Source organism: Ostrinia furnacalis, unplaced genomic scaffold (assembly GCF_004193835.3).
Source record: "Ostrinia furnacalis isolate ACB-3 unplaced genomic scaffold, ASM419383v2 OfSCF1166, whole genome shotgun sequence".
In the NCBI taxonomy this organism is placed as follows: domain Eukaryota; kingdom Metazoa; phylum Arthropoda; class Insecta; order Lepidoptera; family Crambidae; genus Ostrinia; species Ostrinia furnacalis.
Genome location: NW_021131405.1, coordinates 1115501 through 1187589, shown reverse-complemented (window position 1 = coordinate 1187589; position 72089 = coordinate 1115501). Strand labels below are relative to the sequence as shown.

Here is a 72089-nt window from a genome sequence, read left to right as displayed (position 1 = left end):
CTGAAAAGCGATTTCATAATTTCAACTGTGTTCATTTGAACGCGTTTTTAAGACCGTTTTAATTAGTCATTGATATAAATTACTTTGGGCTCTACCCTGTGACGGTTTCACATTTTCGAAAAACGTTTTTGTTTTAGAAATAGCTAGGACATTTTAAATAGTATTAATGTCAATACAAATTACTAGCCGTTAACTCCTCCAGCCAAGCTAAAATATGCTTGTGTTATGCTTAGGTTCACACATAATACTCCAGAGGACGATGGGGATCGACAATAGTCGCCATAGCCATTTCAAAATACTGACCAGTGTGCTTACCATGAGTTTACGTTACGTGTGCTCGCTAACGACTGCGTAAAAAAATGACATTAATTGTATGACATATTGTGCAGCGCCCCTAGCGGCTACTTTCAAGAAACAAAATCTCCATAGAGATTTTTGACGTTTTCGCTAGCGAGCACACCTAACGTAAACTCATGGTAGGTACACACGTACTGAACAGAATCTATACGCACAGAGTAAAGTTAATACTTGGATAAGTAGTGACTACCGGTTTCGCTCATTTTGGCTATAAAAAAGACTTGTGAGAGTAACGCTAATAAGTTTACAGAGTAGGACCCCACAATTTATGCCTAACCAGCGTAGCGTTCGAAATTTCGAATTCCTTTTCTCTTTATGATTATTATAATTAGAAATACGGGTGAGTATTCAGATGCTCATTGTTATGTTATAGGCTGTATGGGACAGGTCTACAAACATTTTAACGATGTTATAAATCTTTAAGTTTGTTTAAATATTAACTAGGCAATGTAAAGTACTCTACAATGGCTTGGAGTGTAATAGGTGTTAATCATCATTTCAGCCACAGTACGTTGTCAATGATTCCGATAGCTAGCGCCCAGCGACTTGCATCCAGCACCACAACCAGTGGCATAGTTCACGTGTTTTCACAGTCAAGATCTCTCTGACTATCAGAAGTCGTCCCATTGAAAAACAGTTCTAAATCCGTATTCACAAGAGTCATTTTGATAGAACGATTACTCGATAGGATCGCAACTCAGTGTTTTGTTGTCGTTGAAGTTTTGTTACTGTAAGCCTATGATACGCGTCACGATAAACTTTTATCGGGACATTTTAATCGATTTTACGTGATAAGTCCACATATTTGCCACTACGCGTATCCTAATGTGCGCCATTTTAAACGACTGGGCTAGGGCCCGGTCATCGACAAGCCTTTATTTATTTAATTTTAAAATATTATTAGTACTGTTTTTACTTATATCAAACTCATTCGATTCTCTACTTATTTGCACGACATCCAAGTTACGATAAGTTTATATGAATGTTCAAAAACTGTGCTGAAAAACAAAGCATCATTAACTTCACACGCTACAAACTGCATTCCTCTACTAATTGTTACATGTGAGACTGTACACAGCAGGGATGTTATGGATATCCGTAACCGTAACCGAAACTTTCGGATATCCGAAATAAAAAAATATCCGAAACCGTAACCGATTCAAAAGTTTCGGATAGTTTCGGAGGCAGTTTAAATTGTTTTTTGTATAGCATTATTATGTAAAGGCATAACAGCTTGATTTACCTTTTAATGTCATCTAGTATCAATTTTGATTTTTTTATTACTTTTTATTCGATGCAAAGTGTGCGCCCATGAATGAACCGTGTTTGACAACTATTACAAATTGCATTCTAAAGCACAGATATCCGTAACCGTAACCGAAACCGGTATAATATTATTCCTAATCCATAACCGAAACTACATATCCATAACATCCCTAATACACAGTGTAATTGTAAGTAGAAGTGAACAAAATTTAAGGGATCATTAAGCGAGCAACTTTAAACGAGGGTGTGAGCGCGTGCGAGTAATTACTCGACGCCGTCTGGATCCTAGACTTTAAAGGATAAAATAATAAAATCACAGACTGAAAATTTGAAGGATAGGTTGTTACAATATTCGTTATTCAAATTGAAGTGTAAGAGCCTTTAAAACGTAGGAAAATCTAATTGAAAGCTTTTTGTGACCAAAAACTAATCATTTGATTACTTTGCAAAATACTGCTTTAATTATTCCACTGTACAAAAATCTATGCGGTATCATTTTAAGTAATAATAAAAATGCAGCGATTAAGCTTAGTTTTTGAAATAACAAAAGAATTACTATGAACCCGAGGCAAATAAATTTGAATACTTATTTTATTATTATCACGACTCTGAGATTTTATAGATTCTAATGTAATTTAAGCAAAGTTTAAATTTGAAAATATCGCAATGGCATACATTTTATTTATAATCAAAACAAATAAGTACCTACCTCACAAACTCATTACATAATTAACAACCCCTAAATAATAATCATCATAATCTCATACAACAACCTCCATTTCAGAAAGTGTTGCGGCGAGCTTTGCGTTGCGGTTTTGACACAGAACTCGTGGAGACCCGAACTATTTATATTGTAGTTATCTTAGCACGTAGATTACACTGCACAACAGCATTTCTGATGATTGGGTTATGTTACATGAAATTAGTCCAATTTTTAATGACGATTTCAAATCTGTGATTGAAATGTCTGTATCAGCTCTGGTTAAAAAAATATGCCACTTGGGTCTTTTTGTAAAAAAACACTCCTTTTTTAGAGATGATCCTATTTTATGAAGTTGTTAAGTTGAAAAAACTTTCTTTTATTTGACTTCCTTGCTGATGCTGAAGGCAGACAGCTCTTCTGAATGATTCAACAGCAGTCAGCCATCATGTGTGCATTCCAGTGGCCCTGATAGCGTCCCTCTATCGTACGAAGGCCCTGGTGGATTTGCTCGCCATGTTCTTCACTTAAATCATTAAGAGTTGTGATAAAATTGTTCAGGTGATTGCTTAGAGAGTGTAATTCGATGTTTATATTACATCCAACCAAAAAACATATTTGTTAGTGACTCATACGTTGTTCGATGTGTAAGAATAGTAAGATTTTTTCGGATTTTCCAAAAAAAAAATTTAGAAAGCCAAAATAACTCATTCTATGTCTTTTCGGAAGCCTTGAAGATCCTAAATCTCTAAAACGATCATTTAAACCATCTTGGCTACATGGTTTTGAAAATTTCGGGTCACATTCAAAGTCTCTACCACACTGACAGTTTTCGCCTCAAAATCCTCATGTGAAGTATCAACATGGGGTTCAGGTGATTTCTTAGGGTTGAAAAGACGTCTACATGCCAAACGTATGCAAGGAATTACCATTTAGTTCAATATTTTTTGGTTAATACCATTTCTGTTCAAAAAAAAAAATAACAGTCGTCGCGATGGTTCAAGGGTTCCTTTCAGATCATAGCAGTTTCGTACCTAAATCTACACATATTCTTATTTGTTTATAAACATAAAAACTCAACGCATCTTTTCCACGTCTTTTGCGGAATTCAAGGCTTATCTTTCATTTCCACTGGGTCCCCAAACTAATTTTTGTAAGCCAATTTTACGAACTTTGTCACATTTAAACGGATTATTTAAACATATCCTCTCCGGAAATGAAACAACATTGATTTAGATCATTCACACAAACACATCTTAATGCTACCACATTAAATTATACAAAGAAAACATAGTATTTTTTGAACTGTCGGCGAATTAAGACTGAAATTTAGCAATTTTTGAGTGAAAGCTATAACACGTAAACAAGAGCTGCTAGGAAAAAATGGACGGCAGATTCAGAATCAGCGACGTCAAATTAGTAAACATCATGTAATGAAAGTCAATCATCAGCCAAAAGTTGCAATTTTGTTGTGCAGTGTTATTAAATTGGACGTACTGTTAATGTTTCAGTGTGCTTACCATGAGTTTACGTAAGGTGTGCTCGCTAGCAACTGCGTAAAAAAATGACATTAAATGTATGACATATTGAGCAGCGCCCCTAGCGGCTACTTTCAAGAAATAAAATCTTCATAGATTTTTTTGACGTACTCGCTAGCGAGCATACCTAACGTAAAATCATGGTAGGCACAAAGCACAATAAATTGTTGTATAGAGTTAAAATATTTAAAAATACATCTAAAAAATTGTCAACGGCATATGAAACGAAACGCTGTGACATATTATTGTAATAAGTGGTACTTTACAACAAAAATGTGTTGCCCGATGTGGTGTCGACTGTACCTACTATAAAATAAACTCATTAACGTATTCAACTCCACCGCCAAACTCGATTCCTGAAAATAATTACGTTGTTTTCGCTGAATTGTTGAAAACGAAAATAATTTCGTTAAACAATGAGTTTGTTAAACAAAACAAAATGGTGTCGATCTGAAATAACAAATGGTGTGATCATTTGTGTGTTAATAAGGATTTCTATTGTATTCTATTTGAAACCATTCTATTTTGTATTTAGTTGTCCATTAGAGGTGAATAGGACTTCTATTGAAATAAAATAATAATACTAAATGTAAATACTTTTCCGTACCTACTTGAATACTTCCATGAAGTTTATCTGTCTGTGCTAAATAAACCTCTAGGAGCATAATTTGACATATTACTTTTCTTTGATTTTCTGGAATTTTTCATACAATATAGGTAGGCAAAAGTATTTAGTACCTAGGTATTCATTTTTTATTTCAATAGAAGTCCTATTCAGCTCCAATGGACAATTTTTGACTGAAGATTAAATTTGGCGCCAGGTGTTGGCACATTGACTTATTCTTCAGTTAAAAGTTATCCGACGACTGAAAAATCAGCCCTTAGTCTCATAAAAATATTGGAATAATACAAAAAACCTTTAACGACCAATACATATCTTTAGCGTTTGAACGAGAAAAACGCCTTACTAATAAATAGTAAGGCGTTTTTCTCGTTCAAACGCCGATGTTATATGTCAGTGAGGACATTTTCTTTATCTCCCAAGCAAACAGCGAAAATATTTTTATTCCTTTCAGTCGCAGCTTTTCGCTGGATGACGTCCCATTACCTGGAAGGTGTTTTGGCAGAGAATTCTTTGATATTTTTCCTTTTTGCAGACTATTCTTTTCTCTTTCACAAAAAGATACTGTGCAAGTCGCGGATAAATGAAAAATGTGAAATGGATAGTGTTTTCTTAAAATAAGGTCAAAAACCAAAATAAGTAAATGTGTAAACTTTAAAATGATTTCCTAAAAACATGTCTACATTCATAAACTTTAACGTAAAATATTTTATTCTACTGATATTTGGTAACACATTTCAAATAAATTTTGGAATGTACAATTCCAGTTATGCCAATTAGGATCCTCTCGTTCATATTTTGCACGGCCACCTGCACTAAATAATTCTGTATAATTTGGCGCTCTGATAGAGTCGTGTTAAAAAAAGACATAATTTTCATTAAAACATGAAACGTTAATTTAAATAAAAATAAATAAACAGTGTAAGTAAAAACATTATAAAAACTCAACCTACATCACGAATCCTCTCCAAGATGAAAAATACAGAATACATCAACGAAAACTTACCTAAAATCTTTTGTATTCTTTCAACCCAATGTAAAACCAATTTATTCCAGCGCACTTCTGCAAACATCCATCGTAAGATACTTTCAGTAATAAAAACTTCCATTCCTTACCAATTTCGTCAGAATGGGCTGATTTCCCTATTGTAAGATATAATAAATAAAGCTGAAACGTGTCAATGGCCAGGTGACGTAAAGCTAATTTTGCCGTAGAAAGAATTTTGGGGTTCTTTAACATAATATTTTCAAAGCGTCTAATCAATCTCAGAAAGCCCTTTTTGTTATTATATCGGTATCTTATATTCAATAGGGTTCGTTCAGGACTTTTATGCCTTCAAATCATATTGGTTGAGATGGTTTTAAGCTTCCTGAACAAACCCTGAATTTGAACATCAGCAATGGATTTTTGTACCTTCTGAAGGACGCAATCATATTTCCTTTTCAGACAGTCAGATCATATTTAAACTGTAATAAATACAGAAAGTGCGTACCTATATGATAGCCGTAATTATGTAGAGGAGCAATATCTTTAATTACCTGAAAATAATTTAACAATAATTGAAACTATTCTTTGTATGAAATTCTACTTCGAAAACTAAAGCCTTAATCCTAGTAGGTAATTACCTAGTTATTTGCAAATAAGGAACCTCATTTTCACTTTTATACCTATGTTTCTTCAGCTTGAAAATCCCAACTTTTTTACCCGACTCACACTTGCCGACTTTTTATCGCCCGCCGCCGTCACCGCGAAATCAAATTAAGTTTAAGCTGACGGATAAATAAATAAAACACAATAATTGGATCTCTGGACTTGGACAGTTGGGGCAGGAAAGTTCTCGAGTGGCGACCACGGGCTGGAAAACGTAGCGTGGGCAGGCCTCCTACTAGGTGGACCGACGATCTGGTAAAGGTCGCGGGAAGAGCCTGGATGCGGGCAGCGCAGGACCGTTCATTGTGGAAAACCTTGGGGGAGGCCTTTGTCCAGCAGTGGACGTCATTTGGCTGAAACGAACGAACGAACGAATTGGATCTCAATTCTTAAACCTGTTTAAGTTAAGGGAATCGGATGGATTTATTGTTTGGATAAAATTGAATGCTGTTGGTTCCTTTTTAACCGACTTCAACAAAAGGAGGAGGCTCTCAATTCGGTTAGCTTTTTTGGTGTTGGATAGTTGTTTGCTGTCTCGAAGAATGGCTTTTTTGTAGTTTAATAAAGTTAAAAGCTGTCTACGTACATTTTGATGAACAGAATGACACAGCCATACAAAATTGATAAGTCAATCAAATGAAATACAATAAAATAAGAGTGACATTTTCACGGGTGAAAGGGGATGATAATGACTATAAAATTAGTAAACTATGTAGAGGTGTAGAGTATGTAAAATTTTATTTTTGGTTAAGTTTAGTTTGTAATAGCTACTTTTTGGAATAAAACTAATGTATTTTACTAAACCCAGTATCATCATTTTGTCAAAAGCCCTTTTAATAAAGAGAAAAATATTTATATGCTTACATCAAAAATTCATATGACTTGCAAAGTGCTGAGTGAATTCGCAGAATGTAGTTTATTGCCCAAACACCTTCGCTTCGAAGAAACTCCCCGAAGTGAAATAAATCTAACTCAGAAACAATTCTCTAGGTTTTGGTTATGAGATTCGTGAATAGGTAATACTGACGCGTATTTTTATAGAATACGATATAATAAGACATTAACGTCATAGAGAGTATCATTACAATAATGATCGTACCTACTAAGATTTAATAAATGGCTTGTCAGGATGGATGTATATTTTTTTATCCACAACGAGGAAGCTCTTGGCCTGTATCTCACCTGATGGTAAGTGATGATCAGGCCGAAGGTGGAAGCGAGATTCTCCCGGAATCCTCAACCACGGAGGAACTGGCTATCTTACCTCTAACTGCCGGAACATTTTATTAGTCTTCCAAGCTTAAATTGAACCGGTTTAATGCTTTAACCGAATGTATTTAGATGAAATGCGGTATAGATAGTTTGAGACCCAGGGAAAAAAAGGATAATTTTTATCCCGGTTTTTTGAAAGGGCACAAATACTTTCTACGATAGACCGAACGGGCGTGTGCAAAACTGCAAAAACTATAAAAGCTATGGCAAAAATTTACAAATCAATCTTGCACTGTTCCATCTCATAAAGGTGTCATTTCGCAAAAAATAATTGTAGTCTGCAGGCTTTCTTGCATCTGCATTGCTTGTACTGTTAAATTGTGTGTTAAATTACTTAAATATTAATTAAATAGCCCAATTCTTTTCACGATCCAGTTCGGTTAAATTACTATTACCTAGGTATTACCTTTTTTAGCCTCAACCATTTTTGCCACAATAAAATCGAACACTAACCCATAAATTAGATACAGGAGGCGTAAATATAGCAGAAACCATTCCGGGGAGGATCCTCGGGAGAAATTCCTGGAGAATGGGAAAATGCCTAGTTTATGAGTGTTATATCCTTGGCCCTCCCACGCTATAAGTCATTGCGCCACAGCCTGTGATGAATCAGCCATATCCTTTATCCATTCTTCTTTTTCATTTACCTATGTCCTTTCAAGTCAGCAAGGACACGGAAAAGGTAAAAGTTGTCTAGTACTCATAGTACAAGATTTGGTACTCGAGGCGCAGTGTAAAAATAATGATATTAAAAAGAAAGATTTAATTCTTGCCAAAAAATGCAGTTTAAGTTTAGCTATCGAGTGAGTCAAGGATGTCATCCAAGTGCCTAAGTTGTCTGCTGAAAATCAGTATTCAGCCACGCTCTTAGCTGGTGGGATATACTGACCGGGTATCCTTTTTGGCACTTTTATTATTACTATGTTTCTGTCTTTATAAATATTCATTCTATTTTATTTCATCTATTTAAACGTCAATAAAGTGATTATTTGAATGTTATTTACTTACTTGACTCTAGCTATATGCGCAAGAAAAGCACACAGCCATAATCGAAAAAAGTATAAGAATTATTCCTTCACAGTACGCACAATCCTATAGAATTAGCAATCGCTTTCGACGAAATGAAACGGACCACCAAACATCGCGCTACAAATTACGCAAATGGCACGTTGGGAAAACGGTAAGGCTGTTTAAAATGTACTCGCTTTTTGCCGTTTGGGGCCAAAAAATTAGGCCAAATGTGCGAATATCAAAAGCTACTCCGTTCCCGAGTGAAATCTATACTTTTCTGTAATAGTCATCGAAATGTACTTTATTTATTTATTTATTTACTTTAATGGCTTATACGTAATAAATTTACGTACATAGAAACGAATGAATAGAATTCGTGATGATTAGGCCGGTTCTGGTAGGTTCTAGTGGCTACTACGGGCTGGGAGACGTAGCGTGGGCAGGCCTCCTACTAGGTGGGCCGACGATCTGGTGAAGGTCGCGCGGAAGAGCCTGGATGCGGGCAGGACGGTTCATTGTGGAAAACCTTGGAGGAGGCCTTTGTCTAGTAGTGGACGTCATTCGGCTGAAACGAACGAACGAGGCCGCTTCTAAATGTGTCCCAATATCACTGTTTCTTAGAATAACATCATAACGGAACAAAGTGGAAAAAACTTTAGCGCCAGAGGGCCTAGTGTGAGTTTTTATTGAGCGCGTTTAAAAAATATATGAAAATTTTAGTTCTTGAAAGTTTCCGCCAGGGGCGCTGCACAATCCGTGTCATTTTTTTACGCGTTCACGTAATGACGTTTGACGTAAACTCACACTTAGCCCTGTAATAAAATAACCCATATCATACTAACTGCAGCTAATAGTGTTGTGAATACGGAATGTTATTTACATGGTACTATGAAATAACAAGTTTTGTGTCTCCCCCGAGCGCCGTTATCGACTTGTTACTATTCTAAAAAGGCAGTCAAAATACAAATAACGTTTTCGTTTATACCAACGGTTCCAAGGCACTCCCCGTGGGCAGGTGTCGAATTTCCCATGCAACCCTCAACCTCTATTTTGCCTCTTGGATCGTAAATTAAAACGTTAAGTGGTAGATGACTTTATTTTATGAAGACTTCCTGACTTGTTAAGTTTGGCGGCTTCATTTTTTTATCCAAAATGACATCAGCCTTTGTGGATTTTAATCTGCCACAGTAATTCTTTACTTCATCAACCTTTAGTCCTTTAGTTCTTTAGTATCTATTGCAGAAGTACAACCCTTTCTAATTTACTCGTACAAAGGCAAATGAAGAATTTGGTCTACACTGCCCCCAACAACGCTGGCCAGTAAATTAGGCAATTGACATATATCTTTCCAACCAAATCAATGACCATCATTTCATCCATAGGACGTCCACAGCTTAACATAGTAGGCCTCCCCCAATGCTTTCCATGTTGATCGATTGGTAGCGGCCTGCGTCCATCCCTGCTACCTTTACGATGTCGTCGGTTCACCTTGTGGATGGACGTCTCACGCGGCGTTTTCCGGTACGCGGCCTCCACTCCAGAACCTTGCTGCTTTATCGGCCGTCAGTTCTGCGTACTATGTGCCCTGCCCATTGCCACTTCAGCTTGCTAATCCAAACCAAATCAATAAGCAGTTTTTCATATCCTTAATTTACGAATTTATAAGTTCCTGATACAAAATAAATGTTCATCATCTATTTCGGCAAAATGTAGCATAACCTTCTCCCAAGTCCCACTTATCTGCCACAATTAAACGGAATTCGTTAACGAGACCAAATTGCTTTCGTATAGATAGGTATAATTATAATATAATATTTGAATATGCTTGGAAAATGTAACCCATTAAATTCAGATAGTCCAATAACGGCACGTTGTACAAAATAACGACTGCTAATAACGCCGTTCAACTCATTAGGGCCCTCACAATTAATGACGGCTTCTAATTTAGAGTCCGGCCCTGGCGCTCTGTAATTAGCTAAATGTTACCACCTAGCTGTTGAGCCGACTTGTGTTTAAGCAGCCTAAAATTTGATTTTTATTTATTTATACCGAGATGAGTATAATATTACAGAACGAAAACCAATACTTAAGAGACTGGCTGAATTTCAAAAGCAAGCAAGAAATGTTTGTCTACAATAATGTTTCTTCGTTCATTCGTTTCAGCCAAATGACGCTTCCACTGCTGGACAAATGCCTCGCCCAAGGATTTCTACACTGACCAGTCCTGCGCTGCCCGCATCTAGGCACTTCACTTCACTAGATCGTCGGTCCACCTAGTGGGGGATCTTTAGACACAGAGACAGAAGACGTAGTGTCATCTTGTCTTATGTAGGTTATTTTGTAAAGAAGTAAAGATAAATAAAAATATATATTAAGTTGAAAAGTTTGTCAACATTAGTTGTTTTTTTTTCGAAGGTTTTTAACTTAAAATTTTCTTAGAAATGACCCAAAGACAGTAACATCAAGATTACAGCAGAGTTGTATTTCAAGTTCGCGTTTATGGGCAAAGTTACGAGTTTCTGTTCCTTCCGAAGATTCTGTTTTTATTTATATCTTGTTTAACTTTCCAGATCTTTCGATGAAATTAGGCCAAATGTAAGGTACAGATTGCTTTTATGCGAAATTGTTAAACTTTCCGATCCGATTCTGTTTATAGCTGCGTCGAAATAAAGTATTCTTTAGTGCTAAACATTTTCCATTTAGGGAAAACTGGTGAGTTAGTAAGTTGAGTTAGACTTGCTAAATGAATTTAGACTAAAATAGTCAAACTCAAGACATGCCTTTGAAGATTTATATTAGTTAAATATGGTCTTATGTAGATAGTTATTTAATGTAAACCTTTGAGGTATACGAAGTTAGGCACGTATTACAAAATTAAGGTTCAAACGTACCATGTGTAAGACACACTTAGAGATTAAATGAATATACCGATCAAAATCCCTGGTCTATGCTTCATATTATATCGAGTCTTGATCTTCATTTATATCGCAGTCAAAATCTTTTGCTTTTCGTCGTTGCAACTTATTCTTTCAATGCTCTTTACGTTGGTTTTCAATTATCGACTATTCGCCAGTTTCACAATTCATAAAATTAATTTAAAAAAGCATTTGAACAAATAAGTTAACCTTATATCCCAACTAATATTATAAATGCGAAAGTAACTCTGTCTGTCTGTCTGTCTGTCTGTCTGTCTGTCTGTCTGTCTGTCTGTCTGTCTGTTACGCTTTCCCGCTTAAACCTCGCAACCGATTTTGATGAAATTTGGCATAGAGATAGTTTGAGTCCCGGGAAAGAACAGGATAGTTTTTATCCCGGTTTTTGAAACAGGGACGCGCGCGATAAAGTTTTTCTGTGACAGACAATATTCCACGCGGGCGAAGCCGCGGGCGGAAAGCTAGTTTGACAATAAACTAAAAAAAAGAAGAAAAACATCACAATTAAAAGAAAAAAATATTCGAATCTGTAACATTCGAACTCGGATTTCGAACCCTTCAAAAACAGGCCTTCTTTTGTTTTGTACCAGCTTTAGCAAGAACTGTTGTTTTAATCCATCCTCAAAGTACAGAAGTTTTATAGCAGGATCAAAGTTACTAAGTCCTTCGTAGTGGAAAATTGGGCTAAATCTGAAGGCCAATTTTCCACTACGAAGGCTCGTACTTTGTTTTTAGTTTAGTTGGCCTTGAGTGATATACCTACTAGTGAGTAGACAGATAAAACCCAAAACATAAATGGTGAGACTGAATGTGAATCGCTTAAAATTTATATCAATAAAATTGCTTCGATATTTTAATTTTTAAGTTAAAATGCTTACCAAGTTACTCTGAATAGTTATAACAAAGACTGCTAGAATTAATTCCATTTTTGTAAACAAAATATGCATATAACTTGTCTTCAAGAAAACCTTCAAATTTCGTATTCAATATTAATAAATCTTAAGAACAGTCACGTAGTAGCAAACAAAGTTTATTATAACGAGTTCTTTGTCTCCAGGCGATAAAAGGTTCACTCGCACCAGCTGTCTATGCGATGAAAAACATAAAAAGCAAATAAAATGATGCCTTCTTCGAAATTAAAGGGATATAGTCCGCGCCGATAGAAACTGGCAATTTTTGTAACCAAACTAAACATAATAATATTCGAATAAAAAATTCGAACGGTTTTGTTTTTTGCAAGACACTGCAAACGGATTCTTCTTCTTTTTGTGTCGACAACAAACCTACACAGTGTCAGCCCAAAACTCCGCCACAAGAGTGGCGTTGTCAGCAGCACTCATCCAATCCTCCTGAGTGCAGTGCAAACGGATTAACGGGCGTATTCACAAACGATGCTTGCTTAAGTGAAGCAGCAAATCGAACGCACAGCATTGAACCAATCACAGAGCTCTTGTGATTGGTTCGTGTGTCACCCTATGCCTCCACGCGCACTGTGAGACCTTATAGTAATGTTTGTGAATACGGGCGTAAAACACGTAAACTACTATGCGGGATCCTGGGAAAAACAATTCCTGCTAAAACGGAATGAAAGATGAAGTAATACTTGTATGAAGGATGCAGATATTAATCTCTTTTTGACTGGATTTCTATTTACTATTAGAAGATCGGTAATATCTTTTTTCGTAAATAAAATACTGGATAATTAACTTTCACGTTATACGTCACGTCACTATTAGGTACCTCATTTTAGATACAATTTATTACTTAACACAAGAGTGCGCGGAGTCGTCCGAGCTCTATTCTGACGTTTCTAGTGTGACATTGACTCGTCAATATCACTATGACAACAGCATATTGGCTACAACGATACAGTTTTTTAACGTTTTAAACATTTACAAAATTGAAGGTTTCTATTGGCGATGACTAGACTATCAGAAGAAACAAGATTTTTTTAAGACGTTATGTTAAGTAGGTAAAAATATGTCAGCCATATGTATAAAAAGTCTGTTTGTTTACCTCTTTTCAGACACACCTTAAAACTAGTAACTGATGTATAAATTAGTTACAGTAGTGTAATACTACCTTAATTAAATATTGTCCCTCTCAATCAAAATTACGAAGTTTGTACCTACTAAAGGCACCTCCATTTCGGCAGAATTCAATGAATATGCAACAGTTTGAAATAATATTCATATATTCAGAATAATAAAAGCCCAGAAAATTATTTCGCACTGATTTGTAGTACTCCTGAGGACGTTATTGTAAGCAATTTATAACTACTGAAAGTCTGAAATCGGAGCCATATTAAAATCCTGAAATTCAGTTTTTAAACATATAAAATTTTACATGCATACGCATTGGTTTTAGTAATTTATTAGAACATAATGCCCACTTTCTGTTGTGATCAGGTGCTGAATTTATCTTTATCAAAGTTTCAAAAGGAGGCCTGACATGCTTCACACATTTTTGGACCAAAATCCAAAGAAATAAAGGTGTCTAGTTCGAACCCTGAGTCGCTAGACTATTATCACAGTTATGGTGAACCCACTCGAAACACAAGCACAATTTAGCTTAGCACGAGGGGTTAAAAAATCTACTTAAACCTGCTACATTCAAACAAACCATTATCACCTCTTCCCTACATTCGGATAATGGCACACGGAAAACATACCCAATAATCCGGCTTCGCAAACGTTACTTCGTATAATGAACAAAGCACGCCAATGAATTGTTAAAAACTTTCGTGTCGTACGAATAATCCAGAATGATCTGAAATAAACCAGAATAATCTGGAACAAACTGGAGGAATATGCCTCTAACGGGCTCGGGCATTGCTGAACCGTATAAAAAATTTAGCCGATTCAGTACTGCGGTGCCAAGATAAGCTTCTCTACTATTTTGTAGGATACAATTCAGGGGATTTTATGGTTGGGAATAAAGCTGACAGTGAAACACATACTGGGGCAAAGGAATTTTGGCCGCTTTGTACTGTTGCGACATGGTTTCGGGAATTGTTTTAATGGAAACCTGCCTCGGCTTTATTTGTACCTATACTTTGATAGTTAATTTCATCGCAATATGACAAACCATAGCATAAAAAGTAACGTATACACATGGTATACTTATTTAAAAATAAAAGTAAAAAAATATTGTTTCGTCATAGTGTCGTTAACGTGTTCGCTCAGTCACGGACTCACGGACCGGCAATCACGGACGTATCACTGAAGATCCGTGAACTGAGTACTGACATGTAAATTTAATCATTGACACAACACTGAAGCTCTGATACTGAACTGAGCGAACACGTTGACAGAACTGTGGCTTCATTGATGTTTATGAATAGACCTTTACAGTTATGTTTATGTAAACATTTTTAGATCTTTCCCTCACCGGCAGATCAATAGAACTAACATGTTTAAAACTAGTACTCGTACTAAGATGCAACAACTGCAATAACTTCAGTAAGCAGAAATGCTCGATTCAAATGAAGTCTTCTGAATATTCAGAAATGATCAAAGCTGAATTATTAATTCACTTCAATTCCGTGAATAAACGAACAGGTTAGTTCGCTTAATATTTCGTATTGACATCGCAAATTTGCGAGTCTTGAGATGGAATTGTGTAAAGCAATCGTTATCATTTGACAGTTCATAACGTACGATAATTCTGTCAAACGCTTTGTTTAACTGACATTATCGTACGTTATGAACTGTCAAATGATAACGATTGCTTTACACAATTCCACCTCTGATCTACTAAACTGAATGAAGATTTTTCATTTTCAACTTATTATGCAGTGTATTTTGTGTCATTATGGAAAACATTGGGGGAGGCCTGTGTTTAGCAGTGGACGTCCTACGGCTGAAATGATGACGATGATACACACAACGTACACCACGTACTATACCTAGAAATCATGTTTCTAGAATATCCTAAAAGCTCACGTGCTTATTCAATATTTAAAAAATGTTTGATAGTTAATTAAAAGAAAAAATAGTATTTATAATCCACATCAATAAATAATCAAAGTCAGATTGAAACAGCGTGTAACTTTTTCACAGCATTACCTGTAGCCTTATTCACGTAACAAAACTTCAACGACAACAAATCGCTGAGTTGCCATCCTATCGAGTAATCGTTCTATCGAAATGACCCTTGTGAATTTGGATTTAGAACTGTTTTTCAATGGGACGACTTCTGAACGTCAGCGAGATTTTGACTGTGTCGTTCGTTCGTTCGTTCGTTTCAGCCAAATGACGTCCACTGCTGGACAAAGGCCTCCTCCAAGGTTTTCCACAATGCACGATCCTGCGCTGCCCGCATCCAAGCAAAGACTGTGTCAAAATACGTGAATTAGGCCACTGGCTGTTCACATTTAGCTACGTCGTGGGTTCGATGCGTGCTTATAGCTAGGTCTATCTGGAATTTAATCTAGGTCAAACCGATTATTTGGGAATCCACGGACTGTTAGCTATTCGGTGCGGGACGGGAAATGGTGCTGGATTTTTATTGCACTCCCATATTTCCTGATTTTAGGTGCCGATAGTAAAACGTAAGTAAACTGTTGAGGGTGTGAAAGGCTTTTAAGACTGTGGTCCCCATCAAATTGGGTTATATCGATATGCATCAAGTCATAGTACAGTCAACAGCATATTATAAGATTACATATTTTGTTCCAAAATAGCACCTATTCCACTATTATCACTACATAAACACCACGCCATTGCTTGATGTTACTATGGTCGTCTGTGATTAAAGAGCACCACATCACATACCTACGACGGTGTAGAGAGAAATCCGTGGAACACAATTTCTGACCTCGGGACTTTATTTAGCCTAGTTAGGTGGTGAACATAGCAAAAGTCCCCGCCCTTAGCTCTTGAGACGGCGGGGAGGGGGGGGTTTAAAGGTACCACTTTTCGGTTTTTCGCTTAATCCTCGGAAACTATGCGTCCTAGTGACATGACTACTATGAACCAAAAAATGCTTATTCAATTTGCTACAGGTGAGACCGTCAAGTTTTTCTATATCTTGTATAGTTTTTGCGCCATCTGCTCTAGAAGGTCTGTAAAATTGGAAATTTTATTGTTGTCTTACATATTCATTTCAGGAGAAAATCGACTAAATCAACATTGAGCAAACACTATAGACATGCGGGAGCATGTTAAGCCTAGTTCCATGGAGGGGACTGCACCGTGCGTATATTTAGACGAACCAATTAGAGCCACTTTTGACTCCTCATCATTCAAAAACTACTGTGCATTAACACTTCAAATTTGGCTCATGTATTGAGACTTGCAAGATATACATCAGCTTCAAATTTCATAAATATACCTCAAACGGTTATTTAGGTATTGACGTTCAAAAATCGATATTTAGAGCACTACTATCTATCTATCACATGTGAAATGTTAAAATTTACTGGTTTTTTATTTGTTCCTTTGTATTTACATAACTACCTTTCTGGATGCCAAATTTGAACCTTCGAGGTCATCTGGAAGTGGTTAGAATTTGGTCTATAGGTCAGACATGTAGATTTTTGGACGTCAATATCTAAAGAACCGTTTGAGGCATATTTATGAAATTTGAAACTGATGTATATCTTGCAAGTCTCAACACATGAGCCAAATTTGAAGTGTTAATGCACAGTAGTTTTTGAGTGATGAGGATTCAAAAGTGGCTCAAAGTGATTCGTCTAAATATACGCACGGTGTAGTCCCCTCGCTGGAACTAGGCTTAGCATGCTCCCGCATGTCTAGAATGATTGCTCAATGTTGATTTAGCCGATTTTCTCCTGATGGGAACATGTAAGACAAAAATAAAATTTCCAATATTACAGACCTTCTAGAGCAGATGCCGCAAAAGCTATACAATTTATAGAAAAACTTGTCTATCTCATCTGTAGCAAATTGAATATGCTTTTTTTGGTTCAAAGTAGTCATGTCACTAGGACGCATAGTTTCCGAGGATTAAGCGAAAAACCGAAAAGTGGCACCTTTAAACCCCCCTCTCCCCGCCGGCTCAAGGGCTAAGGGCGGGGACTTTTGCTATGTTCACCTCCTAACTAGTCTAAATAAAGTCCTGAAATCAGAAATTGTGTTCTACAGTTTTCCATCTATAATGCTTTATTGACTGGACTACTACTACAGTTGAAAATCATTGTTCATATAGACATTTAACTTTAAAGTTTTCTTCCAATCAACAAACTAACTACTTCTTAAAAGTAACTAGGACTTTATTAAATGTGTTAACTGCAACATGCCTTCCTGATTTTGGATATTTTAAGGTTATTCCAACAGAAACAATTTCGCAATCGCCCCTGATGTTGTCTAGGATGGTACATATCTGCCCTGTAAGTGCCTATTCACTCTCGCCTTGAAAATGCGATAGTATAATAACGACCATAATAATTTGAAAACTAATTCGAATTATACTCTCTGCATCGCGTTAAAATTTCACGCAAATACGCTTTCATACATATTATACGACTCGCAATTAGAGCGCATTGAAATAGATAATAGCGTAATCTGACGTGTTACCGCATCGGCGTCATGATGTCACGGGGATTAGTGTTAATCTATTGCTATGTGTTAGGCTAAAGTTTCTGAGCAAATAAACGATTTATTATTATTATTATTATTATTAAAATTCAGCCCCTATTTCCATACTGGCGGCCGCCCGCGACTTCGTACGCGTGGATCCCGTTTTACCCCCTTAGGGTGGAGTTTCGTAAAATCTACCTACGTCATAACATCTACCTGCATGCCTTTTTTCAGGCCGATTCGTCCAGTGGTTTGGGCTGTGCGTTGATAGATCACTATGTCAGTCACCTTTGAGTTACATATATTTAGATACATACGAGTAGTAGGGTAGTGTGACGTGTTATCGAATACACGAACGCCCGTATTCACAAACATTACTATGAGGTGTCACTATGCGCGCGGACGCACAGGGTGACACACGAACCAATCACAGAGCTCTGTTCAACGCTGTGCGTTGATTTGATTCACTTAAGCAAGCATCGTTTGTGAATACGGGCGTAAATCTCTACTAATAAATCCGCATCCCCAAAGGGTCAATCTGGTAATTCTAGTGCAGCGTAGAACTCAAAAAATTCATCAAAATTTTAGAGCACTTTTTACACGTCCCAATATTATTTTTACATTTAAGCCTACCACTGCTAGCTTACAAAATAGTTAGATATTTTTGATGCCCTTGTATATTTTCGTATTTATTTTCACACTAGCTGACCTGGCCAACCTTGTACCTCCAATAAAAATATATTTTTGAATATTATATATTCTACATATAGCTTATGTTCAATAAGGATAATGTAAGATCCTAATGGTGAAATCATTTTTCAAATCGGTCATATAGTTTGGAGCCTATTCAATACAAACAAACAATCAAATCTTTCCTCTTAAATGAACAATGTGTATAGTTAGAAAGCCGTCAATGTGGATCCCCCACTGGTGTGGATAGTTAGACATTTTCCATTTATCGCTACGAGTTACTGGAAATTGTATATCCATTCATCTCCACTGCGTAGGTGTAGGATTGCGTAGGTAGATGACAAAGAAAATCTTTGCAACAATTTATATCAGATGGATGGATGGTTTCAGATATGGCTTCTAGAAACACCTACGAAGTAAGAAAAAACTATTTTACAAGCAGTCTGGCTCAAATTGAAACGCTGGAATGTGGTGAGACTGTGTCTAATGTGAAAATCCATCATCTTCGCTTTGATGTAGTTTTAACGACAGCTAGTTAGGTATACAGTTGTGTAACATAAAATAAAACCCATTGAAAGTTAGTGCTAATGTAACTACACGTAATCTTTTACACTAAGTAAGGCTGAGTTGCACCACCTAACTTTAACGGTACCTAAATGATGAATAAGCGGTGCTTTTTGCATGGAGTTTGACAGATTTTTGACGTTTTTTAAAGTCTAAGATGGTGCAACTCAGCCTTAGTCATGTCTAGTGTTTAATACGCTGTTATGCCGGTTTCAGCCCAAGAGTTGTTTTCCATAGTTGCATGCAAACTACTAAAGTCTGGTCCGTGAGCACGTAGAATTTTGTCCAATGACCCAAAGCTACCCATTCTTATCGCTCGCGCGTAATTATGTTGCTGTCGCGCTCGCACACTCACTGCGGGCGCCCGTCGCACAGTCGCGACAGCAATATAATTACATGCGAGCGATAAGGATGGGTAGCTTGGGGTCATTGGACAAAATTCTACGTGCTCACGCAACACCGCGGTGGGCAACCCTCTAGTTGGGTTCGCCACTGATCGGGCGCCTTATGCGCTCGATACGGCCCGATCGCGAACGTCGGTCTGCGACCGACGCGGACGAGCCTGCCAGCCCACACTCGGCCTCGTCGGCACGCGCACCGACGATCGCCAAACGGCTAGAGTACCTTCTGTACTCGCCACTCTGCCCGGTGAAGCTGGAAAAGCTCCTCAAGCTACCAGCGCGCGTCCCTTCAAAAAGCATCGGCATCAATCTACCTAAGACCTACACTGAACTGTCCCACCAAACTCATTGACAGGGGGCGCCACCATCGTTCAACATGGCAAAAATCGGAACCAGCGATTTGGTATTGACGATGGCGCCCGCCTGTCAATGTCACGGGTGGGACAGTTCATTATATTGGGTTTATTAGCTTGACAGGTGTCAAGCTAAGTCTATACAGTCGCACATAAATCATTAAATACTAAGTAGAATTGCACAAATATACTAAGTCCCAGGTATAGCTAGTTCACAATAAGCACGTACCTACAGAGATAATAATTTGTAACTCCCCGGTAGGTATAACAAATAGTGCTGCATTGCGTCCAATAAATTTGGTAGACCCTTTCATGAACCTCGCCATAATTTTCTTCGTACGTGTCTTTTTATTTTTATCAGTAAGGTAAGTATTGTATTCGAAACACTGTATTGATAGAGTTAACTTTCGTTTGACACAATCATAATTATATTATTGTATTTTGACTCTTTTCATTTACTAAAAAGATGTCTAGGGTAACGATCCCTAATTTCCCTAAGGCAACATAAATAAAAGCTAACAAAAAAAAACATTAAAATATATTCTCAGCAAACTAATTACGTGGTTGTTCAAAAAAAGAGAAACTCCGCAAAGACAATTCAAAGACATTTCTATGCCATTTTTTCGTTAAAGTGCTTTGTATTTCTCCTTTAGCTGCGCATTTGGGCATTTCTCATTTTTTTACTCTCATTATTTTCCCATCGTTTCCTTTGAGATCCTCAACTTTGAGAATTAGTTACTTAATCGCTTCGTTTGTGTCCAATTTTTGTGTCATTGTAATTGAAATCTGACTAACATTTTAAAATTGGCTAACGTTGACGTTTGAGATTCAACAATAGAAGGAAAAATTAAATAAAAAAATATTTTTCAAAAACAAGCTTTTAATGCTCTAAAAAGAATAAAATAAAACAAACCCATCAACTTATTACTTTACTCAATTTATATGATTAAAAGTTTGTCGCGAGATTTACTAGATGTATGTATTTAACTATTTGATTTTTTTCTAAGATCAAAGTTTTAGCAAGATCAAGTTACGTATTTAATGTATTTTTTATACAAGCAAATCTCGCGACAAGCTTTTAATCATATAAATTGAGTAAAGTAATAAGTTGATGGGTTTGTTTTATTTTATTCTTTTTAGAGCATTAAAAGCTTGTTTTTGAAAAATATTTTTTTATTTAATTTTAGGTTGTGTTGTTTCAGTGCGAATTTCCTATGGACACCTTCCGGCTCCATCATCAGACCCTAATGGTTACCATACAGGATTATAGTTCTCGTCAAAACAAATTAAACGAGCCCAAACTCGATAGGCCTGTGTCGTTTTATTGCGGAGTTCCTATGACTACCTTCCAGCTCCATCATCAGATCAGCTCCGTGTCATCATAATATTGCATTGTCATCCGACTTACACATGCATGCAAAATTCCAGCTCAATAGAAAACCGGGAAGAGGGTCAATTTTAAGTTGCAAGATTTGACGACAGACACCAGACATGTGAAAGTAATAAAAAGCTTGTAAAAATATGTGGGAATTTCAGGTGTAAATTAATAATTATAATAGCACAATAATAGGTACTTAAAGGCGCTGATTCACCGGGAGCGATCACTTCAAATCATTACATTTTCTAAATGAAATTTTGACAAATGATCACTTTATTATTTGCATGATAAGTAACTAATACCACATACTTGTCTATACATACGTATTATATCTGTTACGGCTAAAGATATGTGTGAACATAAACTTAAGATTAGCCGGCTAAACTTAAGTTTATCTTCGACGAGGTGTTAATGTTAGTTTCTTCTATCTTTAGCCGGCTAAACTTAAGTGTAACCGCAGGCCCTTGGCTAAAAATGTAGAAGGAAATGGAAAAGGAAACAATGTAATAATGTTTACTATTTTGACACGAAAACTTTATTAACACGTTCCGACGCTGTACTCCAGTCCAATATGACACTAACACAAATATTAATCACTTATAACAATATCTACCTAATCATTAAAATATAATAATAAGGAACCATTTGGTCATTACAATGGACATGGCGCACAATTTTTGTTGAAGATGCCAAAAAATACTACAAAAAATTAGAATGAATAATGTATTTTTACTTTTTTGATATCTTTAAAAATGACTGAAATATTCAAGCTCAAAGTGCGCTCTTCCGCTAGGAGCGATTTTCCGCGCGGATTTTGAAAATGTGACGTAGTAACATGAAAAGCTGCATGTAAGATATTATCTGTGTACAATGGTTAGAATGGTTAGTAGGGGAGCCGAAGCGGGGATTTCGGGACTTACTAAAGAGTGGCAGACTAACATACAAGGAAATACTTTGTACCTGGTTGATTATCTTTAAGTATGAATTTTTGATATAAAACGGCATTAGTTCTTATGCCTCTCACCCAAAAAATACCTCAATTAAGCCCAAATTTGAGACCGCAGACAAACTTTGAGTGACGATGGAAACTAGCCTAGATGGAGGACACATGAAATTGAACTTCTGCTTCTTCATTGATAAAGACTTATCATTTACCATACCTTATCATTTTGTATTCCATTTTCAAGTCACTTTTTTTTCGCTTACTGTTTAAACAAAACGTGGGATTTTTTTAAATCTCAGGTCTTTTGAACGCACATCTGAACGATGTCTGGTTTTAATTTCTTCAGTTACTCCGTGACCATGGCGCTTGCAACAGTGCCGAAATATTGGAAACTCAAAACTAAGGTACATGGTAGCAATCCCGTCAGTAATAATAATAGGAAAATGTCTTGAAAAATAAGTAAATCGTATATTACTTTATGTAACTAATTTTATTATGTATCATACTTATAACTAATCACTTCATTCAGAACTAGAAAACGATTCCAAGGATTCCACTTTTCTTCAATAGATGATCAAGATAAAGAGGTATTTATTATAAATTGCTCTTCCACCATTTCAATTATTCTATCTTACATCTTACTTGATGAAATCTTTTTCAATTTTATTTACATGGTCATAACATTTTCACCATTCCTCTGCACCAATTTGTGAGGTACACCTGAAACCCCCGATAAAGCAGCTATTATAAGAATAATATTTAAAAAAACCCTCCTTCTGACGCAGTTAGGTAATAAACTAAATGTATCCAATTTCACTCCAACTTACTGTCAACTCAACGACGCGCTTTAAAATCAAAGATTGACTTTGAATTATGCCTTATTTTACAATACACATTGAAAACAATATGACTTGCTTGAGCTTTTTCGACTTTTTCACAAAAATAACAAATAGGCATGAAGAGATTACAAAATTTCTGCAGCGACTGACAGTTCACTTGATTTACTTTGACAGGTGACAATAAAGCCATAGACATTTGCCATATGAAAGACACACTTTTCCAATATTTTTGTTTGCCATGAGATTCTGGTACACCTATACCTATCATTTAATGAAAAGATAAACTAAACTTTTTCAGCACAACGAAAATCTGCTTTGGCGCGTAGCAATGCAACGTGACAACTGCAGTTCGGACTTCTTTATGCGTCCACTACACATACAATAAAATTCGAACTATCGCACATTTTTTCTTTTTAATTCTAATTCAGTAAAAAATGTTTTTGAAACCTTCATTCAAAATTCAAAAGTTATTATCATATGACAGAACTTATGACCAGACTATGTACATTGAATAAAATATTTTTCTTTTTATCATCAAGCTTAGCAGTCTAATAAGTTACTATGACACTCGAGTTAATCCACATTCAGCACCATAGCCTCCCCTTCTACAAGGCCCTCTACAAATGTCAAAACGTCACTTAACCCTTTTAGCACCAGTTCTTTTGTTTTTGAGAAGATGTACCCAAATTTTTATATCAATTTAATTATAGTCCAGTCGTTTGGTACAAATTAACGTGGTTACCTGGAAAGTGTTCCGGGAGTTTTGAAAATTGGTGATTAAAATAGATTTCGCTATGCTCTCTGTTAGTCTGTTAGTTAAGTGTGATTGCCGCGCTCGTTGCGAAATTGGAAAAATGCTGCCTTAGAGAAGATTTTTGATAGTTACATTCTTTCCTATTTCGTCGTTACAGCCAAATGACGTTCACTGCTGGACAAAGGCGAGAGGCCTTTGGGTTTTCCATAGGTTTTTCATAATGAACAGTCCTGCGCTGCCCGCATTCAGGTTCTTCCCGCGACCTTTACCAGATCGTCGGTCCACCTAGTAGGAGGCCTGCCCACGCTACGTCTTCCAGCCCGTGGTCGCCACTCAAGAAATTTTCTGCCCCAATGGCCATCGTCTCTACGAGCTATGTGTCCCGCCCACTGCCACTTGATTTTAGCAATTCTGCGTGCTATGTCGGTCACTTTGGTTCTCCTGCGGATCTCCTCATTTCTGATTCGATCACGCAGGGAAACCCCGAGCATAGCCCGCTCCATTACCCTTTGGGTGACCTTGAGCCTTCTTATGAGGCCCATAGTAAGCGACCACGTTTCAGAACCTTAAACTTTCCTATTTATTTCACGACTAGCTTTTGCCTGCGGCTTCACCCGCGTGAAATTTAGTGTCACAGATCGGCATAAATTATAGCCTATATGTTAATCTGGGTTACAAACAATAATATTGTACAGTTTCAACAAAATCCGTTGAGTACTTTTTGCGTGAAAGAGTAACAAACCTGAGACACAGGAATCTTCCTAGTTCAGGTATCAACCCACCAACATTCTTACTTTTTGTTTTTCCTGATTGTTTGTTATCATAATATTATCTGTTATGTTGGTGAGAAATAAACATTACTTTACTTTATTTTAAACTTCCAGACATCCAAACTTTCGCATTTATAATATTAGTAGGATACAATTATGTAATGTAGAAACAAACAAGACAAAAAAAATTTATACTTCAGCAACGCGAATTTTTTTATACTTCAGCATATTTAGGACACCCGGCAGCGTGTCCTGCCATGATCAAAGAAAAAAGAACTCGCAATTTAGCAGGTACATTAATTTGACTGTTTCACAACTCTAAATCTATTTAACTTACATTACATGAAATTTATCACATTTATCAAAGCTTCTTAGCTTGTCTATGTCCCAAAAATTATAAAATGAAAAAAGTAGTTGTCAAAAACCTTTTTTAAGGCGGATTTTTTTCAATAAGGCGGGCGCGCGCGCGGCTATAAACGAGGTCACAAAATTCGGAAAGAACATAGCGAAATCTATTTATTCACCAATTTTCAAAAATTCCGGAAAACTTTCCAAGTAAAATTAACAAATAACTGGACTATTTACTCGTTATTGAGCACAGAGACACAAACTTGGTTATTTTTCCAGAAAATTTATATTTAAGTGCATAAATGTAAAAATGGCTTCATAGTGCACAAAATTGGCAATAGGTGGCATAATAATGGTTACTTTTTTAGCGCCTAGTTTGAAATGTGATTGAACGATGACAACTAACAACAGTTGTCAGTTAGGTAAAATTTTATTTTAGTTGGAAAAAGACAAAAAGTGGTAAATGGGTTAACGTGCGGGGGCTGCAAAATCATGTTGTGACGTCACGCGCGAATATTGGAAATTTTTGAAAATTTTAAAATGTCCGTAAACTTCTCGAGGCTCTATCTTCGGTAATACTGGATGGATTGAGGTGAAATAAAAACTAGTGTAATGTGTGTGATCTAAACTTTAAATTAAGTCATAATTTAACTTAATATTACAACTTATGCGTGTTGTCCATTGAATCTTCTGTAGGTATTTAAAATTACAAAATAAAACAAAATAAAACTGCGCGCGCGTTGTCTCCCCACCGCCCCCTCAAGCCCTCCGCCGGCCTGGCGCGCCCATCGAATACATTTTTAGCCGTTTCGTTTTGGCTAATGTGCACATTAGCCGGCTAAAGATGGAATATCACGACGCAAACTAACATGCTATCGAACTTTAGCTGCTTCTCGAAGATAAACTTAAGTTTAGCCGGCTAAACTTAAGTTTATGTTCACAACTATCTTTAGCCGTAACATATCTAAAACAAGACCTTGCTCTTATTTAGTGTTTCCAGCGTAAAGGTCGCGAGTCTACGTCATAGGCAATTTTCTCAAGTAAAAATCATTTTTCAATTCATAACGTCGCACAAATTCAACAAAGTCGTCCCCAAGTCGTTAGCCTTCAGGTACGACAAATTACCTTTTCCACTTGAGTTTCCATTAAAAACTGTTCAGAATAATGTCTCTTCTGCCGCAGACAAAGCATGCATCAAAACGCGATTAAAAGCCGACAGATCTGGGTCAGAGAGATCCTTGGAGCACGTGTCGGGTTGATATATGCGATCGGTGCTGTTAGTGTGTTATGAGAACGCTAGATGGCGCTGTAGGTAATTTATGTCGCGCTAGAAGTGTTAGAAATATCATATTTGCCTGTAAATATGTTGATCTAACAACAAATAGACTAAAGTACAACAAACTATAACGCTGTGCGATGTAATTGAATTGTAATAAGTACAACTAAACTCTGGAAATATATTCACACGTAAACTTTGGCGCACTACTTGCTCCATATCGTCGGTTACCTGAAACAAAAGAGAATGTTATGTTAGAAAAGGGCAATGAACGTCTATGTTATCCTTCAGTTAGACAATGAACATTGTTTCTACTTTAATTTAGTTTCAGATGAAACAATACGACCTTTCTATTGAGCTAGCTAAAAATACTGGTACATTAATACAAAAATACAGTGCCTATTTATATCAGAAATTGATATGTTTACGTAACAATTGTCTTTCTTACATAAGCCCCCAACATCGAGCACAGAAACACTCGTATACCAAAAAGATCGACATCATTTCACAATAACACACGAGCGAACGCGTGAACCCATGAAAAATGTAACTAAATCATTATTCCTGCTCGGCAATCTAGCCAGCGCGTCAACTTTTAAAGCGACATGACGTAATGGTCCGATGATCGCTACCCCGCTGGCCGACGACCCGGAAATTATGACGTCATTAATTTCACAGCCTCCCGACTCTTAGCGTAGTAGAGCATTGTTGCGGTAGACTTGGTTTAAAAGTACTTTGATGTGAGATTGTGACACCATGGTGTAAAGGTGGACCGCTCTTGGTCACCTCTCTGATAAGCAGACTTGTGACAAACCTGTAGGTAGACCAAACGTAAGAACCCTGTCTACCAGAACCACTAGGATATGTCTCCTACTTAAAGGTTTTAAACCTTTGTTTGTCACCTGTCATCCGCTTTGCAATGGAGGGAAGTCGAACCTTAATTTCGAACTCCTCCTATGTTCTTCTGATTAATTTCGTTGCGGGTCCAACGAGAGGTGGGAATGAATAGTCCCTTTATATGTCTCCTACAAAAAAAAAGAACCTGAAGGCTAAAGTGAAGTTAGCGGAATCTATTGGTTCAATCAATTTTATTTTTCTACAGCACTTGGTTGTTTTTGGATGATCCTTGTTTTGCTCCCCGTTTGAGGGAAATGAGACAACAAAAACAACCAAATAAACAACAAAAACAAACAATAGACAACAAACTAAATAAGACAACCCATCCTCCAACTAGGTGTAGCGACGACTTGCGAAAAGTAAAAGTAGAAGGTGTCAGCCAGAAGATGGAAGTGGCTTATTTTGGGCCTATGGTGATGGTGATGAAAATTTTTCTAATCAGTTTTTTGGGTTAAAAAGACTACTGAAATCTCCTGAACTGTGCTCTTAGTGTGTGTTTTCACAAAACAAAAGCGTGCGCGAATCCATTTTTTCCCCAGCGCGATTGCCGGGTAAATTGGAGCGGTACGGATCCCGTTTTGAAGGGTTTTTTTGTTTTTTGTTTGTGGTCTCCAGGGGTTATTTATTGGGGCCACAGTTTATGCAGATACAGGACTTATACCACCATTAGTTTATAAGTAAGTATCTTTAGTATTTATCAACATAATTTCCATTAGGGCAACAAAAGTGGAATATCTGTATTTGTCAACTATATAAATTTTTTTTCTTCTTCTAACGTGAGGATTTTATAACGGGTCACAAACAGATTCATACGTCATGATGCGGGCTACATTCACTTTGACCTAACCGCTGCCTATAGAACACATCCAGTGTGGCAAATCCTTTATTCCCAACTTATATGAAAATACATAAGATTAGATCGTTCGCTCTGCTTTTCCATTCTAGAGCCAACTGTATGTAACATTGATTTACTGTCTCAATTCCAATTCACCAACCTTAAAACAAGCTAGCATCTCCTCGGTCCTTTCCATTTAAGTCTAAACATTAAATCCAGACAGAGTGCGCAATGTCGCTTGAAACACTGGGTCCTCCAGTTTAATCTAGGATAACCTCGTTGCTCGTGGAAATAGGGCAAGGGAGCCACCACAAAGAATGCCAGCGCATCCATCACCGCAGGATCGATAGGTAATTAGTTCCGGTTGCCATGGCAACCAGGTTACCGTTCCAGTCTAGGATTAGACCAGGGCAATTCATTGTGGATAGTTCCTAGGATGGTATTGTTGGAAGATAGGAAATTGTTGTTGTTTTTGTCATCACTTTTTTTTACAGAATTGTGGTCATGCGCCACTTTTCTTAATCTGGTGTTTGTTAAGTGAATTTAATTGTGACCAGTCCTAACTTCACACTTCACTAAAGTTCACTAACCTCTCAAAAGGCTTGATTATTCCTACTTAACGTAGTCTTCTACCGCGATTCTAAATCAAATCTAAAAGCAGCTGCTTTCCACCATCTTTGCCCATCATATTCTCTGCTATTATCAATATTTAATTAGATCCTAAATTAGTGGACATGGACATGTTGATATTAAAATAATTGCCACTTTTTAGGACAAAGGACTCTTCATTAAACATGATCCTAACTACAAAGTGTAGTTAATTAGTTTCGTAGAATGGCTAATGCTCTGAAATTTGAATACAAATTAGTTATTAATAACGAATTTAATGATGATGGCCAAACCACATAAACCACCTAATTTAGAATCCAACCGAAAAATTTATATTGGGAGCTTTTAACTGGCATAATACAGGGTGGCCCAGTAGAAAGTTCACTTTTGAAAATGTTTCACCCCTGCTTAATTGGTTTGTTGAATCGAAAGGATGATTAATTTTTGAGAGCGCTATACTGGCATGCTGAAAAGCTTTTTGATTTCAAAGTGGCAAGATTCGCAAGGCTATGACAGGAGCACTTGGTTTCATCAAGATTGGGCTACGTGTCACACTTGAAATGAGAGCATTTAGATGGTAAGAGACATGTTCCCACAAAAAAATAATTTTAGGCAGGGGTGACATCTCCTGGCCACCAGGAAGCCCTGATCTCACTCCAGAAAACTTCTTTTTGTGGTGTTATCTTAAGAATAGAGTATACTTTTATAATCCAGCAACCATGCAGCAACTGAAGCTGAACATTCGGCAAAAAATGGAAAATAGGTTTCGAGGTAATTCTAACGAACGCATTTCAAGATTTTGATGTATGTTGATCGAATGTTGTAAGCATCAAGGAAATCTCCTGGACGATGCAATTTAATAAAGGTAAATTTAAAAATAAATTCCATTAATTTTCTTTGAATTGTAATGAATAAAGTTCTACAAAATTACACAGAATTTATTTCCTTGAATTTTCAAAAGTGAATTTCTTTCTGGGCCACCCTGTATATAATTTTAAGACGTAACGTAGGTAGTCATCGCAAACTGTTTGATTATGTAATTTGCACATCGTATCGTATTTATAGAGACATTTTATGTAAAAAATTAAAATAATATTTTAATAAATATTTTATTGCTGTTCTAGAGTTCTAACTCAACAGAAACTTAAAGTATATAGGTATCAGAGAAAAAATAAAGCAGGTATAAAATCATTTTCAAAATTATACTAGAGATATTTCATCATCATCATTTCAACCACAGAACGTCCACAACTGAACAGACCTCCAATGATTTACAGATTGGCCGATTGATAGCGGCATGCATCCAGCGCTTGCTGCTACATTTATGACGTCATCTGTCCACCTTATGGACGTTCTACACTGCGCTTTCCGGTACGTGGCCTCCACTCCAGAACTTTTCCCCATCGGCTGTCAGTTCTGCGTGCTATGTGCCCTGCCCATTGCCACTTCAGCATGCTAATCCGTCGGACTATATCAGCGACTTTAGTTCGTTTACTGATCTCCTAATTTCTATACTATCTTCCTCATCTCTTCCATACAATATATTCCCAAAAATGCTGTAGCAAAAGATCAGGATCAGGAGGATTCCACGTTTAACCTTATCGGGGTCCCCCGATGTTCAGTCGGGATTATGACGAGGTGGGATTGGGACAATCGGCTTTCCTTTATACACGGGCACATTATCCGCAGATACCCTTATTTCGTTTGCCCGAGGAAACAATGCTATAAGAGAAACTATTGTCGATCCTGACAATGCTTCGTATAAGGGAATTAGAAGGATCTTTTCTAGCGACTATCGTATTAGACACACGAAGCAGGTTTAAATTCAGTCGACACAGCTTGAAATAATAAACTCATAACTTAGGTGATTGATGCTATCTGATAGTGACCGCGTGTCTTGCGCTGCTTCTTCTCAGCACTGGCCCATTTATTGTCCCGAAGCAGTGGTAGGGTTAATATTGGGACGTCTAAAAGTGCTTTTTAAAAGCCTATTTGCAAAAATAATGAGTTTTATGAGTTTCAAGAGTTTTTATGTAACTTAATTAGATGGCATTTTTTTGATAATTTTAAGTTGAACCAGTCTTAATCATATTTTGTTTTAATTTGGTTTTCAATATAATTATATTATAGTCAAATAAATAAATAAATACAGTAAATAAAATAAAACATATTTATACTATCAGTGAACTTAGGCTGCTTTTCCTCTAGAGATGAGCCTAACTGCGTAGCGAGGGATGGTTTAATAAACACTATGTTTATTTACTTAGCCTCACTCAGCTCAGCTCTTGGTCGAAACTTAGGGGAATAATGTGTACTAAGAATGTTTACAACAATTTATCATTACTTTACGATATTTAGAGGTAGGTGCAATGCATCCCTCTTGTTTATCTTAAAGAGCCCACTATGCATCCCCACACCGCTCATCCGAACACCGCTTTACAGCTTCGATTCGTATCTTCTACCGCTCAGCTTGCTCACACATCCTTCCATTCGCTCACACCATTCCACAGCTCCACTACGCATCCTCGCACCGCATTCGTGCACCGTTTCAAAACTTCACTTTGCTTTAACGCACTGCTGTAGCTCACACTTTCTTAGCAAAATCGCTCACACCATACCACAGCTTCGCTTTGCATCCTTGCAACGCTCATTTTCCTCGCACATCTCTAGTGGAAAAGCGGCCTTAAGATCATAGCAATATTATCAACTCAGAAAGAGATCAACACCGTATCGCCTTTCGCGAGCTGTCATCGCCTTTGGCGCGCTGTCAATCGTGAGGCGATGCGTTTACGGTGCGGATAAATGTGCGTTGCAGTATGGAGTTTCATACAAGGAATGCTGACGCCTCGAGTTGATACGGTTACGATCCCTTTCCGGGTTGATAAATGTGCTACGCCCTTTAATATACACAACGGCATCCAATTTCTCACCATCTCTGCATGATACGAAGCCCTTCAGTGAAGGGTGGAAGTGTCGCAAGTTATAATCGCGTTACCCAAACGCCCTGCGGCTCCGTACAATCTTTGTACCTGTTTTGAATTGACAACATGTTCTAATTATCAAATGAGGATTATTTCAAATACGGTTTGTTATATTGTAAGGTATTCTTGTATTGTTTTGAATTTTCCAGATATAATGTGGGGTGATGAAGGTACTTGTCTTGGCGCATTGAAGATCGAGGAGGGCCGACTATAAAAAGATTGAAGAAGAAGAAGACGAGGATGAGTTAATTTACAATGTATTATTATGTAATAATTGAATTGACTACCATGTGTGACAAGACTTCAAAAGAAGTAACTCGTAGACATATGAAATGTGACAGCAACTAATAAATGGACTTTTAAAATAGTTTTAAAATGACAGCAACATTTAAAGACTTTTAAACTTATACACATAGCCTTCATTTATTAACACGTAGGGAATAAGCCTCTCCTATTTACGCTTCGCTTTATGGAATGAAATAAGTATTTTACGAGTAAGTAGATCAAGGTACGCCCACATACCAAAAATATCTTTCTAAGTACTCCAAAATCCACGTAGGCGGATCCGCAGCTAGAAGCTATTTATATTAATTGAAATATTTATTAAGACGACATGATACTATTACGTCCTTGAGTGAAAGTGTCACAGTTATCTTGTAACGTAAGCGTCTTTGCGTTTAAACAACCTTTATGTCTGTTTTGAATTGACAACAGGTTATAATTTCCCCTTCTTATTAGAAAATGGAAGGAGAATGGGACATAAACGAGTATAAGGCGAGAGTGAATAAGCACTTACAGGGCAGATTGTACCATCCTAGACTGCATCCCACTTAACATCAGGTGCGATTGTGGTCAAATACCTGCCTTGTTATGCATAAAAAAAATAATAAAAAAAATTATGAAAACTTCGTAAGAACTGGTGCGAGTTGAGAATATTCGTTTGCTGTAATCTTTTGAATAAATGTTAGAATCTACTTCTTGTGATGTTTTGATTAAAACACTGGTATCAAACTTTATAAATCCATAGAATCTATTGTGCCTTGATTGGTCAATCTTGGCTCTATGCCAATGAATAACCATCCTTAAAGTTAATCAATGTCCTTATCAATTTAAGAAATATCCTTATTTGTGAAGCTGTCATAAAGAAAGTTCGTTCAGAGTTTCGGTGATGTGTTCGGTTCACATCTTTTATATCCAGTTTTTTTAAAGATAGAGCAAAATCAAATAACTCACTCATAATTCTAATGTTTACTCTTAACGTGTTTTCTAAAGTCCTAAGAGGTGTTGAACTGAACAAAAATTATGCAGTTATGATTTGGCTAGGACTCTACAGCTTGCTATAAATCAAATCAGTTGCGGTGAATAATCAAGGCATGTTGACATTGCCAAGTGGCATGTGTGGTAGGTGCTAATGTTTGATATCAACCGAGTTGATGGCATTGACGAAAGATTTCTACATCTGCATATTTACTCACCCGAAGTTAATTTACTTTGACACTCATTCTTTTTATCTGGAATATGCATAAAATTGTCTATCCACCACGAAGACCGCTAGTGAGTGGGTTCTCTCTGGTAAAAAGGCTACCTACCTCTACATACCATAAGAATCTGACGGTGCCTTCGGGATAACCCTTAAATTGGGAAATAAAGTAAAATTTCGTTCGTTATCGCAGTCATGGGTTTGATTCCCGCCTTAATCAGTTCGATTTTTTTCAAGTTGTTTATTTAAAATAATTTCGTTGTATCGAGAAATAAACATAAAACGAAATGAACCATTTATTTCGTCAAATAATCAATGTTACTTTATTTCGATACAATAAAAACCGTCTAACAATAAAACTCGCAAAAATTCCACGTGTTCGCAGCATATTCGAAATTACTCCTAAAAACCACTTGATTGAGCATACTCAAGGAGGAACAACGTTATCCTTGCTAAAGTTTATTCGAGCGTAAACATTATCAATATCGTCACAGCCCATGAGCCGCGTCTTGTTTCCTTTCCTCTTTGTGACAAGATTTCATCAATTTCCAATTTGGTACAGAATATTTGGGCAATTTCCAATATAAATAGTACCAGAGCATGGTAATTGTTTTTGTAAATAACTCCCCATCTAATTTATAAATGTCATAAACCACTGAACCGATTTAGATGAAATTGAACGTAAAGATAATTTGAGACCCAGAGAAATCACAGGACAGTTTTAAAACTAGATATTTAAAACAAGAACACGCGTGCGTTTTATCGGTGACAACAAACCAAAACTCGCACGAGCGCAGCCGCGGGCGTAAGCTAGCTAGATACTCGTATCATCTAATATACTTATATATAACTCAAAAGGACCTACTGACTGACTGACTGACTGACATAGTGATCTATCAACGCACAGCCCAAACCACTGGACGGATCGGGCTGAAATTTGGCATGCAGGTAGATGTTATGACGTAGGCATCTGCTATGAAAGGATTTTATGAAACTCTACCCCTAAGGGGGTAAAACGGGATCCACGCGTACGAAGTCGCGGGCGGCCGCTAGTAAGTAATATTTTCTATGCAATGTATTTTTATTTATTTTTTTATTTTATAAAAAAGGTTCACCAACAGCTTATACACTAATACATATTAGATAATTTTAAACTTATTCTACAGTATCTTACTAAATGTAAAGCCACTTACTGGCGAACACAACTTGCGTTTACATTAAGAAGACTTTAAAAATAAATTCCAAAATATACCATAATTACTATTCTTTGGTTATAAAAAGATATATAATATAATAAAAATATATGTAATGTTTTTTTTTTAAATTAGCTAAGCAATAAAAGTAGGTATTAACATTGTACAATCATTAGCCATCCAATAATGTTTCTCGAAATTTACGTAATGACATGGAAAAGAGATCAATGTTTGTGGAGCGATTATATTTATTATACAACCTAAGCACTCTCGGGACTGGTGAGTTTGCACCTAAGACAGTTCTTCGAAACGGAGTAATAAATGTGTCTATTGGGTGGCGTGGCAAGCGCAGAGGAACACGAAAACGAATTCTCTCCACAAGTTTCGAGCAACACAACTTATTGTTTAAAATCTTATATAAAATGATTAGGTCAGAAAGGTCCCTACGCTTACCCAGGCTATTCATACTAAAAAGATATAATCTATCCTCGTAGGCTAAGGCCCTCCTCGCAATACCCCTGACGAAAGCAAGATGTCTGGTAAACTTTTTTTGAACTCTTTCTATCCGTAATGAGTGATTAGTGTAATGTGGTCTCCAGACAGTACTTGCATACTCCAAGGTGGATCGAACGAGTGAGTTATAGAGGAGAATTTTGGTTGAGATTCCAAACTCTTTGCTGTTTCTTATTAAAAACCCTAGTGCCTTTGATGACTTTTTAATAATATTATTAATATGAGGAACAAAAGTGAACTTACTGTCCATTAGAACACCTAGGTCTCTTACCACCTTTAACTCTTGCAAATCAATCCCATTAATAGAGTATTTGGTTGGAATGATATTATTTTTTCGTGTAAATTTCATAAGCGAACATTTTTTTACATTGAGATCCATTCCATTAATGTCACACCATTTCTTAAGGGAATCGAGGTCCTCTTGGAGCATAACCGCGTCATCCAATGAGTCAACAACTTTTGAAAGTTTGAGGTCATCAGCGAATAAGTATGGGATAGAGTAGCGAATGCAGGATGGCAAATCATTGACAAACATGTTGAACAAAACAGGGCCCAAGTGCGATCCCTGTGGGACACCGGACGTAATATAATGAGTGCTAGACGTGAAACCATTGACAACTACGTAAAATTGTCGTCGTACCATTGTCAACTACGTAAAAACAACTATTTAGTTTTATACACACATAAATGATCTCATATTAATCACATTTACCAAATCATGTGGTAATCTAAATATATAAAAGGAGAAACTGACTGACTGACTGACTGACAGATCAACGCACAGCCTAAACGGCTAAACGTAGGCACTTGAAATTTGGAAGGGACGTAGCTTAAGTACCTACCGTAGAGGTGCACTAAGAAAGGAATTCCCGAAATTCCCACGGGAACGGGAATTAGCGGGAAAAACGGGATTCACGCGTACTAAGTCGCGGGCGGCCGCTAGTTATTCATAATAACCGGCAATTATTCATAATTTTCACATTTATCACTTTGACCGTAACATATACATGTAATATGTACCAGTTATAGTTAGTTAAGGAAATAAATAAAATTTTATACGACTGTAGATTATAGCGCTTTGCTAATTTACGAGCAAAATTCGTAGTTGCTAATAACATACATTATAAAAATCATCATAAATTAAACACATAATATTATTATTATCCTTGGAACGGATACATAATTTTATGTATTTAATTTTTTATTGTATATTCATTCAATACACTGTTTCATACATTATAAATAATGTAGTTGCTAAGTCAAAAGTCAAAATTTTATTTAGCCACAATAGCAAGATAATATAGCTTGGTGGTTTATATAGTACGTTTTTAGATATACTACATACATTTATTATAAAAACACTCAGACGAATTTATACATAGGTAGGTACGTAGCGCTCATTCAGCAAAATGTTTTTGTAACGGGAATTGAACCCGCGACCTCTGGCATAATCTCCTTAGTACTAAGCCTAAAGCCTAAATAACTTTAGTCATCTACGAATGATCACTAAATATCTGCTTCCTGATTAATCAGCCTTAATCCGGTTACTTTCGATCACTAATCACAATCATGGACTCACTAATCACAATCATGACTACTTTCTAGCTTCCGATTTTGTCTAAAGAAATTGGGTGGGCAATTAATTATTTCCTGTGTAAGGAATTGGAGACCACCTTTGTGTTTGGATTCATGTCAAAAACACTTTTGTTTTTTGACGTCACCCCTATAACATCATGTTAATAAGTATTTGAGCTATTAATAAAATATTTTACGATTAGCTTTGGCCCGCGGCTTCGCCCGCATTAATTTTGGTCTGTCACATAGAGAAATAAGCATCGGGATTTCAGGAATAATGCAGCTCTCTTCTAGTGAAAGAATTTTTAAAATCAGTTAAGTAGTAGACGATGGCCGTTGGGGCAGACAAGTTCTCGAGTGGTTACCACGGGCTGGAAGACGTAGCGTGGGCAGGCCTCCTACTAGGTGGACCGACGATCTGGTGAAGGTCGCGGGAAGAGCCTGGATGAGGGCAGCGCAGGACTGTTCATTGTGGAAAACCTTGGAGGAGGCCTTTTTCCAGCAGTGGACGTCATTTGGCTGAAACGAACGAAGTAGTTTCAGAGAGAGGAGCCTCACGCAAACTCACAAACTTTACCGTTCTAAAATATCAATATGTTAAGATTGGCACTACACGTTAACTCGTACCTACTACCAAATCTACCCAGAATTCCATCCTTCTCTCTCATTTGTAAATAGAAAGAGACAAAAAGACCCACATCACAATGATAACTTACCGAGTACAAGGGCAAGGGTGCGCCGGTTACCGGTCCAGGTATTGTTTACCTTTTTTGCCGGTTGCAAGATACCTGATATAGACAGCTGATGGTATCCTATCTTTGATAAAAGATTTACCACAAGATCTGAGGCAAAGTTAGAGTTGATACAAACACATTTTAGTTAGATATTTCATAAAAGCAGAGTCAACCAGATAAGTTCAATTTTTGACAAGATTTCGCGACAGACGACAGCTGAAAGTTAACAAAAGCTTGTGAAAACACATTTTTTTAACACGCTTTTATTAGGTCGATTTGTAACGAAGGAACTAACATTAACTTATACCACCCCTATTTTGCGGAGGGTGGAATACCTATAAAATAGAATTATTTTCAACAAAATTTCTAAAATACACTAGATTCCCATGCGGAAAATTTAAGCGAGACAACCCTCTTTTCACGTTTGCCAAAACCATCGCTTACCACCGTAGAAAGATGATAGTTCTGTTGGCAACCAACAGATGGAGCTGTGCTACTTTGAATCGCGATGTCATTTGTTTTTTTGCCCTATTTAGGTTAGTGCAATAAAAATATTAGGTACAATATTTTAGGAAATAATGTCTAATAAACTTACGAAACTATGACAGATATACTTTCTTTCGTCTTATGTTTTGATGTCATTTAATAATATTCTTCCATCGCTGTAAGTAGGGTAATCCAATATGGCAATCAGCGTCTGAACGAGTGCGCTGACCGCTTATTGCTAGCCGTTTCTTTATTATGCTTATAATATAATATTATTACCTCATTAGATAAGTTTTATGGCCATTAATTTATAATAAATGTGCTTTTACTTACAGCATCGTCTGGGCTCATGGAATTGAAAAAAATACCTAACAAGTAGGAGAATTGAAAACCAATGAAATTAGAACGCTAAGCTTGTGAGTGTCAGTGATAGTAAATTGATAAAATAGTTAAATTAAGTTAAATCAAATGTTAATCTCGTCCCATGGTTAACTTAAGAAACTTTCAGAAATGAAAACAAAGCTTTGAAATATCGAAAAACTAACATTACTCTACTACTTTTTAACCATACTCGTAAATATAGCTTATTTTTAAAAACTTGAAAAAGAAATCGATTACCTCAGTGGGTGGGAATTGAATCCGCGACCTTTCGCTTGCCGGGCGACTGCTCTGACCTTAAATTTTTTGACCTTTTGATTTATTTCAAGTTTTCAAAAATTTATAAAATTTTAATGGATAAATAAATAAATAAATTTTAATAATTACCTATACTATTTATAGAGGTGTTTTTCATGTTAAGGTAGATAATTATCATTACACTAGTGTACCTTGGATTTAATTTTGACTAGGAGTTCAACTATTAACCTAAAATATTACCTAGTTAGGTAGATACCTACTTACTCGTACTCTTTGTATTGTTAGGATTTTCTTTCCTCTGTGAGTGAGCTTTTATTTAAGTAGCTTTTTGGTTTAAATATGAAAATTAATTGTTTTGTTCAAGTATAAAAGTGTTCTTCTACGTTATCCATTAATAACGTAGCTAGTATGTAGGTAGCACTTACGTAACAATGTTATGAGAATATTCAGTACAATACAGAATTTATGTCCCATATATTATTATTATTCATCAATTAAAATTAAGTGTGACACATCTTCCTTAAACCCTGAATATGTCAAACTGTATAGTAAGTATGACGTCAGAAGCATTGCCAGTAAAGTGCGTGGATTGCGGCAAGTTTAAATTATTAACATAGTAAAATACAGTCAATAGCATATCAGATCATACATTTTAGTTGAATAATAGCCTATATTTCTACTCAAATAAGATAACACAGTGTTTAGGTTGATGTGCTTTCTTCCGTACGGCTGATAACCTTCGACACACGCTTGACAGATTTGAAGACCGAATTATTGATATCTGAACACGTGCACCATGACGTATATTTACTGCCCTCATAATAATATAGACTTTTGTACTATGTACTATATCCTTTTGCATCTTAGATGGTATATTATCATTTGCACTCAAAGAGTGAGATCAAAAACATAACCCTCCTTCTAGCGCAGTCGGGTAAATAGAAGATTATTTATCAAAAAACGCTTTTTGTTGTGCTAAGGAGTACTACGAGAATGTTATTTAATCTAAAAGCTGTGAATTTTGTAACAAAAATCAAATAAAATAAAACTTGCTCAGCTAAAGGATAAATGGCTATGAATTCTGGAAATGAATTCCTTTTAGCAATATTGCGTGATTTGGCCTTTTTATTTGGAGTTATTGACTTTTACAACAACATCGTGAATGTACTAAAATATTAAAAAAAACAGCCGATAATTAAATTATTGTTTATTTAATTTGTATAACAATGTTCATAACAATAATTATGATATTCTGACACTGATAAGTCGGTTACTACGAGTACAACTGACGAAATACGCACTTCATTGATAACATAATTGATATGAAATATGAATGCAATATACGTATTATTCTTCTCTAGGATACTCCAATATTGTGACAAGGAAACAATATTAATTGGACCTTATTTATTGCAAGTACTGCATACATTGTAATGATACAAACAGGTCCTAACCCTAGACCAGATTGTCATTTTGCCTTGATTATTAAGCGATATTATGACTACCAAACAAGATATTGTCGTCAAATAATTTGAAAATAATTTATAATAATATTAAATTAAAATTATATATTTTAAAAGATTCAGAATTCAGGTTTAAACTACGTCTATATTTAGTAGTGTCAATAGGCTAGCCTACTAATGTCTTTCCTGTTTTGTGTGAATTTAAAAGGCGTCTGATGTAGACCATTCTTCGAGAAAATACTATGACAACTTATTTTAAATTAAATCAGCGGCTTATCTCGGCCTATTGAACAAAATTCGCCACACGTTTAATATCGCCTCCAAAACCGCGGTATTATCAACACTATATTGGTCACACGCACCAGCGCACGCGATCCGTCCATACTCCGTCACTATATTTAGTACATTTCGTGAGTACGCGCGAAACGCACGCGCTTCTTTACTCGACCACTACAACTGCATTTTACAAAATATTTCAATGAAAACACGTTCATTGACATCGTAAACACCCCACTGGGTGGTGTGCCAACGAATTCTGGACCAAATTGTGTAGTAAATTATACCAGTGATTAATAATTTTAAGTTAAACACAGTGATATTAGAATAAATATGAAGAAAGAAAGCGCGTCGGACTACGAAAAGAATCGTGATGAGGACGAGGTGTTTTTTGAAGATGCATTCGAGTTGGCCGGTGAGTAATGTTTTGAAATCAAACACTGATGTTTTGAATGCATATTGCGTCATTTTTTAAATGTATGCGTGTCGCACATTTTAAAAAAAGATTTCAGTTTACAATAGATAATCCAATATCGTTAATCATTCTGCTGCTGAATATTTGCTCTAACATTTAACTTTCTTTAAATGTTAGAGCAAATAGCTCTAACATTTAACTTTCTTTTCCCAATTTCTTTTATTTGATGAGATTAACATTTTTTTATTTTCAAAATGCTCTTCTTGTTTCATTTATAGTTAACAAAACTATTTATAGTTATAAATCGTAAACATTTTACCGACAAAATTATACGTTAAGAGGATGCATTTATGCGTCTCTTTATTGAGATCTTACAATAAGTACATGTTTTTTTTATATTTTACCCTACCCCAGTGGTACGGGCTAACTTTTGGAATTTTATGTGACTAAATGGAAGTTATAGATTATTATCAGTATGATGTTACAGTTTGTTTGTTGTGGTAATAAAAATGAGGCTATTGCAACATTGATCGCGGTAATCTTCTATGATATTTTTGTTATCGTAATAAAATTCACTTTGGCAGTCATAAATCAGGAATTACTTCGTAGATTATTATGTAAGATTATATCATTATTTATAAAGAAGAACGGTCATCTGTGACCCAGACCCGACAGAAACGAGACATACCTCAGTTTTTTTGTCATGTCTTAATTAGTTAAATTATATATTTTTTATATTCGAAATCTATGTATAACACCAAATTATTGCCCTTTGTTTTTGTTCAGGCGTCATACAAAAACTAATACAAAATGCCTATTTATCACCAAAATTGGTAAATGTATGTACCTGAATAGCTGCTATGGAATGTATCTAGGTGATTTGGAGATACAGNAATAATAAACTAACCTGGAAGTATAGAATCCATATGTTTTATACCAAATATCAACTAAATAAAAGTTAAACGTTGTTGTTAAACAAGAGCCTAAAATTATAATAAATTACTCAACAAGAAAAACTGTTTAAATCAAATGTTGTGGGTATCTGGATAAAAAGTGTTAAACTTTTTAAATATCATTTATAGATGGCTCCATATGTCTTGTTCCTATATTAGGTTACTAATTTAGAATCGGAGTAACTTTGCTTTTTTTAATTTTGGCCACAAATTACGTACATTTCACCTGTGTGCGTCGTTCAATAAAGAAAATCTAGTTGTGCATACATAATAGGTATACACAGCACCTAAAACGAATAGTAAAATCGCCAGACCTGCTTTACATAACAATTCAACATGATCTATATATATAAAAATGAAACCCGTTTCGCGTTGTCACGGCATCACGTGTGAACGGCTGAACCGATTTCGATAATTCTTTTTTTAAATGTTTGTGGAAGTCCAAGGATGGTTCTTACGGAAAAAAATATTAAGAAAATCTGTACGCTAAGGCGGTACGAAGTTCGCCGGGTCAGCTAGTTATTCATATAACTGATAACTCATAAATAAGTAATAAGTACCAAAATTCATAGTACCTATCTATCCGAATATTTTACGAGTAAGCTGGTTATAATTTATTATGTATTTTAAAGTTTTAAGTATAAAATTGTCACAATAATAGCTATTTGAATAATCGAAGAATCAATGATCTATTACTTATAAACTATTTTTTTCGTGGATATAAAACCACCACCGATAGCAAGTTTTAAAATAGCATTATCCTTGAATTAATGTTTTATAATAATAGATTACAGTTTCTCGATAATATCATACCTACACTACACGTGTATAGGCTCTGACATTTAAAAACATTAACGAAATAAAATAGAGATTTGCGATCCGATTTATGTGTAGNATATGTAAAATTAACTAAATTTAGCACATTTCATTTAAATTATTCTTGATCACAATCTCATCACACAATCACGATCCCAAGCTATTCAAACATTTCGAACTCGATTCGACTGAACTTCAATATTTTACAGTCATCTTCACATAGACTTGCATTTAAAAAGATTGGTAGTGGTTTTTAGAAAACTAGCCTATTGTATGTTAATTAACTAACTAACTAACTTAATACAAAATGTGGATAATTCGTCAGAACATTGTTAAGTGCAAATTTGTACAGATGTAGTCAATCAGGGGGAACACCACTGTGCACCGTGTATTTGAGACGCACGTGCACTTTCTAAAACCGATCAGCGGGAGTCATAGTCGCAGACGCAATCGGTCATATAATTGCATTCACCGAATGATTTAAATAGAGAAGTCGTTGGTGGCCACAAAATAATGAAGGTGTAGGTACTTATAGACTACTAGCTGTTGCCTGCGGCTTTACCCGCGTAAAATTTAGTTTGTCACAGATCGTCTTAAATTATAGCCTATATGTTAATCTGGGTTATAAACAATAAAACTGTAAAGTTTCATCAAAATCCGTTCAGTAGTTTTTGCCTGAAAGAGTAACAAACATGTTGACATCCAGACATCCATACAAACTTTCGCAATTATAATATTAGTAGGATAGTACACCTCCTATAGAAGTTGAATCTATATCTACTTGTGACCTAAGATTCCCAACTCTCGTTCCCACCGCTGCAACTCCTGTGTAGCCAGGATCTACAGATTGACCGCTAATAAAAACTCAACCAGTGAAGTCAAGCTTGTCCCGGGGGAAAGTTTAAAACTGTCATTGAACCCGCAACAACATTAATCAGAAGAACATAGGAGGAGTTCGAAATTCGAAGATAAGGTTAGAGTTTCCTCCATTGCCGGCCGTTTGGTGTAGTGGTTCAGAACGGACTACTATGCCGAGAGGTCCCGGGTTCGATTCCCGGTCGGGCAGAAATTGAAATGATGAATTTTAATTTCTGTGACGGGTCTGGGTGTTTTCTATGTATAATATGTATGTATTTACAAAAAAAAAGTATTTAAGTATGTTTATCATATATGTTATATATGTCATATATGTTATATATGTTATATTAAGTATATTTAACATCTAGTACCCATAGTACAAGCTTTGCTTAGTTTGGGACTAGAGGCGCAGTGTAAAATGTCCAAGGATATTTATTTATTTATTTATTTAGTTATCGTTTCTATCCTGTATACTTATTAATAGGCTGTTTGTTTTCCATCAAAATCAAATTAAAATAAGTTGTTTGTATGGGAATAGGCCTGCTTTAGGCGACACGTGTAAGTAAGTACTCGAAGGTTCTGTTTTTCAAACTCATAAGTCAACATTTCATACATAAATCTATAATCGACGTTTTTATTAGGCAGTTTAAGGAATAATGAATGTATAATTCTGTCCGGTTCCCTATTAATGAGCATGTTATGGTATCGAAGGTAGGTGTACTGATAACAACTGTCTACAGTATTTTTGCGCACGGGTTATGCATAGCTTATTTTTATTGCTTTAATACCTAGAAATAAGAATAACAACAAAAAATTGTTCTGAATTTGCTTTTATGTGTAAAAAATAGAAAAATTCATATCTATGAATGTATGAAACATGAACATAGAGATGATTCAATTTGTTGCCAAATATTTTTCTTTCTTTCTTTCTTTCATTCTTTCTTATTATTAAAACATACTAAACAATCATTTAAGATTCATTCTCACAAGAGAAGTTTTAAAATAGAGTCCAAATATATTTATTAAAAATGAAAAGTTCTACTTCCCTGTCATGTTCCATAGAAGATTTTTCTCATAAAAACCTAACCCTATCATGCTTTCAGGATACTGGCCTTGGTAACGTCGTCTCTCAAATCCCACTATATTTTCACGGAAGCGTGCCCCCTGTTCTTGCGAATAAGCCCCCATAATTATCTATAAATGTATCCCAATGAGAATGTGACGTGCATCTTTAGAGACATCCTACTATGAAGATGGAAAATTCAAATCGCTATAACTTCTTCAAAAGCAAATATTTTCGATTTGTAATCGCACTTTTTTATATAAATTAGGTTATATAATCAGAATATAATAAGTAAAATCCATGCGCAAAAAAAAAATTTTTTTTTGTTGACCGGTGTAATTTTTGAAATGCCTAGAATTTTTGTCCGCGGCTTTGATCGCGTGATTTTTGGTATGACTCAGAAAGAGGTTATCGTGCGCAAAACCAATACAAAAGATTAAGGTTGTTTTTCCCTGGGTACCAATCGTACAACTAGTGGCCGCCTGCGACTTCGTACATGTGGATCCCGCTTTACCCCTTTAGGGGTGGAGTTTCGTAAAATCCGTTCTTAGTGAGCACCTACGTTCTAAAATGCAAAACGTTCCATGAAAAATTTGAGACTCATAGCAATTGTAGTATCTGAGATTTTGTGATGAGTGAGTCAGTCAATCAGTGACCTTTCGCTTTTATAGATATAGATATTTGTACGGAAATACTATAGATATATGTATAGTAATTACCGTGATTAGTATAGATATCGAGAGCTGGATCGGTGGATGCGTACTGTTCGCCAGCTGTGGTGGCAGATTCGACCCCTTGGGCTATAAATGCGTGATGAATTTTAATAATTACATTGTATTGCTTTATTTGATGATTGCTATTACGACTGGATAACAATCCAGTCGTAATAGGTTCATATTAATTTCAAGTTATAAACAAAAATGTTGAAAAAAAAAAAATTATACCTGGGTGTGATAAAATCTATATTTTCTTTTAATCACAAAATAAATTAAAATCATGTCGCAATAAAATAACAAATGCAAATATTAATGAATATTTAAATTGACTTGTTGGCGTTATTTATTGATGAAAATCAGTCGGACTTTGTACCTAAGCAACTGCCTAGCTACTCAGGATAATATCAATCTAGCTTATTCTATGAATAGAAAAACAATTTACTTGCAAATTTAATTTTATCTAAATTATTGCAAAAAGTAGTAAATGATAAAACAGTGATCAAAAACGAGGTTTTACTTCATCATCATCATTTCAGCCACAGGACGTCCACAGCTGAACATAGGCCTCCCCCAATGATTTCCACAATGGCCGGTTGGTGGTGGCCTACATCCAGCGCCTTCCCGCTAGATTTTACTTTACGACAAGTTGAATTGTATCTTATGTAAGTTTTAATTACTTAGTGCTGTTTTTATATATAAATAAAAATCCCATCNAATTTTAACTAAATTATTGCAAAAAGTAGTAGATGATAAAACAGTGATCAAAAACGAGGTTTTACTTTCATCATCATCATCATCATCATTTCAGTCACAGGACGTCCACTGCTGAACATAGGCCTCCCCCAATAATTTCCACAATGGCTGGTTGGTGGCAGCCTGCATCCAGCGCCTTCCCGCTATATTTTACATTACGACAAGTTGAATTATATCTTATACATGTAAGTTAATTACTTTTTAATAAATAAATAAATAAATAAATCTTTGGACAATTTCACACAGGTTTTAAACATCGATAAAAATAATATGTAATCCACTTATCCACCTACTGAGCAAATTTTGTACTTCAGACAATCTTCATTATCTAAATTACTTATACGGTTTCAGAACATACCAAAAACATTGCCTCTTACATAAACAATACGCCTATGCATTATACCATACTAACTATTCCTTCTGACTGACTGCCGATGGGGCAGCAAGGTTCTAGAATGGAGACCACGTACCGGAAAGCGCAGCGTAGGACGACCACCCACAAAGTGGACCGACGACATCCTATAGGTGGCAGAAAGGCGCTGGATGCAGGCTGCCACCAACCGGCCATTGTGTAAATCATTGGGGGAGGCCTATGTTCAGCAGTGGACGTCCTATGGCTAAAATGATTATGATGATGAATGAACTATTCCTTCGTAAACCTTCGTCAACATTTCTTCTTCTTGCACTAAGGTACTCCAAGACCTTAATATAGTAGGACGTACGGCTATAAACGCCTGTAGTAGTAGAAACTAGAACTAGATACTTATAAATGCCTTTCTTTATAAGAAACCTGAATCGCATACAAGCGAATTCTCTGAAATTAATGAATACCTAACCTAATCATGCATTGAGTTAGTATCAATAAAAGCGTGTTGGTAATTTTTTTCGTTGTTATTATTCGTATCAGCTGTTATTGCATAAAAAGTTTTAAATTGAGGTTAATAATTGATAAATACCTAACACAGTGACAAAATTACTGATTCAAAAGTCGATAAAATGCTGACAATATATGTAAAGTCATGATCTTACGTTAGTAACTTATTTATTACTCTGTGATAAATATTATAGGTACGTAAATGCGAAATTTTGTACGGATGTCTGGATGTTTGTTACTCTTTCACGCAAAAAATACTGAACGGATTTTGATGAAACATAACAGTATTATTGTTTATAACCCAGAATAACATTATAGGCTATAATTTTGACTTTCTGTGACAAAATAAATTTCACGCGGTTGAAGCCGCGGGCAAAAGCTAGTTTTTTAATAATTCGGTGACAAGTTAAGTTGTTGATTATTGTTATTTAGTATTGATTTTATTTTCCCAGACTGATGATGAAGTCCTATATTTTTCAGAGTAGGTTTATCTCTGGCGTTCTTTATAGCCTACGTTATATTAGATAATATGGATTTCTACATAGTGTCACTATTTAACATATATGTACCTAGATTCAAGCATGTGATTGGCTGAATTGGATATATTCGAATATTTGGGTTAGTTACAAGTGTAAATAGATAACAAACTTGTTTTATAAATAATCATAAGTAGGTAGGTAACATACGAAGTGATAAATCAAAATGTATCCTCAACATTATTTCTTCAGAACATATTTTACGATTCGCATCTGAATAATTTATTATATCATCTTTCCTACTAATTATTATAAATGCGAAAGTTTGGATGTCTGGATGTCTGGATGTTTGTTACTCTTTCACGCAAAAACTAATTTCACGTGGATGTAGCCGCGAGCAATAACTAGTATTATTGAATGATCAAACGAACTTACCAAGTGAAGTTCGATCTAAATTATCCTGTTTTCGCCGAAGAGATTTATTTTACCATGTAGTACCCCTGTACGACAAGCCAATCCGCACACAATATTCAGCGCAGTAGTAGTAAAAAACAAAAGAGCGGGCAACCCCACCCCCACCACGCTGTGGGCTCGGTGTCCGAGCGGTCTCATTATATTTAGAGAAGAGATGAAATTGACGTTTACCTCCAGGGAAGAAGATATAGAAATCTTCGGGTTGGGAGGGACCTTAAATCTCTTCGGCGAAAACAGGATAATTTAGATCGAACTTCACTTGGTAAGTTCGTTTGATCATTTCTATTCTATTCTATTCTATTCTATTCTATTCTATTCTATTCTATTCTATTCTATTCTATTCTATCTGTGACAAACTAAATTTCACGCGGGTGAAGCCGCGGGCAAAAACTAGTTTTTAATAATTCGATGACAAGTTAAGTTGTTGATTATTGTTATAACTTTGTTTCATAAGTATTGTTTTAATTTTCCCACTGATGATGAAGGCCAATATTTTTATAGAGTAGATAATATGTATTTCTATATTCTACACTATTTAACATAATATTATGTAGATTCAGGCATGTGATTGGCTAAATTGGAATTGTCGAATATATGGGTTAGTTACAAGAGTAAATAGATAACAAACTTGTTTTATAAATAATCATAAGTAGGTAGGTAACATACGAAGTGATAAATCAAAATGTATCCTCAACATTATTTCTTCAGAACATATTTTACGATTCGCATCTGAATAATTTATTATATCATCTTTCCTACTAATTATTATAAATGCGAAAGTTTGGATGTCTGGATGTCTGGATGTTTGTTACTCTTTCACGCAAAAACTAAATTTCACGCGGGTGTAGCCGCGAGCAANAATTTATTATATCATCTTTCCTACTAATTATTATAAATGCGAAAGTTTGGATGTCTGGATGTCTGGATGTTTGTTACTCTTTCACGCAAAAACTAAATTTCACGCGGGTGTAGCCGCGAGCAATAACTAGTATTATTATTATAATCTTTTAAAACGCGTTTGCCTTTCATCTCAATGTAGCTAGTTGCTATCGTGAAAGTTGTTTATAATCTTGTCTGCATCATTGAAAACAAATGACTATCGTAAAGATCATTGCAATTGCATTACACGAAATTGTTTGGGCGGTAATTGTAAATTGACACGCGGACCACTCGTAAAGTAAGCGTATGATGTCAGATTGCGTAATCCGATCGGTGTGTAAACATGAAGCTATCTCAATAATCGTTAAGCCAATTAGGTGTTTACTGGGTCAGTGACTTCGTACTGTTGGTGACAAAAGTAGAGCTAATAATATAAATATTGCATGTTACAGTCAAAATTCATAATAAGTCAAAAATTAGTCAAAATTGGTTTTGATCAAGGGCGTTAGACATCATAGTACATAAAGCTAAGTACGTACTATGTGATCTAATTGAGACTTATTATTGCACACCATACAAAATTAACAAATAAAATAAATGGAGAATCGAATCAGCACACTTTGGACGGTCTAACGATTGGAAGCCATCTCTTTCAAACAAAATTAAAGTAGAAGACATTCTATGTAATTATTTTAATCATCATTATAAAAATATAATAAATTCTACATAATTTGCTACTTTGCAAGATTTCTCGAACTCTGTTTAATTTGGCGTCTACTTTTGCTAGTTCGAATCTTTAATTTACTATGAATACCTACTTACCTACAATGTATTTTTGTTCACTGTACTTTTACTGAAGTTTTGGCGACAGTAATGTTCACTTTATAAAATCAACTGCATAAGTGCTTACGTACTTTGCTACTGACTGTGTGACTGTGAGTCTATTTATGTACTTATTTATTTGTTGCCCGATTACGTGACCAAAGTGTTTAATGTTTAAGCTTCAAGCCGACTAAATAAAGCCAATTACTCACTGGGTCATCGACTCCGCCGCTAAACTTGTTAATTTATACATATATTGTTTGATGAGTGTGGGGTCACTTTCTTATTAGCGGGCTTGGAGAGAAAAGAGAGCACTTTGGTTTGGGACTCAGCTTATGCAACGTTTAGTTAAAATATCTCTATTCGGGAATTTCTGAGTCTAGGTAATTACTATATTTTATGGGACAAGCAGAGAAGTAACATTATGTAATAGTTCCCAATTACATATACTTGAATCAAAAATTTACCAAAAAGTGACGTCTTTAGAGGCTCATAAAGTCTAAAACCAGGGTAAATGTTCACTTCAACAAAAGGAGGAGGTTCTCAATTCGGTGGATATGTTTTTTTTCTTTCTAAACAAAGACTATTTTGCCCTGCTTGTATTTCCAATAAATTTTCACGTCTTTCTATGATTTTTAATTTTTCCAACAGTAATTACACCAACTCTACAAATATGCCACAAAGCATTCTGCAATTCATCACAGTCATGGATGATTATGATGATGAGTTCAAAAATAATAATATTTATAATATTCTACCTCTTTCTATCGCACACTTGTACGATTATGATGATCTGCTAAAAAATAATAACAATATTCTACCTCTTTCTATCGCACACTTGTACACACATTTTTGTCATTGTTACACAATTTTGTCGATTCTTTATTTTTACGAATGTAGAGCGACGACCTTATTGCAATATAGGAGTAATGAAATACATTATCGATTTAATAAAGGCGTGTTGGGAAAGGTCTATGATATCTACACTAATAGGTATAGAGGAAAGATTTGATTGTTAGTTTGTTTGTATTGAATAGGCTTCGAAACTACTGGACTGATTTGAAAAAATCTTTCACCATAACAATCCTATATTATTTCTGATGACGGTACGAGGTTCGCCGGGTCAGCTAGTTCAGAAATAAATCTTACTATCAGCATAGAAGTTCTTAAGTAGATCTAGAGTCTGTCTCAATAAAGAATGTCTACATCTCACCTGATGAAATGTAATGATCAGAACGAAGGTGGAAGGTGTGCTTAACACTTTTTAAAGTATTTTTTCTTGTTCCAGGCCATGGCCGTTTCAACTACTTGGTGCTGTTCACCAGCGGGTTGATACTCCTCAACGTGTCCATGGAGTCGGTCGGCATGAGCTACGTGGTCACCGCAGCAGAGTGCGACCTTCAGCTCTCCAGCCAAGATAAGGGGCTGGTGACAGCAGCTGCTTTCATTGGTATGTGTCTGGACTAGCAGGCTTCTGTCATCATCATTTCATCTAACGCAGTACACCAGCCGCGGGGGAAGCTAGTGGGTTATGTGGGGTTCTCCTTGCCAGAAGGGTAGGGCCTACCACTTGGTCAGCCATGTGAGTCGGGAACTGTGAGTCACTATTGGCGTTTTGGTTCAAGCATTCATCCGCATTCGCTCCTAACCCTGATTTAGGGTGGATTCGACCAAACAAGAGTAAATATTAATCTCTGAATAAGTCGTCAGTTTTGACATAATTTTCCATACTGAAACTGTCAATGTGCCAGTTATACCAGGAGTTATTCTCGGATAAAAGTTTGGTCGAATCAGGCCGTAAAAGGCTTAACCCTTAACCTCCTCCTCCTGTTTATCTTCTGATTCATTTCTTTGCGGGTTCCATTTTCCAATGACAGTTTAACTTTCTCGTGGAACAAACTTGGCCTTCACTGGTTAAGTTTTTGTACATTCAAATTCGTAAACATTCATCGTCGAGAGAACAAAAACACATGCATAGTAATCGTATTATTTGTGTATGTATTTAAATTAGCTAAAGTAACAGTTGTTACAATATTACGTCACTTAAATTCAATTGCAGAACTAGGTGTTAATGTTACCATTACATTAAAAGATATTTTCAATGGATGACGTTTATATTATACTTCAATTTATTATTCTGTCTGAATTAATTAATCATATACCAGACAGGCCTTGTTATTGCTGCCCCATTCCTGATCAAGGAAAAACCGTTATCTAAAAGGCACTTGAAGATTAATTTGACAAGTTAGCTGGGTATACATTAAACTGGTTCCTATGTACTGTAGCCAACTCGATGCAATAAAGATTTATGACTATGACTAGGACCATTAAGCTTAATACCAAAGCATTTAAACTGGTTGAAGCCTAGTCTTTGCCTACGCCTACATAACACTAGATAATATTTTGTCTAACTTTACGAAGCCGTAGTATTATTCTTAGCCTTAATGGTAGATACATTTGCGTACATTTGGTAATCTTTCAAGATTACTGATGTTTATGGTTTTACCTTTAATTGTGACTATTTTACTAGGCCATTTCCTCACCATCACAAGGTTGAGTGGCTAGATTAGATACATTGTGATGCAAGGATTACACATTTATGCCATTTATCTAAGTATCTGTACTTATATTACAATATGTTTTACATTTTGAAGATAATAATGTATTTGCTTGTTTGCCATTAATCCGATCTTTCATTCGTACCATTGCACAATCCTGTGGAGCCTGTCTATGAAGGTAGTTCTGGAAAATTTTACAAAGTCTTTGAACTTGATAATTATGAAGAATTTCGCTGCATATGTTCCGATATGTACTGCGAGCATTGCTCACAACTCCACACCCACCAGTGAGAGCACTAAGCAGTCATCGCAGTGCTATATCGGAACATACCAACTCTATATCATCGACTTTTTCGTTGTTCCTATGGGGCTATCTGGGCGAACAGTCGGGCCGTTTTCCCTGAATAACTTCATAAGGTCAAATGTTCGAGTCCCACTAATAACAGTCGTCTTTTTCTAATTGAAAATGTTCTTCCATCATCTTCTGCTCATCTTCTCCAGGTATAATCTGCACATTCTTCTCTTGGGCTATTTTGGCGATCGACTGGGGTGCCGCTCCTTGAAATACTTCACAATGTCAAGGGTTCGAGCCCCACTAGTAGCATTCCTCTTTTTCAAATGAAAATGTTATTATCATCTTTTGCTCATCCTCTCCAAGTATAATCTGCACGTATTTCCCCTGGGGCTACCTGGGCGACCGTCTGGGGCAACGCTCCGTGATACTGCCCTTCTTTCCTGACTAACCTCACAAGGTTAAGAGTTCGAGTCCCACTACTGTTAGTCATCTTATCCAAATGACAGTGTTCCAATCCGTCTGCCAAGTGTGGAGATTATGGCAAAACCCTCCATCCACTAAAGTGGAGGAGGCTCTTAGTCCAGCAGTGGGCTGTAAATGGCTGTTGGTGATGATGACGAGTTCAGTGTTCTTAAATCATCTTCTGCTCATCCTCTCCAGGTATAATCTGCACCTCATTCCTCTGGGGCTACCTGGGCGACCGGCTGCGTCGTTGTTCCGTGATGCTGCCCTTATTCCCTGACTAACATATTTTATAAATAAATAAAATTGTTACGCTCCCATTTTATGCATTGAGCATACTCATTTTCTTTCATCAGAATTGTGGTAAATTGAAAACCGATGATCAAAACAAATTTATACCCTTCCAGTTTTTAATTTACTTTTAAATTATAAGTAAATACTTGTACTTTGTTAAATAAAAACGGTTGTCATAATTAAAGGCACTAATTAAAAATTATACATAGGAAACTGATTCCTAAATTACAAGAACAACGGAAATTGTGTCTTTTTGTTTTTTTATGATAAAAATGTTGTAATACATATTTTCAGCTCAGAGCATTTCTTAAACCTAATTAGCATACGTAAATAATCAATATTAAATATTAAATTCCACCTAAAAACATGTTGAATGAAAATTTTATCACTTTGTATATTGGGGTGTGTTATACCCCACCTGGTACGGGACGTAACTTTTAGTCACCTCGTACACGGAGGGTTAATCATATACCAGACAGGCCTTGTTATTGCTGCCCCATTCCTGATCAAGGAAAAAGCGTTATCTAAAAGGCACTTGAAGATTAATTTGACAAGTTAGCTGGGTATACATTAAACTGGTTCCTATGTACTGTAGCCAACTCGATGCAATAAAGATTTATGACTATGACTAGGACCATTAAAGCTTAATACCAAAGCATTTAAACTGGTTGAAGCCTAGTCTTTGCCTACGCCTACATAACACTAGATAATATTTTGTCTAACTTTACGAAGCTGTAGTATTATTCTTAGCCTTAATGTAAGGTACATTTTGCGTACATCTGGTAATCTTGCAAGATTACTGATGATTATGGTTTTATCTTTAATTGTGACTATTTTACTAGGCCATTGACTCACCATCACAAGGTTGAGTGGCTAGATTAGATATACATTGTGATGCAAGGATTACACATTTATGCCATTTATCTATCTGTACTTACCAACATTAATATTGTCTTACATTTCGAAGATAATGTTTTTGTTTGCGACTAATCCGAACATTCCTACCACTGCAAAGTAATTCTAGGGATGATTAAGTCTCGAAACCTCAATCAACTCGATAATACTGACCTTCACGACAAAAAGGTTGTGGTCCGAGGTTTTCAAAAGAAATATTGTCATCGTCTCTTCTGCTCATCTTCTCCAGGCATAATCTGCACATCCTTCTCTTGGGCTATCTGGGCGATCGACTGGGGTGCCGCTCGTTGATATACTTCACAAGGTCAAGGGTTCGAGCCCCACTTGTGGCAGTCGACTTTTTCAAATGAAAGTTTTCTTGAATCATCTTCTGCTCATCCTCTCCAGGCATCATCTGCACGTTATTCCTCTGGGGCTACCTGGGCGACAGACTGGGGTGCCACTCCTTGAAATATTTCACAAGGTTAAGGGTTCGATTCCCACATGTGGCAGTTGTTTTATTCAAATAAAATGTTCTTAAATCATCTTCTCCAGGTATAATCTGCACATTCTTCTCTTGGGCTATCTTGGCGATCGACTGGGGTGCCGCTCCTTGAAATACTTCACAATGTCAAGGGTTCGAGCCCCACTAGTAGCATTCCTCTTTTTCGAATGAAAATGTTATTATCATCTTTTGCTCATCCTCTCCAAGTATAATCTGCACGTATTTCCCCTGGGGCTACCTGGGCGACCGTCTGGGGCAACGCTCCGTGATACTGCCCTTCTTTCCTGACTAACCTCACAAGGTTAAGAGTTCGAGTCCCACTACTGTTAGTCATCTTATCCAAATGATAGTGTTCCAATCCGTCTGCCAAGCCTGGAGATTATGGCAAAACCCTCCATCCACTAAAGTGGAGGAGGCTCTTAGTCCAGCAGTGGGCTGTAAATGGCTGTTGATGATGATGACGAGTGTTCTTAAATCATCTTCTGCTCATCCTCTCCAGGTATAATCTGCACCTCATTCCTCTGGGGCTACCTGGGCGACCGGCTGCGTCGTTGTTCCGTGATGCTGCCCTTATTCCCTGACTAACTTCATAAGATTAAGAGTTCGAGTCCCACTAGTGGCAGTCGTCTTTTACAGATGAATTTTTTTTTCTATCATCTTCTCTAGGAATAATTTGCTATTTCGCGCGTCTTTCTTCTGGGGCTATGGGCGACTGACTGGAGTGCCACTCCATGATTGTTCCCTGAAACAATTCACAAGATCATGGGTTCGAGCCCTACTTCTGGCAGTTGTCTTATTTAAATAAAATGTTCTTAAATCATCTTCTGCTCATCCTCTCCAGGTATAATTTGCACCTCATTCCTCTGGGGCTACCTGGGCGACCGTCTGGGGCGCCGCTCCGTGATGCTGCCAGCCATGGTGGCGTCCGCCATATTCTCCGTGGCCTCCTCTTTCTCTACCAACGTCTGGATGCTGTTGGTGCTGAGGATATTGACGGGATGCTTGTGAGTTTTAAATCTTTGAAACTGTTTGATAAATATAAGATTTTAAACTTTTGCGTTCCATTTTGCCAGTCTGCTTGTGACCACGGCTGCAGCATAGCAGCCAAAACGTCAAGCCGTGAGTACATAAATAAATCATTAACAAATATCGCGTTAAGACCCGTGTCTTTCTATTGATAACTTTGAAAAATGTTACAAAAAATATTAAGCGGATTTATGCAGGCAGTTGTTATAGGTAGACCACATTTGGATCTAGGCTTTGATTAGGCACCTTCCTGAGGTAAAAAGATGGAATAACAGTGGAGTTTCATGACATGTCGTCTTAAGTCCATTTGCCTTGGGAACTTTCAAAGAAAAACGTCAATGGTGCGTTTGCAAGACCGCACATAACTAACTGTTGATGATTAACATTTACTCGTATAATACAACTTTTACAACGCACTTGTCATACAATTTACCGTGTGTGGTCCAGCAAAGAGATGACTAATATTCAGCTCAAAACATCTTATTTAGAAGAGCCCTTTTATGTATTTTACCAACTAGGTGGACCAACGATCTGGTAAAGGTCGCGGGAAGAACCTGGATGCGGGCAGCGCAGNTAAAGTGTAGGAGGCTCTTAGTCCAGCAGTGGGCTGTAAATGGCTGTTGGTGATGATTACGAGTTCAGTGTTCATAAATCATCTTCTGCTCATCCTCTCCAGGTATAATCCGCACCTCATTCCTCTGGGGCTACCTGGGCGACCGGCTGCGTCGTTGTTCCGTGATGCTGCCCTTATTCCCTGAATAACTTCATAAGATTAAGAGTTCGAGTCCCACTAGTGGCAGTCGTCTTTTACAGATGAATTTTTTTTTCTATCATCTTCTCTAGGAATAATTTGCTATTTCGCACGTCTTTCTTCTGGGGCTATGGGCGACTGACTGGAGTGCCACTCCATGATTGTTCCCTGAAACAATTCACAAGGTCATGGGTTCGAGCCTTACTTCTGGCGGTTGTCTTATTTAAATAAAATGTTCTTAAATCATCTTCTGCTCATCCTCTCCAGGTATAATCTGCACCTCATTCCTCTGGGGCTACCTGGGCGACCGGCTGGGCCGGCGCTCCGTGATGCTGCCAGCCATGGTAGCGTCCGCCATATTCTCCGTGGCCTCCTCCTTCTCAACCAACGTCTGGATGCTGCTGGTGCTAAGGATATTGACGGGATGCTTGTGAGTTTCATTAAGATTCTCTTTTGATTTGATAATTTCGAAACTGGGGCAAAAATGTTCAATATTTCAATGCACAAAAAGGTGACTTTAGGTACTCTAATTTCGATAACTTCAAGAGAAAAAGGGCTTCAATACTGGTGTATTGAAAGTCGATTTGAATCGAACTTCTCAACTTAATAGTTTGATTTTGTGGATTCCGCCATGGATCTTGGACACTGTTGTAAAATCCATATTTGAGTCAGTGATATTAGGTGTTTATGTAATGTGTATAAGTTTTTATGTCTTTTTTCCAGAGTGTCAGCGTCCAGCGCCACAGTATACGCGTACTTGGGCGAGATGCACATGAACACCCGTCGGGCGTCGGCCATCGCGTGGGGCTCCGTCTTCATATCTTTCTCCTTCATCACGCTGCCAGGTAATACAATAAATAGCAGACCATATTCTGGTCATCAGAAAGTTAGTAGTGCCGTTATCCATAAAAAGTATACCTACCATAGTTGCTGTAAATCTAAATACATATAACTCAAAGGTGACCGACTGACTGACATAGATCTATCAACGCACAGCCCAAACCACTGGACGGATCGGGCTGAAATTTTGCATGCAGGTAGATGTTATGACGTAGGCATCCGCTTAGAAAGGTTTAATGAAACTCCACCCCTAAGGGGTTAAAACGGGATACGGGAACGGACGAAGTCGCGGGCTGCCTATAGTAATCAATCAATTTTTTTTTCAGATATTTCCGAAATTTTACCTAAAAACTGCTAAAATAAAGATCTTAAAAAAGAAATTTTTTTTCGCGCATGATTTTAACCGATTTTTTTATTTGATACTATTAACGAATAAACTTTTATTTAAATAAAATAAATTTCAGATCCAGATAATTATTGAATAACTAGCCACGAGCCGCTAAAGTTCAACAAAAGTACAAACCACGATAAAAAAATAAAGTTCGAATTTGATTTAAAAAAAAGCTAATGGTGATAATGGATTGCCAATGATCTTCGGAAAAATCTAAAAAAGTATAAAAATTGACATATCTCCTAAACTATAAAACTTTAGTCATAGAAAGTAGGGTTCAATAATTAGCAAATGACCTCCTCTATACGCGTATTAGCTATGGCGGGTTCAGTTCCAGTCATCCTGTATAATGTATTATAAGGTAGGTCTTGGTTGATACTACGTCAATTGACCTAGTAGGTAGGTACTTTTTACGAGGTGGAAAAACATGACTCTCCCATAGTTAATTAAAGCTATGACGTCTGAACATTATAAGTAGACTTTTTTTTTAATTTTAAGAAGTAAAAATTTAATATTAAAGCAGATTGAAAACTAGGTCGGTTTTTAGGGCTAGGATGAAAGTTAAAAATAAATTGTGTAATTGTAAATTTACTAGTTTGTGACAACTACCCTATTGTATGCAAATTGGAATTTAAACGTTTCCAAATTACGTCTCGTAACATTTTTATCATATTGGTTATTAACTGAGAACGCAATGTCATAACCTTGATTCCTTGCATTGAAGTTCTTCCCTTCGGCCTTAATATTGAACTTGAAGACAAGGAAACAAACAGACAAACATTGCATATTTCTCACATAAACCTCGGTACTATTAACCTTAGCAATGGCCGATTAGCAGGTCAATAAGAAAGATACGGATATGCAACAGTACTAAATAACTATTAATTAATAATAATTATGTTATCCATTCAAATGAAAACAAAGATAGAGAGTTAGTTCACGGCTGTAAATTATTATCAATATTGCAATTGCATCAAATGACTTTAGATACAAAACGTGACCCCAATTTCCGAGTTTGTTAGAGCAGATTATCGGTATCTCTACTAACAATTTGTTGGAGGTTAGTAACTGATATCCTATCTGAACAATCTGTAGATAAACGTTTATTACGTTATTGTTATCCATCCACAGTAGGTACTACAGATGGATTAAGTAGTTTGCATAATCATGTTTTTCTGCTAAACCAATTTTCATGACATTTGGGATGAAAAGACTGAGGAAATGTCTCTAGCCAAAGTCTTAATAGACTCCTTGTTGCCGTCTACAAGAGTTCCACAGCTCTGTCCAAAGAAATGTTGAATACAGAAGTTACCGAGCTGGTAGTAATTACAAATCAACGCGACTGGGGCAGTTTTTTCTATGCATGATAAGGCAGGTGACCGCAATTGCACACATATCTGCCCTGTAAGTGCCTATTCACTCTCGCCATGAAAAGGCCCGGATTATAGTGTTGAGGAAAGACAGCAGCAGGCAGTGAATTCCTGTCCCTAGCTGTAGACTTTGGCTAGAGTTTCTTTGCATCGATCACTGCTGATCACAGAACAGCATGTGCAGTTACGATGATCTATTTTCTACCCTCCATCTTCCCAGGTTTAGCATGGATCATCATCCCCGGCAAATGGTCCTTCGCCCTCGGCTCTCTCACCGTGGTACCATGGCGTGCCTTCATCTGGACCTGGTGTGCACCCGGTCTGCTGGCAGCGCTGCTTCTACTATTCCTGCCCGAGAGCCCTCGATTCCTGCTGTCTTCCAAAGGCCCTGAGGCGGCTCTGCCTGTCCTGGCTCAGATGTACGCGTGGAATAATGGAGCTTCACCGTATAGTTTTCCTGTAAGTAAATAGCTTCTTCTATCAACTTCGAACTCCTACGTTATTCTGATCAGTTTCGTTGCGGATTCAATGACACCTTAACTTGACCTTTGGGATAAACTTGACCTTCACTGGTTGGGTTTTTATTGGCGGTCAAGCTGTAGACCCTGGCTACACAGTAGTTGCAGTAGTCTCCCGTACTTTTATCGTCGAGTTGATACAAGTAGGGTCACAACTCCTGCTATCAGATATTAAGAGCTTCTATAATTGTTAAATCGGTTGGACGACTTCACATGCTCTATAGCGCACGTAGCCACATATGTATCAGGCATTCAGGTTAATAATCGAACTAAACCACAATGTGGTAAGCTCCCAAGGTCGACTCATGCAAAATTATATTGCGTATTGTGAAATAAACGTAGATAATTAAATTAACAATTTACATGATTCAGTTTAGTTAANAAAATTTGTAATAATTAATAAACGATCAAAATAATTATTTTCGTCTTTAATTTCAAGAAATCCACATTGAAAAACAATAGGGAAAAGGTTTTTACATTGCATAAGATAAATATATTTTACTAATAACGTGCTATTCACACAAAAAGGGGCTATAAACACAAATTTCGCAAATCAGTCCGAGTAGAGTCAATGTACTAATTTAAGGAATTTGTGAAGTTGTTGTCGCTATCTCTTTTATTTATTTTTTTATAGCCATGTAAACTTAAATGTTCGGTCCATTTGTAACTTTTCGGAAAACTTCAAAGCTGAATTAAAAAAAACTAGATGATATTTGCCAGTAAAATTAGATTTGATGCAACCCTACATCAATGCACGCCAAAACAAAATAATTACTTTGAAGCTACGCCTAGTAGTTTTTTTTTAAATCGAAATTAAATGATGCGATTTGGGTATTTTGGTGAAATTACTAAAAAAAATAATATAAAAGTAGCCGCCTGGCATGGAACGTGTTATGGGGGCTGAAAATATAGGAAATGACCCATTATATCTGCCAAATCATTTTGACACACGATGCACCAAACACCCTGTATATCAACTATCTTTTGTAGGTACAACTATAAAACCTACAAAAGATAGTTGATGTTTGAAATTAAGTAAAATTGAAAGTGAGTAAAAAACTAAAAAAAAAAACTCAAATACTCATTTATTTTTGCAAATAGGCTTTTAAAAAGCACTTTTACACGTCCCAATATTAACACTACCACTGCTTCGGGACAATAAATGGGCCAGTGCTGAGAAGAAAAAGCGCAAGAAACTCAGTCACTATTGGTAATCAGTAAATGGTGAACTCCATTTGTCAGATCTGTAAAAATTTTATGGAAGTTCATAATAGATACTGGACCAATCCTAGGCTTGATTCCAGGTTAAAAAGATAGTGTCAGGCAGCGTGGAGGCTGGCAAGGCTGGAGGCTTCGTGGGCGCTCTGAAGAACTTCTCCTTGCTGTTCAGGCCCCCGCTGCTGAGATGCGTCGTCATCTCCCACGTCTCTATGTTCGCAGTGTTTATGTTGTAAGTTATTGTTTACTACCCTTAATTTTACGGTAAATGATAAGCAAACGTTTAGTTCTATTTAGTTTGGCTCGACACGTTTAGTTCTAGCAGTTTTAGCTAGATCACCTCCAGGTGTGTCAGATGATTTGTATCGTAGAAGTGTTTTAGTAAATACTGACTCAGCTAGCAATCTAGGCTCTTTGGGGCTGCTAAAATATGGCACAAGTTTAAAATACAATGGCAATTTTGGTATTTTAAACTTGTGCCTGCTACCTCATTTTAGTTACAAAATGCAAGTTTCAATCTTACAATAAAACCTTTAGCTTACGAGTTGTATGGTTTTGCAGGTCCAGTGGACTGTACATGTGGGTGCCCGATATTTTGAATAATATCTTGAAGAGCACCAGCGAAGAGAGCATTACGATATGTACCGTCATTCAAGAGAAGATTATGAAGCAGAGAAACATGACTGTGAGTAGAACATAATTCGACTTTACCATATTGGCATGATGATGATGATGATCAAGATGCAGTTCTACTATCAGTTTCTAACTTTAAATTACATTTTACTTTTACTTTAATTCTTTATAAGGGAGAAGGAATACTTATTTATTATTCCTCCTCTTTTTTATCTGTATTTATTCCTGGTTTCGGAATGAAATGCTTGAATTTGCCAAGCCTGTACATAAAAGACCTGAAAATGACCTGACCTGAAATCCGCAATGAATTCGGTTTTGATGTGTCAAAAACCCAAATGATTGTATTTGACACGTCATGCACCTATAAGTATGTTTGTTTCAGTTATATTCTACCGTGCAAACGTGCAGTTCTGACGTTTCCGTGGGGGTGTTCCCAATCTCCATGGCCATGGGCGCCGTGTTCGCGCTCACGTACTTGGCGATAGGCGTATTCATCAACAAGATCGGGAAGAAGACCTTGTACTGTAAGTCGAATCTTCTTCATTGTTCATGGTATCAATTCTTCTTCATCAAAAGTTGATGTGCGAAAAGTGGCCCTGGCCTTTTTTGTTCTCCTCACCAGGTATGTCTGTATACCTGCACATGTAGGTATCAGCATGAACAGTCCAACTAAAAATATCATGAGTACCCTACAAAAGATTTAAGTGATCATCACTTACCATCAGGTGAGATACAGGCCAAGAGCTTCCTCGTTGTGGATAAAAAATAAAAATAAAGTTAATTCTTGGACACTTTTCTTTCTCAGAAATTCATAGGAAATACATCATCATATTACTACCAACTAGTATTATCTTCTGTAACGATGGCTCCAATAAACAATCAGGCTTTTAAAAGGCAGTTTTAAAACCCCCTGTCTTGGGGCAGTAGTTTGGGCCAGTGCTCTCAGTACTGAGAAGAAGCACAGCATCTAAAGCTAAGCATCCTCCACATCCTTGCTGTCCTTGCAGGTGGAATAATGGTGGTCTGCGGCATCATGACGGTGGCGGCCGCGTTCGTGCCTCAAGGAGGCGCGGCTACTGCGCTGCTCATCATTGCACTCTGCTCCGGCTGTTCTGCCTCAATCCTGGCTGCTATTGCTGTCGACGTCTTCCCTACCAGCATGAGGTACAGTTTCCCAGCAGCATGAGGTACAGTTTTCCACTAGCATGAGGTACAATTTTCTACCAGCATAAGGTTCAGCTTCCTTATTAGCAAGAAATACAGCTTCCCTACCAGCAAGAGGTAACAGTCTCCCTTTAGCATGAGGTGCACCGCTCTCGTGCCTCAAGGTGGTGCTGCCACCGCGCTGCTCATCATCACGCTCTGCTCCGGCTATTCTGCCTCCATCCTGACTACTATCGCGGTCGACGTCTTTCCACCAACATAAGGTACAATTTCCAACCAGCACGAGGTACAGTTTTTCACCAGCATGAGGTACAGTTTCCCTATTAGCATGAGGTAGAGTTTACAGTCTCTCTAACATAAGGTGTTCTGCGCTGCTTATCATTGCACTCTGCTCCGGCTGTTCTGCCTCCATCCTGGCTGCTATTGCTGTCGACGTCTTCCCTACCAGCATGAGGTAGGTAAACAATATTGGGGTTTATTCTCGAGTAGATTTTTGGATATGGTGAACATTTGACCAGGTAGGTAGGACCTGTTTCAAATTCAAATTGTTTTTATTGTGAAATCACAGGTAAATTTTGTTTCTTTTGATTAATTTTGTGGCGGGTTCAACGATGACAGTTCAACTTTCCCTCGGAATAAACTTGACCTACACTGGTTGAGTTTTCCGTAGCCGTAGATCCTGACGAGACTTGAAACTTCCTTTAGTAATGAGGGGAACAGAACTAAACTATGTTTTCCTAATAAGGAAAATTACAAGACACAAACTACTCTTATCACATCACAGGCGTGTGCTACTGGTCACCTAAAATAACGCAGCGCATCTTTCTCTTGTTCGCTTGGATGGAATGTATAAATGACTTGCAGGCAATAGACCGTAACAAAGTGAGCGATTTTTTAATACCTCATAGTTTGCAGTAGATCACTATAAAGTCTTTATTTTCATAAAGGTTTTAAACCTTTGTTTGTCACCTGTCATCCGCTTTGCAATGGAGGGAAGTCGAACCTTAATTTCGAACTCCTCCTATGTTCTTCTGATTAATTTCGTTGTCCCGGGGGAAAGTTAAACTGTCATTGGACCCCAATGACAGTTTAACTTTCCCCCGGGACAAACTTGACCTTCATTGGTTGGGTTTTTGTGGCGGTCAAGCTGTAGATCCTGGCTACACAGGAGTTGCAGTGGTGGGAACGAGAGGTGGGAATAGTCCCGTTATAAAGTCTTTATATCCATGTTCTTTCAGAGCCATGGCGATGTGCGTGATGTACATGGTGGGCAGAACGGGCGCTGCTTTCGGCTCCTACATCCTGGGGGCGACGCTCACCACACACTGTCTCGCTGCCTTCAGCGTCTTCGGTGCTTTCTCAGCTGGTGAGTACACTTATATGCGAAAATTCATTTGAGTGGCGTTTGAGTGCAACTTAATTTGAGAGGTGCTTAAAAATTGAGAACTGCTCAGATATTGTTTTGAGTGTGCGAAATGTAAGTTTAGGAGCTGCTTAACTATTTGAGAAGCCGTCAAATATTTAAGTGGCGTTTCAGTATTCGGCCGTTAGGCTGTTATACGTCGTTTTAGACAGAAGCTTGAGCAGGAATTTATCATTCGAAAATAATTTCGAGTCTGAGATTGATCTTTAAATTGAACTAATCAAGAGCTTATTTTAATTCTAAATACTTATTATTTACTCCATTATCCCGTGAAACCCTAAGCGGTCGCATAAGACCGCAGTAGCAATATTGATTTTAATTACATACATCTCGATTCGTTAGTACTTTGAAGGGCTACTAACAAATTGTACCTTTTTAGATTTTTAGATAACTTCTATATGTAAGATTTTCATGTAATTACTTTGTATGTAATGTTGTTGGTATACCGTAATAAATAAATAAAATAAAATAAAATAGATGAAGTTCGTATGAAACTCAAATGAACATTTTTTGACTGTAATATTTTTCTGAGGTGTAACTAAGTTTTAAGCGACTCTATCATACATTTTGTCATTTAAACACATAGGTACGAGTATTCGCAGTAAAGCTAGTGTCGTTTCAGTTTTCGTTTTCATGTTTATATTGTAGGTAATGGTATAAAATATTCTGTCGTTTAAAACATTTTCTTGTATTTGTTTCAGGTTCCACTCTACTTATGGTGTTTTGGCCGAAACTAGAGGAGGTTCGGGAAAAAATGGAACAGAGAGGCTTATCGTACTGAACAAACCAAATACTTCAACATTAATAGGTTGTCTTTTAAAGTTCTGAGATTTAGAACCAAACAACACAGGGTGTTGTGCATTTAGATTTTGAATCTTAGGAATATTTTGTCACAATATAACTAAGCAAAGGTTTTCAATCTTTATAATGTGTATGTGGTAAACTAAACGTATGAAAAAAAAGCATGATAGCGTGTCTTTGTGTCTATCTAAGTTTTAAAGTGTTAGTCTTTACAACCCGATTGAGCTAACTGCGCCCCTCGGAATGCGGCTCTCCCTCCCACTTACGGCCGGTTCACACATGTCTCCGTTTTACAGTATGTCACAGTATTCTGTATACAGTGTCATGTGTGAAGTCGCTCATACAACTACATACACCATCGACGGAAAAAAACGTACACTATACAACGGAACAGTAAAACGGAGACATGTGTGCACCGGCCGTTACCCGCACACACACGGGGCATTCGTCCTCTCCGTACCAGCCGGGCTTGGATGAGCGCCGTGATATACTTTATCGACGTCGAAATGTATGGACAAAGTCGATAAAATGGCGTGATAACTGCTTATCGCGGCGTGCATGCTCGGCCTATAGAGCGTCGATGTGACGTCACAGCTGCCAGGTGCGCAGATCTCGCGGGTTGTAGTATATACCTAAGGAATAATTATTTTTCAGGATATCATCAGCAAGTTGTTCAAATTTTTAGCCCTTAAGGTATTGGCTTCTAGTTTTACTGTCTCTAAAAAAATCTGGCACCAATTTTTTTACTTTTATAATGTGATAAACAACGAATGTTTGAACTCAAATATAAGTATGTAATCTATAAGTATTTGTAATAAATATCAGTTAAAGTTTACAATAAATAAACTCTATTTATGTGAGTACTATTCTCGTTTATTTAGTTTTTTATGATACCAAGACCGATTGTATCCGAGACTGATCGATTTATTAGTATGATTAATGTTATTTATTATTATACAGGGTGTCCCAAAAACAATGGATAACCCTATAACCATCGATAGGCCTCGCCATGGTCTCCCTAACGTCCAATTTTGACCCCAGTAAAAATATCACCGTTTTCATGATTTTTAAGTTTTTGTGCATTTTTAGAAAATTGCCACCTGCGATTACTTTTTCTCATGCCATTTCTACAAATGAGGATACTTTTCAATCTAGTTTTTTTCCTTATCACAAGGGATAGTTGGGCTATCAAAAGAAAAGATTAAAGTTCAACAAACTAGTTTAAAAGTATGAAAATTTTAAGAAATTGCAGAGAAGAAGGAAAAATTAATTCATTGTCTTGCACTTTTGATCAGCCGAGGCGGCTCTGCCTGTCCTGGCTCAGATGTACGCGTGGAATAATGGAGCTTCACCGTATAGTTTTCCTGTAAGTAAATAGCTTCTTCTATCAACTTCGAACTCCTACGTTATTCTGATCAGTTTCGTTGCGGATTCAATGACACCTTAACTTGACCTTTGGGATAAACTTGACCTTCACTGGTTGGGTTTTTATTGGCGGTCAAGCTGTAGATCCTGGCTACACAGGAGTTGCAGTAGTCTCCCGTACTTTTATCGTCGAGTTGATACAAGTAGGGTCACAACTCCTGCTATCAGATATTAAGAGCTTCTATAATTGTTAAATCGGTTGGACGACTTCACATGCTCTATAGCGCACGTAGCCACATATGTATCAGGCATTCAGGTTAATAATCGAACTAAACCACAATGTGGTAAGCTCCCAAGGTCGACTCATGCAAAATTATATTGCGTATTGTGAAATAAACGTAGATAATTAAATTAACAATTTACATGATTCAGTTTAGTTAAGAGTTTATTCACTTGCCTTGATTTACCGGGAAAATGCCAACAATTTTTAGCTTCACTCTATTGGAAATCTTTTAAACATATTATACAGGGTGTTTGGCGCATCGTGTGCCAAAATAATTTGGCGGATAGAATGGTTCATTTCGTATATTTTCAGCCCCCATAACACGTTCCATGCCAGGCGACTACTTTTAAATTAATTGTTTTAGTAATTTCACCAAAATACCCAAATCGCATAATTTAATTTCGATTTAAAAAAAAAACTACTAGGTGTAGCTTCAAAGTAAATATTTTGTTTTGACGTGCATTGATGTAGGGTTGCATCAAATCTAAATTTACTGGCAAATATCATCTAGGTTTTTTTTAATTCAACTTTGAAGATTTCCGAAAATATAAAAATGGACTGAACATTTAAGTTTACATGGCTATAAAAAAATAAATATAAAAGAGATAGCGATCTTCGGATTTTATCAAAACTTCTCTAGTCTATCCCCATTCAAATGGTATACTAATCTTGTTTAAATAATAACAACAACTTCACAAATTCCTTAAATTAGTGCATTGACTCTACTCGGACTAATTTGCGAAATTTGTGGTTATAGGCCCTTTTTGTGTGAATAGCACGTTAAACACCTAACAGGTAAACATTATTAATCTTATGCAATGTAAAAACCTTTTCCCTATCGTTTTTCAATGTGGATTTCTTGAATTTGAGGACGAAAATAATTATTTTGATCGTTTATTAATTATTACAAATTTTGTTTAAAATGTTCGCCTCGGCAACGTATACACTCACGACATCTTCTTCTAATTTCGATNATGGTTACAGGGTTATCCATTGTTTTTGGGACACCCTGTATTGTTACCGATGAATTTAATGAGATCCATTTTATGTACTTTTTATAAGTATTCTTTGGAATGTATCGTGGATCTGCCTTATTATAAGTTATTGTGAAAATAAACGGGTAGTTTATATTAATTAAGTGGTTTTATTTTTATTTAAGTTGTAATACTTAATCTCAACTAGAGTTTATTGCATATTTATTGCACAGTAAAGTACTTAATCCTTAAACTGGCATAAGAATCAAATATTTTTAATAATTGGATCTCAACAGTATCTTTTCAGCATAAAGTTCAAATTGATTTGGGTAGCATAATATGACCGCAACTTGCTTATAGAATAGAAGTGAACAACACACCTGTACAAAACATTAAAAATATAAGTAGCGCCATCTATTAAATACAAATAAAGGTCTTCTTTTGAATACAAAATGTTAATACAAACACCGTGCCATCTACATGTAGAACTCGTAGTCACAAACTCTACCCTCTGCTGTTACTAGCGCATAGCGAGAAACATTTTTACAAAGTTAAGTGTAGATGACGTTATGTGTACGTCTTGATTCAATTGAAAGTAAAAAATAATTTAATTACGAGTACATACTTAATGATAAAAATCATTATAAAAGTTTTAAAAAAATCGTGTTCTGTTCATTAAAAATTCCACTACAGTTATGTAAAGCAAGCTTAATTAAAAAATTCAAAAAGTTTTTTATTAAAAAAATATGGATTAATCATTTTTTAGTTCGTAAATAAAAATCACTAGCGTTTTTTAAAACATGATGCAGTTAAGTTGGCTCCTTACTTGTTCTGTTACTAACAAATATGTATAATATTTTTATTTTGCTTTTATGGCTGGCACATTTAGCACCTCCTTTTTGGAAAAAAAAGTAACGTTCCCTTGTGTTAATGACCTGAGGTGTCTGATTTATCTAGTTCTTTCATATAATTATCGTATACTAACCCGTTGACCGATCGTTAAAAAATATCAAAAAAGTGTCATTAGATCTATCCACCGAAGGGTTAAAAGTGACAAATGAGCTCGTCATTATTTAGCGATCAAGATAATGCCAATCCGATCCAGGTGACGATGGAGGCGGTTATTGACACTTTTTTTGGGCTTGTTAAGGCTGAGACAAAAGAGGTGTTGACTTTGACGTGCCGGTAACCTGTTTGTAACCCTTTTGCATTTAAGGGTTAAGCATCGATTTGTTTCGGACAGCCTCACAGGTTTAAAGAAGGCTGCGGTCGCGGGTTCCTTACAAGATGTACACGTTCGGATTTTACAAAACTCCACCCCTAAGGGAGCAAAACGGGGATTGGAAGTTTACTTTGTATAAAAGTTAAATTTCATGCGGGCGAAGACGTGGGCAAAAGTTAGTTTCATAAAATATAGGTACAAGCCACAGTGTTTAGCCAATTTAGCGAGTAAGGAAGGATATTGACACTCGAAATCATTACTTCAAAGGATCTAAGACAATTTTATATAAAATTAAAACCATAACACATTAAAATTCATTGTATCCAAATGAAGTATTTCTGTGAGTCAAGTACAGTCACAGGCAAAAAGTTGTTGTAGCTTACACGAAAAAAGTTGGTCAGTCATCAAACCCGAGTCTCTTGAAAATGCTGTGATAAACATTTATGGGGAAATAATAGCGGCTAGATCACCGCCAAAAAACTGCCTCATGGTAAAAAACAGCAGGTACGGGTATTAGAGGACTGTATTAAGTTTCGGAGCTTTGGGAAAGCTTCCCTACATTTTTGGTTAATAGAGCTGCCTCAGGGATATTTATTTATTTTATTTTATTTATTAGGACAACCAACAAGACAAACACGCATACATGAAATTACTATGACTAAAAGTGCTTAAAACTAAGTGCTGTCTTAATTAAAGGCTGCCACGGCATGCAATGTGGACAGTTGCAAATATAAAAACTAAGAGATAGGTAGTGAAAATTTGAAATGTAATGAACATTATGAATAAATTTCTTATACATTATTTACGTATTTGCTGTGGCTGTAAGGGACCTCAGCACAAATTTCGTAGTGTAATAGTGCGATAATAAACCAAGCTAAAAAGCTGTGAAAATAACTTAGGTGACCTATAAGTAGTCGTGGATTTTGTAGTGATATTGTATGTATAATAATTTTATTTCAAAGATGTACGTACTTTGGTCACAGTTTATAGTTGTAACTTTGCACAAATAGCCGAATGGTGTCAGTGCTGGACTGCACATTTTTGATCGATAGGTATATTATTTTTATATATGTAGTTTAAACACCATCATAGTTAATAGGACTGATGCCGTGATGAAGCCACTCCTAATAAAAGCATATTTTAACTTAGCTAGAAGATCTAGGAAGGACTATTAAAAAAAAGTAGAGCAGATGTAGTCGGTCAGTTTCGCATGCTATTAACTAAATAAATAAATAATAAATAAATCTTTATTCGCAACAAAAGCACTTACATGCACAAACATTGTTGCGTTAGCAACTGCATTAGTCAAGGACTGTGTCGCAATGAGGGTTTTCGCGATTGAAAAATCCGCCTGATCGCGGGACGTGGATGTGGGGTCTGACTGCTGCGTGATTGGTGGATTTTGACATATCTGTCAATGTCATGTCAAAAATAACCAATCATGCAGCATTTGGACCTCGCGTCTACGTATTGCCATCTGGCGGATTTTTCAATCGCGAAAACCCTTATTGCTAGCGCCCACCTCATACAGGCTGACATTGCAGACTTAAAAGTATTTTTGTTTTGATGAACTTCAATAGTTGTTTACTATGTCGTTACATTTTTTTTCAAACGGACTTACTTTTACAGATCTCTAGGGACAACGCCCAACATATTGCGCGTCGGTTAGCTAATTAAAATAATTCCACATAACGGGGCATTAATGGTGCACTACCGTCTACCCTTCAGAAGGGGTGGATTCCTGTATCATTCGATTCGAGTTTATTTCAATTTAATATAAATATCGTAATTTATGTAGGACATCTAGTTCGTGGCAACTCGTTTGAAACTAAAACCATAATATTATTTATTTTTAAGAACGTCATCAGCCTATTGATCTCAATAGACCGGGAAGGTGTGAAGTCACATGTCAATAAGGTATTGAGCATGACCACCGTACCAGTAATAATTATAGTGGATCTGTGCCTGCACAAAGAATAATGCAGCAATAAATATTTTGTAAAGCGCACTATGCGAGGACATATTTCAAATTTCTTTGAAATACCATAATTATTTACAGTTATTAATTAAAATGATTATACAAATGTAACATTACTAGTGGTAGTGTAACAAATGACAATATGAGGGTAGTTGGAAATTGTCAAGCCTACCCGAACGGACGACGCAGCGAGGCGCCAGTCTGCTTGTGACCACGGCTGCAGCATAGCAGCCGAAACGTCAAGCCGTGAGTACATAATGTAACTCAATAATAAATGTCGCGTTAAGACCCGTGTATTTCTATTGAAACGCGAAAGTTTAAAATCAGATCAAATGTCTAATATGTATTACTATCGAGCGACACCAAAATAGTTCATTACGCACCCCATTTCGTGTTAACCCCGATGTTATCGACGGGGCAGTATGGTTGACCTTGCTCCTTGTTGACTTCTGGATGGTTCGCTTTTAATATGGTCATAAATATTGTAATAAGGGAATAATCAAATACAAATTGAAGAAGTTCTGAGGATCACAGCCATGACAAGAGACAAGCTTCTATCTGTTTCGGTTGCTTTCTTTTGAATCTATCGTTTGTGTTTTAAGTGTACGTCACTACCTTGTTTAATATACCACGCAATTTTGTATACCCATTCTTATAAGATACACTATACAAGAATGCGTGGTAAATTCAGTGAACTGCTCCTGAATCAATACTACTGCTATTTTTATTTATTTATGTTAACCGGCAGACAGTGGTGACTGAGTTTGTTGCGGCGTTTCTTCTCAGCACTTGCCAAATGTTGGTCTCGAAGCGCTGGTAGGGTAAAAAGATTATGAGACATGTAGAGGCTCCTTAAGAGCAAAATATCTGACGATTTGTAAGTAATATTTAATAGTCTAAACAAATAAAGAAATGTTGACTTTGACTTTGATTTAAATCTTGGAAGATACTTAATTTTAGGCTTTAAAAGCTGCTTGAGACTTGTAATATGGCTTTAAACTCTACCATCTACATGGATCATGTTAGCCCATTTGGGTTTTTACTTGTCCGTGCTTTAATGTTATTAAAAAAGCAAAGCAGAGTAAAATAGACGTCTTACTGCAGAACACAAAGTCTCATCTCAACCTTTGGATGGTTCAGACCATAATATTATTATACCTGCGGGTCCAATGTGGATTGGTAGAGAAGTAAGAGGGGAAGAAGCTTACTGATTCCCTAAAGCCCTAGTCTTAGGCTAGGCGTATTGACTAATATCAAGTGATACCATATTAAGATTAGTCGGAACAAACTACCTTTTCTCGTCACTAAATATTCATTAAAAATTTAGGGTTTCGCAGCCAGCACACAGCCAGTAAGGAACCCTTGTAGCTAATTATTCCAACTGCAATTGTATCTCAGTTTCAGACAGAGAAATCATCTCCAAACGAAAAAAAACTATCGACCTTTGAAACAAAAAAGCTTCCTAGCACGTGTGCACAGGTGGGCATGACGCGTGGTAACGGCCCGGCCATATGTCACCGGTCGCGGGTTCTATGCCGGCCGGTGGCAGTTAATTGTTTCGCAATGTTTTGGGGATGCCAATTATTGGGTTAGGTGGGGGAGGTGGTGGGTGAAAGGTTTCTTTGGAGGATATAATTTTTTTTAAACGAATATCAAGACTTGATTCAAAACTTAAACGGAATGTACTTAGTGATCAATGGCTTATTTTGTGGATTATTTTTTTTACTAAATCCAAGCTCGTAGATTCTAACATACTTACCTACCTACTCACAAAATTGAGGTACATACAATCTGTCTTAAGTCTAAGAATAAGTGCAAGCGTGTGCTCGGTTTTGATATTGAAATTCCATCAATAACATACTTAAATCTATGCTTGATTTACTCATTACTCAACTTTTTAATACTTAGCATGTTTCTGGCAGTTGAGATAGCCAGTTCCTCTGCTGTTGGGGATTTTGAGTGAAGCTCGCTTCCACCTTCAGCCTATTCATCACCTTTCATCTGGTGACATGTAGGCCAAGAGTTTCAATTTCTTTCGTTCAAGTTCACTACCCATTAAGAAGGCTTCTTCTGTCTTGAAACTAGAGTCTATAAGTAGGTAACACAAAAAAGTAACTCTTCTTCGGGACCATACAATTT

General features: G+C 36.6%; 1 protein-coding gene across 2 annotated transcripts; it reads left to right on the top strand.

Annotated features, from left to right (window-relative positions):
* Window positions 1-39996: 39996 nt before the first annotated feature.
* Window positions 39997-64159, top strand: LOC114351621 (synaptic vesicle glycoprotein 2A). Of its 2 annotated transcripts, none has more exons than XM_028302903.1 (11): window positions 39997-40301; window positions 50274-50435; window positions 56038-56200; window positions 56494-56615; window positions 58592-58830; window positions 60194-60339; window positions 60669-60792; window positions 61123-61264; window positions 61748-61904; window positions 63143-63270; window positions 64029-64159. In XM_028302903.1, the coding sequence occupies exons 1-11, from the start codon at window positions 40220-40222 to the stop codon at window positions 64106-64108; spliced, it is 1545 nt and encodes a 514-aa protein (XP_028158704.1). In that variant the 5' UTR covers window positions 39997-40219; the 3' UTR covers window positions 64109-64159. The 2 variants fall into 2 exon arrangements, with proteins under 2 accessions (XP_028158704.1, XP_028158703.1); XM_028302902.1 differs by lacking the exon at window positions 56038-56200 and adding an exon at window positions 54835-54997 and having other exon boundaries at window positions 39998-40301.
* Window positions 64160-72089: the final 7930 nt, after the last annotated feature.

Excerpts from the sequence above, each read along its gene's own strand:
- LOC114351621 (XM_028302903.1), top strand. The coding sequence starts at position 40,220 with ATGAAGAAAGAAAGCGCGTCGGACTACGAAAAGAATCGTGATGAGGAC. Across the intron at positions 60,340-60,668 it reads ATGTTCGCAGTGTTTATGTT|GTCCAGTGGACTGTACATGT; the intron begins GTAAGTTATTGT and ends ATGGTTTTGCAG. Across the intron at positions 60,793-61,122 it reads TGAAGCAGAGAAACATGACT|TTATATTCTACCGTGCAAAC; the intron begins GTGAGTAGAACA and ends TGTTTGTTTCAG.